This window comes from Euleptes europaea, chromosome 15 (genome assembly GCF_029931775.1).
Source record: "Euleptes europaea isolate rEulEur1 chromosome 15, rEulEur1.hap1, whole genome shotgun sequence".
NCBI lineage: Eukaryota > Metazoa > Chordata > Lepidosauria > Squamata > Sphaerodactylidae > Euleptes > Euleptes europaea.
The window spans coordinates 41,795,349-41,867,437 of record NC_079326.1 but is presented as its reverse complement, the minus strand read 5'-3'; the positions used below and the strand labels follow the sequence as shown (position 1 = coordinate 41,867,437).

The 72,089-nt window shown below is 43.6% G+C and overlaps 1 protein-coding gene across 1 annotated transcript; it reads right to left on the bottom strand.

Annotated features, from left to right (window-relative positions):
• Positions 1-19,070: 19,070 nt before the first annotated feature.
• Positions 19,071-63,513, bottom strand: MTX2 (metaxin 2). The gene is made up of 10 exons (XM_056861297.1): positions 63,460-63,513; positions 41,310-41,357; positions 40,204-40,250; positions 29,144-29,216; positions 27,005-27,081; positions 23,478-23,570; positions 23,017-23,055; positions 22,508-22,633; positions 20,135-20,211; positions 19,071-19,260 (listed from the first exon to the last, which is right to left on the bottom strand). Exons 1-10 carry the CDS (start codon positions 63,497-63,499, stop codon positions 19,071-19,073), a joined length of 810 nt encoding a protein of 269 aa, XP_056717275.1. The 5' UTR covers positions 63,500-63,513.
• Positions 63,514-72,089: the final 8,576 nt, after the last annotated feature.

The following is a 72,089-nucleotide window of genomic DNA, read 5'->3' as shown; positions in this document are numbered from 1 at the left end:
GAACTTTTCGATGGAAAGTATTAACTAAAGATTGGGTAAGAACCTGTCAAAGACCAGCAAATTTTTTTAGTTGTATCTAACTTTCTTGGGGAAAAGGTCTTGTTAAGAAAATGTCTGTATGACCGTGTTCTTACCATTCTGGCCTCCCTCACTGTTCCGCTCACCGCTTATTTCATCTGATCTTCTGATAGGGGACCCTGACTACTTCCCTGGGCTGGCTGCAGCCCTGTGTGCGGGTAAACAAGCACCATTTGACTTTAATTTAGAGATTGTTTGGTTTTTAGCTGGGGATAATGTTTATATATTTTTATTGCGTCTAGTGGTGTTTTTATCTGATGTTAGCTGCCCTGAGCTCAGCTTCAGTTGGGAGAAAGGGTGGGATATAAGTCTATAAATAAAATATATTTATGTATCCTACCATGGGGCTAAAGCTCAGGATTGGTGGCCTGAGATAAGACCCTTACAACACAATCCTAAACAGAGTTACTTCCTTCTACATCGGTTGGAGACAATGAATAAGTATGTTTAGGACTGCACTATTATAATCTCCAAGTTGCTGAAGGTGGTAACCTTTTGGGCTCAACGCCATTAGTAAGAACCTTGGCTGTTCAAGTATGGGATTTGTTGGTAGCCGTCCCATCTGCTCAAGGAAATTAAAGAGGAAAGATGATCCAGCCCAAGCAAAGATATTTTTCAGCATCTAGAGATGAAGCACTGCAGAAAGGACACTAAAGCTGCAGTGAATTACATTTAATAATCATCCAATGTTGTCAGATCAGCGCGTATTCTTTATAAATCACCCAGGAGGGGGGGATTTCCAGCCATGTTTTGGAAAGTTTCAGATAGGGACCTGTATTCTGATGAAGGAAAGAAAACAAAGGATATTTTAGCCAAAAGGTTTATTGATTTTATAACCTGGTTTGCATTGAAAGGTCAAAGCTGTTCACAAACCTCACAGAATTATATAAACATAAAGATATGAAAAAAGTAACCAATGAAACGCAAAACAGGGAAAAGCAAAGTAGCAGGGCCAAGAAACATTGAACCAGAAGACAGATAGCAATGGCCAACATTACCGGAACAAAGAATAGTGTTGCTTATCTGCAGGAAGCCGATATAGATCCAGGCGAATGGTCAAAAGGAAGACATTTAAGAAGCCCTGTGATGGCAAGTGACATTAAGGAATATTAAGAGAGTCAGCGTGGTGTAGTGGTTAAGAGCTGCAGACTCTAATCTGGAGAACCGGGTTTAATTCCCCACTCCTCCACATAAAGCCAGCTGGGTGACCTTGGGCTAGTCACAGTTCTCTGTGAACTCTCTCAGCCGCCCTTCCTCATAAGGTGTCTGTCGTGGGGAGGGGAAAGGAAGGCAATTGTAAGCCAGTTTGATTCTCCTTAAAAGGTAGAGAAAGTTGACATATAAAAACCAACTCTTCTTCTTCTTCTTAAAAGGCAGCCATCATATAATGGGCAGGAGCCAATGGCCATTTTTCACCAGTAACTGAGCATTTCCACCAGCAGAGTGAAGGCAGTTTTACAAGTACCTCATTCCACTGTTTGATGAGCAGTGGCAGGAGAGGGAAAGAGGCAAGATCCATTCTGTGAGTGGAGCTCTGCATGTGGTTTGTTACCCATTATACAATAAAGGATCTTGGGAGTTCACTGGGATTCCTCAGTAAGCCAGTTGCTCACTTCCACAGATGTTCCCCTGAAGTGTTCAGCCAGAGGGGACTGCTGGGTATGTTTGTCAATGCACACTCAGTTCACAGTGCACAAGGCCCAATGTTGCCCTATGTGAATTGTGTGAACCCCAGACATGTCCTAGAACCCTCTGGAAGATACTTCGGTGGTAGATACTGTGAGCCTTTTTGGTAGACGCAGAACATGAAAGTGTTCCCTAAACATAAACATAGTGACACATTAGCTACTGTGCATTTTTTTTACCAGTACTATCAAATACTAAATATCATTGCATACCAGCTATTGCAAAATATTGCCAAAAACCTAAATCAAATGTCATTAGGTGTCAACTGCAGATTTCAAATATCCATAGTTCTCTCTCCATACATACACACAAATCCTGAAGATAAGCCTAAAACAAGAACCAAGTGAAATGGCATAAAACAATTTTCAAATTCTCCAAAACTCTTAATCAGTCGGGTGTTTAAAAAAACCACAAAAACACAAATATGGGGGAGGGAGGTGTTTCATCTGTGACATCCTGAAACATGATCATGATCTGGATCATCCCCCCCTCCATTTTAAAAACATTCAGCATGCTGAAGAACTCTGGATAACTCAAAAGTTTGCATGCTGTTTGGTTCACTTTAGTTGCCCTTAATAAAAAGTATTATGTGTTTTTGTTTGTTTGTTTGTGGGGTTCATGGAGGGATTCTGAAGCCAAGCCTGGGCACAAATGAACACACACATGAAGCTGCCTTATACCGAATCAGACCATTGGTCTATCAAGGTCAGTATTATCTACTCAGATTGGCAGCGGCTCTCCAGGGTTTCAAGTAGACTTTTCTCACATCACCTACTGCCTGGTCCGTATAATTGGAGATGCTGGGGATTGAACCTGGAACTTCCTGCATACAAAGAAGAGGCCCTTTAATAGTTAAATTGTGGAACTCCCTGCCCAAGGTTGTGGGGATGGCTGTTTGGAAGGCTTTAAGAGGGGAGTGGACATGTTCATGGAGGAGAGGGGTATTCATGGCTACTAGTTAAAATGGATGCCAGTCATGATGCATACCTATTCTCTCCAGGATCAGAGGAGCATGCGGAATATATTAGGTGCTGTGGAACTCAGGCTGGATGGTGCTGCTGCAGTCGTCTTGTTTGTGGGCTTCCTCGAGGCACCTGGTTGGCCACTGTGTGAACAGACTGCTGGACTTGATGGGCCTTGGTCTGATCCAGCATGGCTTTTCTTATGTTGTTACTTTTCTTTGGACCAACAGGGCTACTGGCACTTCTGAATCTAAGCCCATTCTACATCACACAACAGTGTAATAATTTGTGATCTGCAGGGAGAAAGCAAAGCAGCTGGTTCTTGGCTAAGAGCTCATTAATTTTTGTGCATGTGTGTTTTTAGAAATGTCCAAGGTGTGAAATAAAATAGCACCACTGGAACACCCCCACCCCCGCTACCTGACCCGATACATCTACTGTATTAGGACGATTATTACCCAAGGATTTCCGATAGTGCGGAAGGCCGAATGGGCTTGCACATTTAATTTGTATGCGAGTCACTTATCTGCTTTAGTACCTGCACTTATCTGAAGGATATAAAATAGCAGTGGCAGTAATGACTATCTAAAACAAAAAAGGATGATCTCTCCAGGTAGTAAACGCTATAAATCCTTTGTGTTTAAGTCTCACCAGAAAAGATGGGATTCTTTCGACTGAAATGAGACTCTAGGTAACGTTCATAAAACGAAAGGGGTTTCCTCCCTTATATCGTCAATCCAGCTTATATCAGCTACTAAATTTCATAGCTATTTTCATCACAATTGAGCCACACTTGCCTTCCAATTTGGTTTGCCAAAACACCTAGCCAAAGAATGACTTGGAAGAATTGCAACATAAAGACCTCTGAATATCAAAACTAATGCTGCAATCCAACATTCTCTTACTTGAAGTACATACCACTGGGTACTCATACCAAAGTGAAAATACTTTCTAGGGAACATGCTTAGGATTACACTGTGTGACATGTTTTGGAACAGTCAAAGTTAGCAAGCATTAGGGATTTAAAAATTTCACTTTTTATGAGCATGATAATAAAGAGGTATAGGAAAGGAATGACATTTGTTAATATTCATATCTCTCCATTATTTTGCCATCTTACTATCTAGCGTAGAGTTGAACACATTAAACTGCCTTATACTGAATCAGACCCTTGGTCCTTCAAATTCAGTATTGTCTACTCAGACCAGCAGCAGCTCTCCAGGGTCTCAGGCAGAGGTCTTTCACATCACCTATTTACCTAGTCCCTTTAACTGGAGATGCTGGGGATTGAACCTGGGACCTTTTGCATGCCAAGCTGATGCTCTACCACTGAGCCGCAGCCCCTCTCAGAAAGGAGGGAGGGAAAAGAGACAGTAATGAAACTGATAGGGAAGCTTTCCAATCTGTATAGTAAAACTTATTGGTTTAGTACACTGTTATCATTCCCTTCCTCTAAGGGGCTCAAAGCAGCATGTGTAGCGTTCCCATCCTCATTTTATGTTCTTACTGGTCTCCCAGTAAAAATGTACATTTTCCTCTCAACCTTCTTCCAAGAAGATCAGTGTAGTGTTGGATCTGCCATACATTGACTATTGCATGGATTGGAGAAAGGGCTTCAGCCTTCCTACCAGTGTCATTTTCCCCAACTGCAAGGGCCCCAATAAGTCACTGTTGGTTCCATTGGAAACCTTGCACGTAAGCTTCCCAGTGGAGCTAACAAAATCTCTCCAGGATCATTTCAGGTTGGGAAAATGGCACAGAGGTTGGAGGGAGGGTCGCTGAAGCCCCTTCTCCACATGTTCCATTGTCCTGATCTAATGTGATTTTCTTAATACTAAGCCTAACAATTGACACTAATAATATCAATTAAAAAAACCTTGTATCTTCCAGTTCTTGAGAAATAAACAAAGTTTATTTAATTGTTTACTTCATTTATACCCTGCCTTTCTGTCCACCTGGGACCCAAAGTAGCTTTTATTATTATGTTGAATAACATAATCACAAGAACGGTACAAACTAAGAACACATATATGCGATAAATATAATCCATTTTTAAACTGATTTCCCTAACATGGTTTTCTGAAGAATGTCGGGAAGAGTGTTGGAGTGTCTGGGGGTGTTGGAATTCTGTGTTAGAGAACCCCAGACCTTTCATGGATTGAACTATATACCCCATTTTTATCCTGCTTTTCCTCTGAAAAGTACGATATTGCGATGGTTCCATATTTTCTAGTTCCCCCCCAGAAGAGATATGTGGCTTTGCCAGTTCCCTACTTATCAAATTTGACAGTTCCCGCATACAGAAGAGCTTTTTCTATGGCCCGATGTGGTTCCTTCCCTTCGGCAGTTCTGGAGGGCGGCTACAAAACGGTACCAATAGCAGAGTGCATCTGTTCATGTCTTACTGGCAAACTGGAAACTATTGAACATATCCTGTTGGGGTGTGGGTTCTATAAAGAAATTCGTGATAAGTATTTACAACCCCTGCTACAGAGACTTTTTGGTCTCCCAGATTGTGAGTTAGGAAACCTGCTTTTAGTGGATCCTAATCCTCAGGTTTCTCTTGCGTGTGTCAGATTTCTGGCTGCAGCTGTTAGGATCCGTAAAGAACGCAAGAAGGAAGAAGACTAATGGGTTCTAGGTTTTCTGGGTCTGTGTTTATGTATTCTGTCTTATAGGGGTATTTTTTAGGTATAAAGTGCAAAGTATAGTTTTGTATTGACGGCTGTGTATTTTGTGTGCAGGGCTATAATGGTCTCACTTGACTTATGCTGGTTACGTATCGCAATGAAGATTGACTGACTGACTGACCTCCGAGAAGTTCAAGGGGAACATACATGGTTCTCCCCACCTTGTTTATTTATTTAGACCAATTCCCACCCTTCCTTTATAAAGAGAAATGAGCATTAAACTGGTTTGAAGCCACTTTAAACTCGTACCACAGACCTAACTTCGACTTCTAGGTTGCCTAGGATACTCGATGGGGGATGTGAGTCCGTAGACACGCTGGGTATCTCTACGTCTCAGCAACACACGCCAAGCATGGTTATGACTAAACATAATGAAATTTGATTGGTGCTCCACTGGCCCTCAAAAGAACAAATCCACCAGCTCACCCCTTGTGAAAGCTTAACCCGGTGATATAAAACGGCAGTGGCACGGTTCATATCTTAAACTGACAGAGTGTTGTTGATGGTGGCAAGGACAACGGCCTGCATATGTCAACCGATTTGCAAATAATTTATGTCACCTTATTCTCCATTATTGTTTTTGCAGAGGACATAAACTGTGTCACCGATATTAAACTGTCTCCCCTCAGAAAGCCGAGCTCAGCTTCGCCGGCCCTTTCCCCCCCCCCTCCCCTTTCCCACTAGGTTGAGGCTGCGGAGCCATCTGCACAGAGAGAAACATGCATATGGCCGTCATTTGTCCAACATTTTACACAATGTGAAGGGTTTCCCCCCCACCCTCGAAACGCCAGCCCATGTGGCAGATGATGTATGTGTTTCTTCAGGCCTGTGATTACCAGCACAGAGATGCCGTGCAATGCTCTTCACCTCATCAGTTCCACAAGCTGCACTCCAAGGTGTGTGAAACATTTGCCGCAAGATGGCTTCTGACACGCAGCCAGGCAGGAGCGTTCTGCTGTGAATATTTGACTCCAGATTTCCTTCCAATCGGGGTCAGATTCTGACCTGCCGAAATTAGTGTTTGTGTGTCGGGGCTGGTGGGGAGATTTGGCGCTACAGAACAGCAATTTGAAACTCTGAATGAACGAGCTTGAGAGGAAGGATAGCAAAGGCCACGAGGGGCCATCTCCTGTGTGATGCCTATTAAAACAGCCTTAACAGTAGAATGGGAGAAGGGAGATTAATCCAGTGACACACTGCCTTTAAAAACTGGACGGACATGTAAAGAATAATCAGTGGGTGATTTGCCTGCTGGGAGGTTTGCAAGTTGGGAGTCTTGCTTTCCAGAAATGATTTTTAAAATGCTCTATGTGGAATGGTATGTTCTCTTAGACAAATATGGGTCACTTTTCATGTCCTTCAACACCCATGTTTGACTAGGGTTGCCAGCCTCCAGGTACTGAGGAAATAAATAGTACTAGGCTCTTGCAATGCAAACAAACATCTATTATACAAAACTGTGCAATAAGTGAAAGTGCCAACTCTTACAAACGGAACAACAAAACATACACATACAGCTCCAAAAGGCTGCTCAATGTTCTACAAAAATTATCACAGAAGTATTGTAATCAGTCAAAGTTGACTTGAACTAATACATAAATTATCTCGAGAGTGAGCGCAAGACGAGACCGGATGACCCTCGCGTTTTCGCTGATGCGATAGCAGCTTCTTCAGTCATTCGTCTTGAATTTCATATGCAGTTGCTTCTGTAAAAAATCAAAACCTTAACATCTACATTCTCCAGTTTGCTAGCCTCCAGGTACTAGCTGGCCATCTCCTGCTATTACAACTGATCTCCAGCTGATAGAGATCAGTTCATCTTCAAAAAATGGCCGCTTTGGCCATTGGAATCTAAGGCATTGAAGTCCCTCCCCAAACCCCACCCTCCACAGGCTCCGCCCCAAAACCTCCCGCTGGCGGCAAAGAGGGACCCAGCAACCCTATGTTTGACCCACGGGTCAGGAACCTCAGGGGGATCATGGAGTTCCTCCTACTGGGCGGTAGAACCTCTACAGAACCACCCATTTTTGCTGCTTCCTGTTGTTGCTACTGCACGTGAGTGCACTGCAAGGATGCCATGCTTCCCGCTTCTCTTTTTATGCAAATTGAGAAGAGCGGAAGATATTGTGACAAGATCACTCAGGAATGGTGAGGATTCCCTTTTTAGCAAGGGCAAGTTCAGAGGCACACATCCCTCCCCCACAAAAGCTCCTCCTTGCCCTCTCTCTCTTCTCTGGGCCTGGCCTCTCCCCCCACCCCACCAATACTCCAATTCTGGATACAAAGATGTAGCAAAGAACCCCCTATCAATAAGATTATAACTATAGCTCCTCCTCTTCCTGTCATGTGACTCTAATGCTAGGTATTAAGGCAGCTCCTGAGGCTGGAAAAGTTAAAGACCACTATTCTATATTGTATCTTGAAGTTTGGCAAAAACGTAGGGTTGCTACATACCCCCTCGGGGCAGGGAAACTCCCACATGCTCCCCAGAGCCCACCCTCACTCCAGCAAGCACTGGGGGGGGGATGCAGGGGCTGGAACGGGGTCCTCCAATATCATGATGTCATTTACAGCCACGTAAACAGAAGTGATGTCATCAAGTTTGGGGGAAATCATAGAGAATCTTATGATGGGTCTGGAGATAACACAGGATACTGTTCTGATGGGTCTCTGCCCCCCACTGGCAACCCTCCAAAAATTTGCTCATAAATAAATACTGAGCTTTTACAGTGGATTTCTAGGAAATTTTCGGACAGAAAAAAAATAGCAGGCAATTAAATCTTTTGTCCTGACATACTGTAAAATTATATACTTTGCTTTTAGCTAGGAGGAAGTTTTGCTCTTGTTCTGTGCAATTAAGTTTAAAGTTTTGTTTTTTTGTTTTGCTACAGGATCTTGTAGCATTGTTTGTGTTCATTTATATGCACGTTCATAACATAACAGCACGTACAAAGAAGAAAGCAGGAATACAGATGCACAGAAAAGTGGGGAACCAGGAAGAACAGGGAGAACGTTTGGGGACTGGTAGGCCTGCACAGCCACAATGTTCAAATGTAAGTAGGGTTACCAACTGCCTGGAGCCAAAAAAAAGGTCCTCTTCCTTCAATAGAGGCTTAAAGGTAAAGGTAAAGGTCCCTTGTGCAAGCACCGGGTCATTCCTGATCCATGGGGTGATGTCACATCCCAACGTTTACTAGGCACTTTGTTTACGGGGTGATTTGCCAGTGCCTTCCCCAGTCATCTTCCCTTTACCCCCAGCAATCTGGGTACTCATTTTACTGACCTCGGAAGGATGGAAGGCTGAGTCAACCTTGAGCCGGCTACCTGAAACCAACTTCCATTGGGATTTAACTCAGGTCGTGAGCAGAGTTTGGACTGCAGTACTGCAGCTTACCACTCTGCACCACGGGGCTCTTCAATAGAGGCTTAATGGGATATTATTTACCAGGTGATATTATTGACCTCCCTGCCATGAAAAGATTCACCTGACCATTTCTCACATTAAGCCTCTATTAAAGGGACAGGGCATTTTTTTTCCAGGCCTGTTGGCAACTCTATTAGTAAGTGGTCTACTGCTTTCATGAAAAATTTCTCATCAGTAGGGCATATCAGGAACCATCAGCTTGGTCCATTCTGCTTTGCACGTGCGCACTGCAAAGATCTGATAAATAATGTAAGGGCAACAGAAAGTGTCTGCTGCTGAGACGGCCAACCACTGGGGTTCTAAGCAGACTTACTTAATGGCAATGCTCTTTATAAAGTTCTTTAGCAACAGTAATGTGCTCGTGCTTAATTATTATTAACATACTTAGAGGCCCATTGGTTGCTTTTAGTCATCATCCATTTATTCAAGACAGTTGCTCAGAGGCACCTTAATTAACTATTAATCATGATGTGATTTGCTACCAAGGGAATTTCTACTCATACAAGAGCGTTCCTTCAGGTGATGTCTCGGGGGCAAGGCAGACATCCTGCAGGGATGTCCTTTGAGCTAGCATGTGAGCAGTTCCAAATGCCCATAAAGTCGGAGAGGGTGGAAAGGAAAGGGATGGAACTCTTCCGCCAACCTGTGCTCCCTGCTTCCAAACCATTCCTCCCCACCTTTTCCTTTCCCTAACAAGGATTACTTCAAGGCTCAGAGTCTCCAATGCAGCTAAGAGAAGATAGTTTGATTGCACAGACAATCTAAAGGTTTAGCATCTTCCACCCACCTGTCCATGCAACACTTTAAGGGTCACCATTGCACCCCAAAGTTATAGGAACTTCGTAGGATCTGCATTCTAACACATGGTTCCGCTGTCATTTCTATGTTTGTTCTAGGATACACCTTCGTTTAAGTTCATGAAGAACCTCGAAACAGAAGGTTAATTGGCCAACAGTATCTGCTTGCTCTATAGACTCCTTGATTTCAGTACAGCACCTTTGGCCACTGTCTTCCTAGTACCTTTTGCAAGAGCAAATTAGTTAGGTATCTTTATAGGAACCAGCTGGCCTAGAGGCACTGGTTGGCCACTGTGTGAACAGACTGCTAAACTTGATGGGCCTTGGTCTGATCCAGAAGGGCTTTTCTTATGTTCTAAGTTGGATGGCTGAAAGGACATTAGAGACTATGGAGCAGGGAAACCATTTGCCAGCAGTTTGCCAAACAAAATGAAGCACTGGGGTTTCAAGACTGACGGGACTTTGCTTGGCCATTAATAGTCATTGTTGTCCAGCATGGTTCTAAGAAAGCTTCATTTGAGAAAAAGCTGGTGTTAACAGTAGTTTGGGTTTGGGGGGAAAGTCTGACATTCCTTTTTACATATAACCGCTTTGTTCCAAACTGGATATGCATCCACTTCCTTTTTTAGAGATTCTGTGACTTATCTGGAATGATAAATGCTGCCTCTTTAATTACTGCAGTGGATCCAACCATCCTCTTATGCCATGTAAGTTGAAGGAAGGCCCCTTGGATTGGAAGACTTCAAACTTGAGCCAAAAGGAAAGGCGAGGTATAAATATTTTAATAATAAATGAATAAACTTTGCTAAAGTGAAGTGGTAGGATAGGGGAAGGATCCACCCACTGTCCTTATAATACTTATTTTTTTCAAGAGAAAATAAACTGGATATCATGTTTTACATGACCCAATTGGCTAATAGGTTTGTTGCATTTTTACTGCAACTTCACGGCATTTTTGTCTTTTTTAGTTCACATTAATTACATGAAATACTGAGATTATCTGAAGGTAATTTCTAGAGTTGTTCCTCAGGTGTCAAGGCAGTTTTCTTAAATGTTCCTGTAATTTATCTTTTGCAGCTTTTATATTGTTCTGTTATATTGTAAAGCACTTCTGCAAATATATACATTTGCGGAAGTACGAACATTTGGGTGTAATACTGGAAGAAATACTCAATGAAAGATGGCTGTACCCTACAACTAGACCAGTGCAGTGTACAGTGGAACTATGACATCTTGCGCCAGGCTCTCCTTCTCCAATCCTGTCGGCCTTCTGACAATGGCTTTTCCTGTTTAGAAGAGGCTCTCTCTTACACACATCTTATACATCTGCCTGCTCTTAACCTATGGGGTACATTGCTAATTTCTTGGGGGACTGAATCTTTTTCCCTGCTGGGGGGAAAAGGCAGCTGGAAAAGACAAATTAATTTGCATTTACAATCCCCATACCGTTTCTGCCTCTCTCCGCTTTGCTAACTGGTGGAGTAAAGGGGAGGGGCTGTGGCTCAGTGGTAGAGCATCTGCTTGGCATGCAGAAGGTCCCAGGTTCAATCCCCAGCATCTCCAGATAAAGGGACTAGGCAAGTAGGTGATGTGAAAGACCTCTGCCTGAGACCCTGGAGAGCCGCTGCTGGTCTGAGTAGACAATACTGACTTTGATGGACCTTGATAGTCTGATTCAGTATAAGGTAGCTTCATGTGTTCGTGTGTTTCAAGGCTTCCAGTAAGCAGCCTATGCCCAGACCTAGGGTTAGCCTTCCCCAGTGACCTGACACCATTTCTAAAGCAACACCTCCCTTGCATTAGAATTCAGTCCTCTTGCAAGCTGTTGCCCTTTCCTCACTGCCTGGAACTGAAGCAACTGAGGTGGCCAGGAACACTAGAGACGGGCGCTAGAAGAAGACATTTGCCACCCAAATTAATTTTTCAAGATCATGCCAGCCCACTGGGGAAAGGATGTGAAGTGCTGACCCATGACCACACATGAAGCTGCAGGTGTAGTGGTTAAGAGTGGCGGACTCTAATTTGGAGAACTGGGTTTGATTCCCCGCTCCTCCACATGAGCAGCGGACTCTAACCTGGTGAACCGGGTTTGATTCCCCAATCCTACACATGAAGTCTGCTGGGTAATAGTTCTCTCCAAACTCTCTCTGCCTCACCTACCTCACAAGGTGCCTTTTGTGGGTGGAAAGGCGATTGTAAGCCACTTTGAGACTCCTTATGGTAGAGAAAAGCGTGGTATAAAAACCAATTTCTCTTCTTCTAGCTGCCACTGATCTATCAAGGTCAATACTGTCTATGCTGACTAGGCGAGGGACTCTGGTAGAGGACTTTTCACATTACTGATTACTTTTTAACTGGAGTGGCTGAGGATTGAACCTGGAACCTTCTGCATGCATAGCAGATGCTCTACCCCTGAGCCACGACCTCTCTCCTGTCACTGAAGTCCTCTTCTGCATTGTTCTTCAGCACAAGAAAAAGCAAGGGTAGATGCAGGAGTAGGTGGGGAAGAGGGTATTCAACACTGCATGGGAACAGCCCAGAAAGAACCTCCGTGCACAAATGAAAGTCAGCACTTTCTAAAATGCAGCTTTAGACATTTAATCAATCAGTTATATGGACTAAAAGGTTACAACCCTAGTTATCGGTGGCATGTCATTTCTACATTTGATAGCCCAATTTAGAGCTTATACTGTAGTTGACTCACAGCGGATTCCTGACTTCTAAGGACAAAAGTCCTCAGGAGGCCAGGAAGGGGCTGCGTCGGCGTTGGGGCCCTCCACGCTGGCATCCAGGCTACTTAAATCACCGTAAGTGGCCTCAAAGCCGGCGGGGAGGGTGGGACGCTGACAGGGCCTTCCTGTAAATGCCCGCGCCAGCATTCTGGGGAGCATTCCAGCGTCCCCAGGGGCATTCCAGGGGCAGGGCTGCCTATAGGAAGCCTCTTGTCCCCTTTCACCCCATAACGCTGGCACCGAGAAAGGCGTTGCTGTGCCTGCTTTTCAGCAGGTGCAGCCTCGCTGTTCTCTATGGAGCAAAAAGCCCCATTTAAACTTTAAAAAGCCTGCAAAAGGCTTTTTTGAGGTTTTTGGTGGCCGGGAAACTGGTTTGGAGGTGGCATGGTGGCGCCTCCTCCACGCCATCCCCGACTGCCAGAGGCTCAGGAATGCACTGTCAGTCTTCACAATTAATTTTCGAGTCACAGAAGCCTGGCACCTTTTAAACAAAGCACACACCCAAGTCCTTCTAAAGCAATAAAGGTAAAGGTAGTCCCCTGTGCAAGCACTGGGTCATTACTGACCCATAGGGTGACGTCACATCCTGACATTTACTAGGCAGACTATGTGTACAGGGTGGTTTGATATTGCCTTCCCTGGTTGTCATCCCTTTTCTTATTTTACCAACCTCGGAAGGATGGAAGGCTGAGACAACCTTGAGCCGGCTACCTGAACCCGACTGTCGGGACTGAATTCAGGTCGTGAGCAGAGCTTTTGGCTGCAGTACTGCAGCTTACCACTCTGTGCCATGGGGCTCCTTCTGAAGTAATACTCAGCCTTCAAATGCCACTACCTCTCCAATTAACTCTTGACACAGGGAAATAAGCACTTCATCCTACCATTCGAATCCGCGATTCTTAACCTAATTTAAACAGTGTTCTGATAACCCAATTACAGCAATGGAGAGCAGGTGAAGGCGTCGGGAAAGAAAAAGGGTTACGTTTACAGAAATTATTTCTCTACAAAGTCCTGCAGCTCATCTTACTTTATTTATTGAGCTTGCAACATAATCCCCTCTATTCCATCCCCTTAAGTGCAGTCTGAGTGGCTCAGATAGATTTGTGCATTCTTTATCTGCTTAAAATAGATCAGTAATTCTTGCTAAATCACGTCTAGATAACTGGGATTTATAATCTGAAAGATGCACTCCAACCGAATTAATGCATAGCGTCCAATTTGACGAAGAAGTTAAACGGGTGACTGGACGTCGCTGAACAAACTGTGCCGTTGTTTTCTGCTGCAAATTGGAATCCAGGAAGCCACCGATGATTCCACCAGATTTGACAACAGCTACTATAAAACTAATGTCACCAACAGACCACACTAAAATGACCTGGTAAAGAAACCTCCAAGCAGCACACGCACAGTGACCCCCACCTTTCCCCTGAAAATTCTTGGTGTAGTGGTTAAGAGCAGTGGTTTGGAGAGGTGGAGTCTGATCTAGAGAACCGGGTTTGATTCCCCGCTCCTCCACATGAGTGGCCGACGCTAATCTGGTGAACTAGATTTGTTTCCCCCCTCACATGAAGCCAGCTGAGTGAACTTGGGCTAGTCGCAGCTCTCTTAGAGCTCTCTCAGCCTCACCTCCCTCACAGGGTTTCTGTTTTGGGGAGGGGAAGGGGAAGTGAATGTAAGCCGGTTTGATTCTTCCTTAAGTGGTAGAGAAAGTCAGCGTATAAAAACCAACTCTTCTTCTTCTTTTCCCACGGAGCCCCAGACTGAGAATCTTCCAGAAAAAAACACCCAAAATTAATTTATTGCCTTCATTTATACCCTACCCTTCTCCCCAGTGGGGACCCTAAGCAGTTCACATCATTCTCTTCTCTTCTCCTCTCTTCTCACAACAACCCTGTGAAGTGGGTTAGGCGGTGTCATGGCCCTAGGTCACTCAGCAAGCCCTCATGATAAAGTGGGGATTTGAACTTGGCTCTCCCAGATCTTAAACCTACAGCCACAACATCAGACTGATTATATGGCCTATGTTTTCGGTTCATAGAGCTGAAAGTATCACCAATCCCTCTGGACTGGGTTAAACCCCGTTTTGTTCCAGAAGGCCTACAATCTGTTGTCTGTCTGTGCTTGAATGCCTTTACGGTCTCTACTGGATTTTGAGTTGCTGCCTTTGATTCTGGATTTATGGACAGTAGTTTTACAAATTTTATATGTCATGTGATTACAAGGGGAAGGTATTACTGCCTCGGTGGGAAATCAGTTAACAAAATAAATACAAGCAAGGAAGATGGGTTTATCAAACTGAGATGGGCAAAGCATGGGGGTGAGGAAAGAGAAATAAAGTGCTAAATAACGTATTCTGAATATGGATTTTTTGGTTCAGCTTTTAGTTTACTTTCTTAAATCTAGCCATTATCAGGCAGGACAGGCATCAACTAAAACCAGCATGTAATAAATATTATTTACAGGGATACTTTGCAAGGTGTTCTTTTAGCAAAGCTCTCATTTTTTCCATACATAAGATATAGACGGTTATCACATGTAAAGGAATAGTTCACATCTTTATGTGTCTCACATCAGTACTCTAAGCCAAACGTTACGGAAGAAAGAAATGCCAGGTATTCTAGTCAACTTGACATATAGGAAAATTCCTTCCTGATCTTTTATAAGGATTGGTTGGCTAGCAAAATGTGAACGCCCAACCAACCTCTGGTCTCTAATGGTTGCAATCACAGACCCTTGATATAAAGGGGGGGCCTCAAATTTTGTGCTCTGGGGGATGGAGAGAGAAACCTTCCTAACCTCACTGATTGGCTGCCACAATTGCTCTATGGAGATATTAGAAAATTTCACACCTATACTCATTAGAAAAATCTAATTTGCAATCTAAATCTTGTTAACAACCTAGCTATTAAATGTATAGGATTATTAGCTCCTAAACCTAGTGCTCTTTAATCTACCAATAACTCTTTCAGCCTCTATTGTGTGTTTTTCTCAGCTATAGTTGCAGAATACAATCATATTCCATTGCAGCTGCTTCCTTTCGAGGTGAACTTGGCTCCATTTGCTCCAATTTTAATTTCCTTCGTTCACCGAAAGCACGGAGTATTACACTGCAGAGAATCAAAGTGAATAGAGGGTGTGGGAGTTAACCCAGATGCTCTCACCGGGAATTTTTATTTGCAGGATACAGGAGCAGCTGCTGTAAATCCAAGAATCTTGCACTACATTGTTTACCGCACGTTCCTCTAACGATGCATGGAAAGGTACTGCAGACCCTTCTGTGGTAGCTAAACCGGATGGTTTTTAAGAAGAGGTTAGATGGCCATCTGTCAGCAATGCTGATTCTGTGACCTTAGGCAGATGATGAGAGGGAGGGCATCTTGGCCATCTTCTGGTCACTGGGGGTGTGGTGTGGGGAGGTAGTTGTGAATTTCCTGCATTGTGCAGGGGGTTGGACCAGATGACCCTGGTGGTCCCTTCCAACTTTATGATTCTAATGCCAAACTATCTCCGAGTCCTAGAGCTTTCCAGTGGCTTTATTTGTAAATTGACAGTGAGATGATAGTGTCTGAGAAACAAGGGTTCGCTAACTTAATTAATCTTCTTTTAAAACTGACGATATTGAACCTAACTTTGGTTTCTGCTTTCCCTCCCCTTCTTCTCCGCTCCTTGCTGTTGGCTACTCCCTTCACTGCATTTATTTAGTTCTTTACTGGATTTTCGAGTATACAGATTTACGATGCTTTAAATTTTATAGTATATTTTTATGTTGATTATTTATCCTTGTCGGTAGCTGCCCTGAGCCTGAGGGTAGTCAGGAAAGGACGGGATACAAATCTAATAAAATAAAATAAAAAATAATTGAAACAGTACAGCCAAGGAAGGGAGGTATTTTCCCTCCCACTGCTGTATCGGTGGGTGGGGCAATTGAGGTTGGGTAATGTGTGCATCATGAATCCCCCAAATTTATCACTAAATTCTTTGGCATGTTCGATGTCAATTTTTCCTCCCCCCTCCCCCAAATTATTTCTTTAAAGTATTCTTAATATTCCATGGTCTTGGAGGGCTCATCAAGCCGGTGGGGGGAGGGGGTTGCTTAATTTTTCAAAAAATAATGTACATACCTTTCAATTAGAAGTCTCCAAGGTGGTTTAAGATCAAAGTAAGATACAATAAAAAATTAAAAAGGCAGTTTTATACAACAGAAATGCAGTTACACACAGTAAAATAATTGCAACATAAATAATACACTTTAACATCAGTCAAATACAATACATTCCAATGGCGTCACTCTCCCCCAGAAAAGGCAGGTCTTCAAACTTCAGACCTTGGAGGAAGAAGCCATTCTCCACTCCTGCAAGAAGTTCCCAGTGAGGGGGGGGGGGGCAACAGTCAAGAAAGCCCTCCCATGAGTTTCCACCAGCCAAATCCCTGTTACGCTTGTTCCCAGAGAAAGGTTCCCTGGATTGATCTCAAGTCTGGGACTGATTGATACGTGTAGAGGTGGTCCTGCTGGTATTCTGGTCCTTAGCCATTTTAGGGCTTTAAAGATCAAGCCCAGCACCTTGAACTGAATGTGGAAACGGGCTGCAAGCCAGTGTAGACTATATGTGTGCGTGTGTAAAGTGCCTTCAAGTCGCAGCCGACTTATGCCGACCCCTTTGGGGGTTTTCATGGCAAGAGACTAACAGAGGTGGTTTGCCAGTGCCTTCCTCTGCATAGCAACCCTGGTATTCCTTGGTGGTCTCCCATTCAAATACTAAGCAGGGCTGGCCCTGCTTAGCTTCCGAGATCTGGCTATACCATGCTGCCTTCCCTCCCGTAGATTAAATAACACTGGTTTAATATGATCACTCCAGTGGGAACCTATAAAGGATAATAGCTGCCACATTTTGGACCACCTGAAATTTCCTGTCTTTGAGGCCAATCCCACATACAGCATACTACAGTAGTCAAGCCTGGATGTTACCGAGGCATGTGTGACTGTGGCCAGGTCAGGTTTCTCCAACTTTTATTTATAAAGTAATATTTTACTCTATAATTGGGAAAATTCCATGAGTATGCCAACCCTTTATCTCCTCTGTGTGGTCAACAGGCATTAATCCATTAACTTCAAAATTGGATGATCACAAGGGGAGCAAAGAATTTGGAAATCCTCCCCTTCGGTGTCCAAATCTTCCCCTCCGGACTCTCAGAAGCTTGAGCAGGCCAGTTTCCCTATATCCCCCTATTTTTAGCTTAACTTATTCTCAACGACTCACAACATTTCCTGGAATATGCTAATTTCTCATCATTTTTCTGCACACCTGGAGAGTCTCCCATGAAGGGAGAGGACCATACCTTGCGTGTAAGTGGACCAATATTGCTGCTGTAATAATTGGCACAAGAGCCCATCCTTTTACTATTAAATAATGATCATTCATTTTGCTGCCATGCTGTCTTGAATCACTCAATTGGAACTGACTGTAGTTGTTTTAATTTTGGGGGCTACCCCTACAGCAGGGGTGGGGAACGTCAGGCCCGGGGGTCATTTAAGGCCCGCGAAATCATCTGGTCTGGCCCTTTGTGAGTCCTGGCAGATCTCTAGCTCAGAAGGATCTAAGACTGGCGATCTTCCCCCTCCCGTGGACAGGAATAGTCTCTATTCAAGGCGGATGTGAGTTTGTTTTGCTGAGAAAAGGAAACTTCGTTCCCCCTTGCAGAAGAGTCGTTACCTATGGAGCTGCTAGGACCGCCCATGAAATTGTATTAACCCTTTCCCACCTGGGCCGTGGAGAAACGTATTCCCTCTGTACTACAAGAGGGTTGGGGGCGGAAGTGGAGACAATGGAGGGGTTAAAGGGGGCAGGGTCAGAATGCGCAGGGGGGGTGGTTCTTAGCCAGTGTGTCCTCATTTCATCCCTGCAAGCAGAGGTAGCAGGAGCTGGCTGTAGAATCCGGCCCCGACCATGTGGAGCAGGAGCAACTCCGGTGTGTGGCTGGACAGCTACGCCTGGCTGGTGCAACAGACCATCCTGTGCCACCAGGTGGGCGAGTGCACCACCGGTTGGATGCCTGCCTGCTTGCCCGTGCCAGGGGGTCATCTGGGGCAGCTACCTGCTTGGGGCCTGGTTGGCTAATTTTTAAGTTGATAATTTTGTATGGCCCGCAAATGATGTTATAAATATCCAAATGGCCCTTGGCGGAAAAAAGGTTCCCCACCCCTGCCCTACAAGAATGCAAACTACTCCTACTGCAAGATAAACAGAGTTAACTTCTAAAATGAAAGAATCTAAATAGTTGTGTTGGGTTTTTTGGCAGGATTAGTTTGATCATGTAGCCAACTTACAAACTCTACGAAAGGCAATAACTCTGAAGACACTATAGAATAACCAGCAAGAGTTGCTCAGGACGATAAAAGATGACAATATTAACACAGTCCTTGTACATTTTATTGTTGTTAAATCTTGATACAGTGTTGTTTCAAGGGCACTTTAGAGTGATCATATAGCATGCAGGCTATTATAATGAAAAACTCCAGTAAATTTTGTCTTAAATATCAATGTGTTCGCTGAATTCAACACAGGCAGATACTTTTTAGGGGTTTGGCAGTTTCAAACAAAAGTAGTGCAACAAAGCCCAGCTTTCAAACTCATGGCTAGTCTTCATTAAACAATACAGAAATCAAAGCTCCCATTTCAAAACTTCCACTGTCGTATGACCATTCAGCTCATGAACGACGGCATGAAAATTGCGTCTTTGGCGCGACCCTCGAAGTAGTGCTGCTCTATTCTTCTGCAAAATGATACGAGGTTACTGTAGCTCTTCACTTTTTCAGATAGCTCATCGCTAATCAGCTGGGTGGTCAGGATAGTGAACAGATGTCCAAACACCAAAGCGTCTAACTCGGTTGGCCTAGAAAGGGGGACAAAATACCCTGAAACACACAAACCAACCACCTCATCTGTGGTGGCTTCTTATATTGGCTGTGATCCACTGGGAAAATTTCTACTGTTGGTTTCTGCAACAGGATCCCAACTTCCTTCACCCCCCGCCCTGCTGCCGCAGCCCAAAATGCCATACTAAATGCTGCACCTGGGGAAGATAGAGAACTCCAAAGAACGACATGGAGGAATGGTTGAAGGTCGGGCACAAGAGAAGGGAACTAGGGGGAAGTGCATGCATGGAACTGAATGCACGCACGGAAAATCCTCTACAGAAAAAACTGATTCACACAAATCAATACCTAAACCTGGCTACCACTGAATCCTAGGCACAGCTACCTCCTTCTAAATCAATGGGATTAAGATTGCACTGTCAATTATCCTTAGCTGCCCTGAGCCCTGGAGTAGGCAGGAATATAATTCAAATAAACTAATAAAAATCCAGAAGTTAGAAACTTTTTGGAAACTGATGTAGTGGCAACTCTTCATATCACATGTTTAAAGGTCGCTTTGGTACTTTGTCTTTTGGTCACAGTGGACTTTCCGCATCCACCCCAGCAGATCTACCCTTTCAAGGCTTCCTAGGGCTGCCAGAAGTCCCTGCTGCCACTTTTCAGTCAAAGAGTTAAGGGTCAGGGAAGCACCGAGCCATAAGCTCTGCGATGCGAAGAAAGGATAAGGCCCAGCTCACCCATGAGAGTGGCTCAAAGCAATGGGGCTGAAGTAGGGAGTTGTAGAAGAGGCTCTCCCCATATGTTAGGAAAGGAGTCGAGGGTTCCCCCCTTCCTCTTGATGCACATCAAGGACTGGCCAGTCTCCAATGTAAAATATATAAACAAACTTACTTTTTATTGAAGAAATATAGCTGAGTTCCAAGCCTTTGAGAAAGGGCTTGACAACACTGATCAACATCCTCTAGCACCTAAGGAGCAAGCATACAGAGGGAACAGAACATAGCTTTCACCGGATGGGACTTCAAGGACAAGCTGTCAGACTCAAAATCACATGTGCACTGGAAAGCATGGGAAGGCTGTTGTGTGACTAGTGATCAGCCTTTTTTGCATAGCCATTCACTGATTCAGAAACCCATGAGAAATGCATTCAGAACTGTCTATTTTTCACATGTGCATGTCCACTGCTGGAGAAGGGTTGCAAAGAAGGAGGAGTAGGAGTTGGTTTTTATATGCCGACTTTCTCTACCACTTAAGGAAGAATCAAACCGGCTTACAATCACCTTCCCTTCCTCTCCCCACAACAGACACCCTGTGAGGTAGGTGGGGCCAAGAGAACTGTGACTAGCCCCAGGTCACCCAAGTGGCTTCACATGTAGGAGTGGGAAAACAAATGCAGTTCACCAGATTAGCCTCCGCCGCTCATGTGGAGGAGTGGGGAATCAAACCTGGTTCTCCAGATCAGAGTCCACTGCTCCAAACCACCGCTCTTAACCATTACACCATGCCTCAGTTTAACTTTCTTTGTTCATTTTCTGTAAGATCGCATCACAAACACCATTCCTCATTTAGCTTTCCCTCCTCAAATGCCCCGCCAGCTCCACTTGACTATTTTTTTTGTGCTTGCATGTGCGAAGTTAGCGATAGCGCAAAAAAATAGTCCATTAGTACAAATGACCCAGCAAGCATTCTGTTCCCCAGCGTTGAGATAGCAAGAAGTCTGAACTCGAAAGATGCATTTGTGTACTTTTCTCATTTGGACATTTGGGGTGGAGTCTTGTTAAAGATGACATGTGGAATAGGTACCTTTTAAAAAATTTATTTAATCACGCCTCCATCGCACCAGTGGATGGACATTGGCCGATCTGACCAATCACAGCTTGGCGAGTATTTTTTTAATCTGGTGGCACTTCGCCGACAACTGTGATTCTCCGCTTTGGTTGTAAAATGGCTAACTTGGTTCATTTCACATTAACGAATCCCGCAGAGGAGATGGTGGGGGCTGGTGACGTATTTTTTAAAAAAATACACTACAGTCAATTACAGCGCGACATTTGCCGGGGGAAGGGGGAAGTCATGCATGCGCCAATATGGGTGCCTTTTTCCACTTACAATCTTGCGCTCTATCGCTAATGCACATGCATAAACAAAAACAAAACCAAACAGGGGAGTGGCAAGCCGCATAAACAACAACGACATCTGTAACTACTCTTCCATTTGTTCAGAAACTTTGCATTTTCACTGCTGGAGCATAATCACACTCCAATTACCCCGGGAATTTTTTGAGGAAAAAAGCCCCAGTGCATATAGTTTTGAGAATTCGAATGGAAATACTAAGCATCTAGAGAGCAGCACATCCGATGGAAACAACCCATCCATAAAAGGCTCTTGAAGTTTCACAAGCTAAAGCTTATTTGCTGTAAGTCAATTAGTTCCATTAATTAGGCACCAGGTTTTGTTTTTAAAAAACTAATATAAGATACAAAAACTGTGGATGAACAGCACCTTCTTAGACAAGGTATTCCACACATTCTCTCATAGAGTGGTGAATGCCAACTTCTAAGGTGACATCTGATGTGAAACCTGTGTGCATCAGTAAAACACAAAGGATCTACATCTCTTCTATTGAATCACTGGGATGGATCCAAACTCCCATGAATTGATCAAGTTCATGGAAGTGGATCTTTCCTTAATTCCCCTTCCTCAGCCAGCCAGCCCCCCCTACACACAACAAAGGACTTTTAACAATATGCCCTACTCATTGGGGGCTGCAGCAAGAATGCGCCACTGGCCAAAATCCCCCCTCCCTTACACTCACACAAGCAGAACCAACTCGGTGAATGGGGCAAAAACCCATATGATTGAGAGTGGGGGCAGAAGGTTTGAATGATTATTTCCTTATTGCTTGTGCAGCATGGCATATGGTTCAGGGGGATCCTTTAACTCTTTTTTGGAGGGGTCACAGGGGGCTGTGACAGACACCCACTTCTGTAATTGTGCTCCATTCACACGAGCTTGGATCCAATCCAGTGTTTTGATGCACAAGACTACATCTGAACACACAGGCAAACTAATAACCACATGATTGACAGACACAAGATTTTAATCATGAGCCAATGCTGTTCTCCAGATAACTATCTAAGACCGAATTTAAACAATAAATATATCCTATGGAAAAAGAAAGAAGGACTTACATGAAACCTGTGTATCTATATATATATTTCATTATTATGTGAAATGTTCTGGATTGAGGCATCAATTACCAACCTGATCAAATGACTTGCTACCCCAGCCAATAGCTTTCATCTTCCGTCGGACCTCCCATTGTTTCTGATAAGCCAAAATATGATTCAGAGGCCAAGGATAAGGAGATCCATATCTTGGATGAGTAATCTTTATTTAAGCAAAAGAAAAATGGCTCGTGTTATTTTATGCTTGGGAATAGAGCGGTGTTTTACAAAACGACTAGGGTTGCTATAGCTTTTACGGTCGTGGCAATGTTTTGTAAGCTATTCTGGGCAATTATTCATAACTTTCAGCTTTTTATAAAAAGCATTTAAAATTACATTAAATACATATCCACAGTGAAACCAGTACATCCAGTAATGACAGTGAGCTCCCCCAAAATGTATATGCAAGCAAAATTAAAGCACAAAAAAAAGTATCATTAGTGGTATAAACCTCTATGTTTCATTTATGAGCAGGGACTTGCAATTGTGAGCAAAAGTGTTTTCTCATTAAAATTTAATTAAGATAAATGCTGCAGAATCACTCACCTCCTGGACTGTAGCATCATCACACCACTGAAGATACAGCTAGGAGAAAAAAAAAACAACCCCCACATACTAAAACTTCATATCGTACAAGGTTTACACAGACAGTTCATTCCTTGCAGCTGTGCCTAACAGTAGAACATCTTTTCCCCCCTATCAAACAAGCCATTATTAACAATAATATCTAAAACACAGAAAGGGGCGGGCTTGCTAGTTGTCTGGTGGAACAGGCACCAGATCTCGGTCGACAAAAAACCAAAACTGAGGTTGCAATATGCAAACGAGGAAGCATATTTCTTTCTGAGTCTCATTGTTAATCACAAACTCCCTCCCCTCGTGTTTTATAAGAAAAAAAGCGTATCGGCTTGCGATATTACAAAGAAAATAGCATTCCACTCTCCTGCCCCCATCCCCCCATATCATTTATTTCTCAAGACTGACAAAGTACTAGTGTTTTGCCATACCTCTGCTGTCAACAGCATATTATTGACTAATTCCATGTAGGCTTTCATCTCAGCTTTTTGGACTTCATCCAACCCGTCACTAAGCGAATGGCCCTAAGGCAGAGAAGGGGGGGTTCGGGGTTAAGAAAGGATAGCAAAAACGATCAGTTTGGGCCCCTTTCAACCCCCACCAAAGTCTAGGGCTTTGGATCACCCGGGGAGCTCACTACATCGTAACACAGTAGACGTTATACACAGTTTTGCAGCCCATGAAGGCAATTAAGTTTCACAGAGGAAACAAAATACTGAAATGTAATGTTTCGGCAGCAAAGCAAAAAACGAGGCACCGGCAAGCAGAATTTCCAACGACAGATCTGTTGGCGTTCTTCCTTTTCGGCTGAATAGCCTTTGCAAATAACCAGGACGTCTTTGTAAACAAACAACAGTGAATTGTGATGATGCAAACGTCTTATAAAAATATGCTATTTAATGCACCCGCATCGATTTGAAAGGCTAAATAAAGCAGGAAGAGTCAGCGTGAATGTTGACAACGTGGAATTTTAAGATTTAAACCAAGGGAACCTTTGGGGGAAGCCAAGCAGCGAGCACAGCTCCTGGGTTTGCCAAAACAGCAGGAATCCACAACCAGACATCTTTTAGACAGATGTAGCAGTCAAAGGGATCCTATGAGGGAATTACCCCAAATACCGGGAGTTTGGCTGCCTCACCTTCTCACTGAAGCCCCCTGAGCTGCCCAAGGAGTTTCTTGTGAAAGGGGGGTACAGAGTGGCATCCATTACAATATGAGCAAAAGTGGGGGTCAATAGGGATGGCCAGGTGGGGTAAGGGCATTTGCATATGCAAGATTCTTTTGATCTAAGTCATCACTTATTCCCAATATTTGGACAAAAGATTGATAGACTGACATTATTTATTAGTAGTACATACTTCCTTATTCAGCAAACAATTCCATAATTTGCTAAAAGCTACTGTTTTTGAGCCACTTTAGAATTCTCTACCACTAGTATCGCGACTAAAAAAGAAAGACAAGCAACTGTTGAAGCAAATAAGGAGATAAAAAATCCTCTGAAAGAGGGGCCATATGATAAAATTAGCCAGAAGGTCCCAGAAAAAGAGATAACTGTCTGTCAGCCCATTCCTGACTTCTGAGGACTAGTCCTCAGGAGGCCAGGAAGGGGCTGTGCCAGTGTTCGGGCCCCCTGTGTCGGCCCAGATGCCAGGATGGGCCCAACGCCGGCAGGGCGGTCTGGACGCCGGCAGCGCCACCCCAGGACACTGGCAGGGTCTTCCGCCAGCATCCCACTGGCGTAGAGGCCTGCGCCAGCATTCCAGGGGGGTGTTCCAGGGGGCATCCCAGCATCCCGGGGAGCGTTCACAGGGCGTGCCGGGGGCGGAGCTGCCTGTAGGCAGCCTCCTGTCTCCTTTCGCCCCGGGTACGCCAGTGCGGAGAACAGCAAGGCTGCGCCAGCTTTTTGCTGGTGCAGCCTCACTATTCTCAATGGGGCAAAAAGCTCTATTTTAAAAGAAAAAAGCCTTTTGCAGGCTTTTTTCAAGCTGGCAGTGGCTGTGGAACAGCTTAGGAGGCGCCATGGCGGTTCCTCATCCACGCCGTCTCCGGACGCTGACAGCTCAGGAATGGGCTGTTAGTGTTTGTGTGTGTGTGTGTATAAAGTGCCATCAAGTCGCTGCCAACTTATGGCAACCCAGTAGGGTTTTCAAGGCAAGAGATTAACAGAGGTGGTTTGCCATTGCCTTCCTCTGCATAGCAACCCTGGTGTTCCTTGGTGGTCTCCTATCCAACTACTAGCCAGGACCAACCCTGCTTAGCTTCTAAGCTCTGACGAGATCAGGCTAGCCTGGGCCATCCAGGTTAGGGCAGATAACTGTCTACCAACTGTAAAATAACCCACTGATAACTTTAATTAAGCACTTATCTTCAACCACAGCAAACTGTACAGACATATTTAATGTCATCTGAAAAATATACTCGCAAGCAGCTGAAAGAAGAGTTACTATACTAACAATGCAATTGTAAGCTGGTCTAGTTAGAATCTTGCTGGTCTACTCAGTGGGGCTTACTCTCAGGACAGTGTTTTTAGGATTGTGCTGTAAATCACAGGTACATGTTCCATATGTTTGGGAAGTTCAAATTACAAGAAGTTATGTATCTAAAGAAATATCCTAAAAGGAGGGAACGAACAAAGTCAGAGAGCGCAATCTTCAGAGCATAAGGTCACCTGATTTTTCCAAATGTTTTCCTCTTAGAAGGAGCCCTCACAGAACCCCCAAAATGCCTTCTGAATTTCAGTGAGTTTCAAAGACTCCTGGAAGGGTTCTGCAGGGACTCCTGAAATAGAAACCTTCAGAATAATACAAGTGCATCTTGTGGATGATATATTTATGTCCCTCCAGACTGCAGAGAGAATAAAATGAGAACATTTTAGGTCACTGTTTTAACAGAATAGAATCACACCATGGACCAGGTTATCGCAAGAGATCCTATCCAGAAGGTTAAGGACATGAGACTTATGTCCCTCACAGGTAAGTTAAAAAAAAGAGTTAGGGGCATGAAAAGACGCTGAACTCTTGTGGGCAAAACTTGACATAAAAACTATAGGGATGTGTCTCTCTAAAAACCTATCAGAGGGGCTGGAAGCCTCTTTCTCTTTATTGGTGTGTACTAAATTCCTAAGGGTTCTTAAGTACATTTTCTTTACAAGATAAACTTTTTGAGCCTGTGGAAATCTTTGGAACTGTAATACAGCACGGTGGGCACAGCCACAAAGCGGCTGGCACAAAATGGCTGCCACATGAGGTGGAGCCAGCCACAAAAATGACTGCCGCAGCTCACCTTCAGCCACAGAGGGAAGATCCTTGTGCTGTGGTGGCAGCTGCTGTCCCAGCAATGTTTTTAAAAATCTGCCCAGCTAATTAAATCTCCGGCGGCCAGTCAGAAGCTTTACTGGGCAAAAGCCCCACCTGGCCCCACCCACTTCTAAAACCACTTGGTGGGTGCCAGGAAAGGTGTCAGGGGGTGCCATGGCTCTCACAGGCACCACATCAAAGACTCCTGTTGAAGAAGAAGAGTAGTAAGAAGAAGAGGAGGAGGAGTTGATTTTTATATGCCGACTTTCTCTACCACCTAAGGGAGAATCAAACTGGCTCACAATCACCTTCCCCTACCCACAACAGACACCCTGTGAGGTAGGTGTAGCTGAGAGAACTGTGACTAGCCCAAGGGCCCCCAGCTAGCCTTATGTGTAGGAGTGGGTAAACTAATCCTGTTCACCAGATTAGTGTCCACCGCACATGTGGAGGAGTGGGGAATCAACCCAGTTCTCCAGATTAGAGTCCACCACTCCACCACGCTGGCTGTTATCATGCAAACTAAAGGACGCTATCCCATCTCCCACAGCTCCGACTCTACTTCATTAAGCCACCAAAACAATTCCATAAATACAACTTAAATCAGTGCAGCTGCTAAATATTTACTGAACTTACTAACCAATATAGTATGGGCTCCTTACCTTTGCTTTTACAAACTGGACAATGGGACCAAGTTCAGAAACTACTTGACTTCCTACATGAATAAAGGGCACTTTCCCTGCAAAAGAGGGGTGGGGGGAGAAAGAGAGAATTTTTTTTAAGACTTCTTACCTAATCAGAGCACCATTTCAACTCGCTGAGTTAATTGTCAATGGGATGTTAGCCATTATTCCACTGAAATCACTGGGAGTGCAAGAGTAGCAACCGCAAACGTTTGCACCAGCACATCTGCCTTCAGCACTGGTAGGGAAAAAATGGTTTGCAGCTTTTGCTCCAGGTGACTGCGGTGGATCCATCCCAAGCACTAAGCCCATGATGTTTTTTTAAAAAAACATACACAAAACCCTACCCTTGCTTACCTTTTAATTGTACATGTTCATTACCCTAGTAACCTGCCTTGAGTCTGGTTTTGGAGAAAGGTGGGCTTTAAAAATACACTAAAATACATATCTTCATGGTCCAGAGCTCCACTCTGAGTCACTGCATAGGTTCACAAAGTCACAGTAAACCAAGGAATGGCACGTCTTCACAATAATGTGAACTACAAAAGGGATAATAATGTGAACTGCAATAGACTAGGGCCTTTTGAGGTCCAGACATTAAAAAAGGTATAGGTCCCCTGTGCAAGCACCAGGTCATTCCTGACCCATGGGGTGATGTCACATCCCGACGTTTACTAGGCAGACTTTGTTTTACGGGGTGGTTTGCCAGTGCCTTCCCCAGTCATCTTCCCTTTACCCCCAGCAAGCTGGGTACTCATTTTACCAACCTCAGAATGATGGGAGGCTGAGTCAACCTTGAGCCGGCTACCTGAAACCGACTCCAGTTGGGATCAAACTCAGGTCGTGAGCAGAGCTTGGACTGCAGTACTGCAGCTTACCACTCTGCGCCACGGAGCTCCAGACCTTACAATGGTTTTAATCGATCAAGACTACATAGTGTCTATACAGAAGTTAGGAATGATCTTTTGGTTTTTCTGAGAGAGGAGTCAACATTTCAGTGCTCCCCAAATTGCTATTAATTGGCCAACATATAGTTTATGAAAAGCAAGAGTCCTACATCAAGGCATGCCATCAAAACCCCAAAATCATGGAACATCTATTTAAGGTTACGCTGTTTCAGTGAGTCAAGTCCCTCCATAATAGACAGTACATTTTAGCCTTCGTGGTTCTTCTGCTATTCAACACCACCTAGAAAGGACCAATTTAGACTGTGTAAGTAGCCGTTAGTATCCTGCAATGAGACAGGATTTACATACTGTGAGAGGGAAGGGGAGATCACTTCCTCTTCTTAGGGCATTTTGTGCTCCTGGCTGCATAAAACAGCTTCAACGCTGCCCTCTGGACATGCCCCTTAGGAAGGCCAGAAGCAATGCCCAGGCAATGAGCACATCCAGGCAATGGGCAGCAATCAACTTTAATCCACAATGGGGGCCAAACTAAACACGACAGAAGCAGCACTTCTGTCTGAGTGAACACCAAACTGACCCAGTCAGACTTGGGGCCAATTTGCATGAGACTTTTTAAACATCAGGTCCAGGTGCCCGGGACCAGACTTGCTTTCCCTCACAGTCACACAGCAACTCTAGGGAATGTTAATTTAAAACTCAGTGGGGGCCTGATCTGTCTTTGGACCATGGTACGAGGGGGAGGAAGGTTCCTGCCTGCCCCTGGTAACTTTTTCTGAGCCGAAACTGCCCCAGAGGGGAGTTAATTTTGCCTCTTTGGAGTTGCATGCAGTATTTCAAGCGAGCGCAGCTGCAAAAAGGTGGAATTAGCTCTCTTCATGGCCGTATCAGTTCGGGGAAATTACTTGGGGGGGGGGAGAAGGCAGCAGCTCCTTCTCCCCCCCCCCACGCCACAATTCTAAGCTGAATCGGACCCCTGCAGAGTTTCAAATGGACCTTCCCCACAGCTGTTCCCCACAGTGTGTTGGGTTCAGAGAATCCAGACCTGACTCATTAAAAAATGTCTTGTGTAGTTTGGCCCTCAAATATAAAAACAGCACTCCTTCCTCTGCCCAAGAATCAAGACTTCCTCTCCTCCTGCCTTCTGTGCAATTGGCGCGGTTCTGCACAATAACGCTGCATTTAACACAATATCAATAAGTGTGGCTCTTACCAGACGGAGACATGTACTCAGCGTTTGCCCTGTAAACTACCTCGACTGGCAGACTGCACATTTGCAAAAAAGCCTGAAAATAAAGAAGAGCAGATAAAAAGTTACAATTACTATCTGAAGGCACAAAATAAATATTACGAAAAGGGGAAAAACTGTGCAGATTTTTAAGCCTCAGGCCAAATTACAATAGGGTTGTTTAAAAAAAAAACTATTTGTCAGAACTAAACAGCACCAAGGTGTTCGGAGATATATAGTTCCTACATTGTGCTTATTAAGAACTCCATTTTCACCATCTTAGACGCTGCAGCAGCATATAATTAGCTATCAAAATGGAATTATGTCAGCCCAAATGTATATATTGGTCTATAACTTTTATTTGCTTACTTTTGCCTAAGCAAGATTACTCCCCCCTCCCTCTCTCTCTCTTTCTCTCTCTCTCTCAACTACTGAAAAAAGATGATCTCATACCACATTTACTCCTGCATGCTGGATTTCATCTTAGTTGAACATTTCTCAGCTTTCTGGTTTTGGACAGAGCAATGATTGCCTTACAGTTTTCAAACCAAATGAATGAGAATACAATCAATTCACACATCTCTTAGCTATAGTAAAGAGTTGAAAGCCATTTGCACACGAGTCTCACTTATTTGCCAATCTCCATGCACACAAACCAATTGCAACCCAGGTTATACCTGAAGCCTTACCAAGTATTGTGGAATATGTTCTCTTTGCTGTTCTGGTGCACTTTCCATAACTCTGAGTGTTACAAATGAGTGGTATACCTACAGCATAGGAAGCTGCTATGTTCATGTACCCCTCTCATTCAGCTGACCTGACTCCGAAGGCTAAATCTAAACTCTCTTACGAACACAAGAACCCTGCTGAATCAGATCAGAAGTCCATCTATTCCAGCATCCTGTTTCACCCAGTGAGCAAACAGTTGCCCTGGGGGGGCCAACGAACAGGACATAGAGGCCAAGTCCTCCTTCAGATGTTGCCTCCCAGCACTGGTATTGAGAGGTTTACCTACCTCTTTAGTAACCATGTAAAGGGGTAGTTTAGTAACCACCCCTATAGTCACCATGTTCGTTAGGCACTGATGGACCTATCCCTCCATTAATCTGTTTATTTCCCTCTTAATGGACTTGAACCCTAGATTCTTAGACTGTGGACTGGGATCCCCAAAATGCAAGACATGTGCAAGAGGAGTAGACAGTCCTGGAATCCAGAACCAATCGGCTACTGTTGTTACTGGGGGGATCCTCTCTCTAAGCCCCTGAATGCTTTGTAAGTAGCATCAGGAGAAAGAAGAAAAGTTAAATTGTGGAACTCCCTGCCCCAGGATGCAGTGATGGCTGCCAACATGGAAGGCTTTAAGAGGGTAGTGGACATGTTCATGGAGGAGAGGGCTATTCATGGCTACTAGTCAAAATGGATACTAGTTATGATGCATACCTATTCTCTCCAGGATCAGAGGAGCGTGTCTATTATATTAGGTGCTGTGGAACACAGGCAGGATAATGCTGCTGCAGTCGTCATGTTTGTGGGCTTCCTAAAGGCCCCTGGTTGGCCACTGTGTGAACAGACTGCTGGACTTGATGGACCTTGGTCTAATACAACATGGTCTTTCTTATGTTATAAGTGTCTCAGATCCTGTCCTTTGGTAAAGGCCTAGGGAAGTTAAGGAGGGCTCTGTTGCCATGACAGTGGAGGGGACCAATGAGAATGCTAGGAGCACTCCTCATAAAATATTCCATTGCCATAGTCTACAGGTTGTCCAACACAATCATAATGCACACTATCCTCTGCAAGAATCCCCCCAAATACTCGCATTAAGCACATGATTGGGAAGTGTTGGGAGCAGAGGAGTTCCTGAAAGGGCAGTAAGGGTAGAAACTGAAGACACAATAGAAAATATGTTGAGAAAGAGACACCGATTTAAACAGAGCTTCTTAGGTAGCCACACATATTCATCTTTCAAGTAAATCCAAATGGTTTCATGCAACGAATAATATTTTAAACACAGCTTTAAACATACCATTGTAAAAACACATGGAATAAAAAGGGGGTGTTGTGGGATTTTTATCCTTGATAAAAACAAAGGGCAACCGATAATGACAACTGAAGAATTATTCTCTAACTGCCGAAAAAGCACGTTTGAAAATTATGAAGTATAAACAAGCATACGAAATATTTGTGTTTTTTCGTATCAAGCAGAGGCAGACCCAGTAAATTGAAAAAGTCTGTCTGAAATTACAAATGAAAACTGTTCAGCATCATTCCTAGAGTGACAGATTATATTCCTAATTCAGTTATGGTAATACCCACATTTGTAGTTTAACATAAATTAACAGTTTAATTGTATTTGTGACTACTTTAAACAAAGTAACAAATTCCTTTGTACCTGCAAATGTAATTTATAGCAAAGCCAGGTTCATTTTCAAAAACAATCTGTTTCCACTGCTCCGGAATGCTGCTGTAATGGTATAATGTAATTCCTGCTACAGAATGTGGGAAGGAGTAGAGTCAGTGGTAGCATGGAGGAGGTTTTGAAGATAAATGAAGATGCTATTCATTCAGGGGTAATTTCATCTTAGAACCATATGAAAGATGTTTCACTCAGACACAGTAGAGGCCCGGCTTGGGATTTCAGTCTATTTTCAGCTACCATGTAATGTTGTTAAATCGATTATGTTGATACTGTATTTCTAATCATGAAGAATTCCAGCCATTATTCTGCTTAAAGAATGAATTGTCAGACTTTCATTATAGCGTTCAGTCGCTCTCCACTTTAGAGCAATAAGCACAGTATCCTCCGTTCAAAAAAAAAATTATAAATTCGCATTATAAGAGCCACAAATCAGTAACATCTGGATAGTCGACAGCGAATCTTCTTTTTTTTAAGTGGTTCTATTAAAACTGCTAACGAAAAGCAAACTGGTGACCTTACAATGCATCATGAGAATTCCTCATACACAGCATTATCTTCCCAGCAGCATTGCTCTTTCTGAGAAAAAGTTAATTTTTCCTTCTTTACTGGGTAAGGTGAGTTTATTTTGGAGAAATGTGTGGAATATTTTACAGAGGAAAAGTTTATCAATATGCTATAGGATATACATAGGCACAGACACTATGTTTTTGCAAAAAAATATTTCCCAAATTCTTTCCCAAATTTTCCCAAAATTGTGACACATCATATCCTTTCTTTAAATTTGTCAGTTTAATTAGGAGAAAGATTTCCCTCGATTTCAGAATCCACTCGTCAACTGTAGGATTTAGGTCTCATTTCCAACGTCTTGCAAATACTAGTCTAGCGGCTGTCCACAGATGTGCAATTAAATTCCATTTGTCTTTTAGAAAAACAGCTGTGTAGCTTAGTAGCATGACCTCGGCTGAAAAGGAGAAATCCATGTAACTATCCAGGGATAGTTACATAGGGATTATATTTGCGATTATATTTGGGATGCATAGTGAACTCCTATGAAATTAACCTTTGATACCTTGTGAAAGGATTTTTTCTTCCACCTTTCAGAGTTATGACTAAAAACAGTCAATGATTAACACCTCCTTTTCTGAACTATGTACCAGTATGAGCAGCCATTGTGTTTCCACCATGCTGGGGGTCATTTAAACCCTAATGCTTCGGATACTGAAGATTTTCTACTTAATGGGAAATAGGCAAACACCCCAAAATAAAGTGAACCAGGGGCAGGAGCATTCAAAATTTAACACACACATATACAGGAAGTAGGAATCAAACACCATATAACAAATCAATCTTCTTGTTGCAGCACAGGGGTCTCCATCCTTTTCAAGCTTGTGAGCGCCTTTGGAATTCTGACACAGTGTGGTGGGCTCAGCCACAAAGTGGCTGTTGCAAAATGACTGCCCCAGGAGGTGGAGCCAGTCACACAATGGCTTGTGCAGCTTATCTTCAGTCACGCAGTGAAGATCTTCATGCTATGATAGCAACCCTTGCTGAAGCAACGTCTTTTTTTTTAAATCTGAACAGCCAATCAAACCTTCAGTGGCCAATTAGAAGCCTTCCTGGACAAAGGCCCACCCAGCCCTGCCCACTTTCTAAAAAAACTTGACAGGCCCCAGGAAAGGTGTTGGAGAGCACCATGAACCTCCATTGTAGCAGAGTTCATGGAGCAAGAAGTGACATGGGTTAAGGGGGGGAGGGCGTTACGTATTTTTAAAGTCCCTTCGGGATCATAACTTATTCCAAACGTGCAGAAGGGTTAAGAAGAATGCCATTAATATGTTTTGGTCTTATTGTCTTCACTATGTTGGGTGATACAGAGGTCTACAGAGAGCTACAGATGAACACATCTTCTATATTCCTATATTTCTATATTAGTGACAGCAAAAGTCAAGTCATGAGCAATTCTGGCTTTTTACAAAATAGAGAATAAGACATGTACTTTTGGCAATAAGGAACGAATGAATTCAATGAACATTATAACTGTACAACAGTGGTTCCCAAAGTGGGCAGAACTACCCCCTGGTGGCCGGTGGGATTACCTAGGGGGGCACTAAGAGAAAAAGGAGCAGTAGGGGGTGCTAGAGATGGGCCTCTTTAAAAGTGTTGTTGGATAGGGTAGGGGGCGCTGGGGTTGAGTCTGTGGAACCAAGGTGGCCCGAAAGGTTTGGGAACCACACCTGTACAATATTTTAATTGAAAACTGTACGCCTCATGGAAAGCACAGTAATTTCAATTGACATATTTCTAAAATAGTATATTCATTGTTGAACTACCATTTTACTTGAATCTATTCTTCTTGAAAGAATAAAGTTTTTGTTTGTGTCAAGAATTCACATTACAAAAATCAAATGTTCGCTGATTCCAACAGCATCATGTAGCATGGCAGGTACTGAATGAACAAATAATTGTCACAGTAATTGAGGCTGCAATCCTAAAGGTTGAGGAATAAGCACCACAGAATAACATGGAACTTGCTTCTGAGAAAAACTGCTCAAAAATGCTCCCTTCATTACTCATTAGGGAAAAACTGTAGTCAGCTGGCATTATTGTCATATGTCCACATGTTGCAAATATAGTACAGAAGAACAGGAAACTTTACAATTCAGGGCAAAGGATCTCACACACTTTCAAGATCGTGCCAAGAACTTGAGGAACTAGCTCTTTGATGACTATTTTTTTAAAACAATTTTAAGAGGCAGTAATGGCCTGCATGCTGAACTATATGATTTTCTAAATTTGCTTGCTACGTGGCGGTATGTTTGGAAGAGCATTTTAATAGGTTTAATTGCATGGGCCAAAGAAAAGCCCATCAGCTCCAATCATCAATATTAATGGATATCGAACAGCTCCTCTTCATGCTGAAGCTTTAGTGGCTCAGGTTTAGACTTGCTATGATTATTATTTTTTTAAATTACATTTAATATTCACACATACAAAAACCAAACACAGAGGCCCGGTAGAGGTAGCACTTGAAAAGCACTGGCTTTCTGCTGGTCTACTGGGGATATCGTCAGAGGAAGAAGAAATACTCAGCAGAGAAGGAGGACCTTAAGCACTTACGGCTCTCGACCCAAGCACAGGAAAACAGGGAGCAGCTCAGAGAGAGTCTCTCCAAGCCCTGCTCTCTCAAGGGGCCTCGGAACATTATAAGAGCATAGCCCACCTATATGCACAATCACATGGGTGTATCTCAAGCACCTATCTAGGACTCTTCCACCACATGCAGGAGGTGATGATTGGCTGCATTTCATGCACAATAGTTTACAGATGTACACAGCCATTTCATGGCCTTCAGTCCTAATCTATTCGGGAATATACTATTAAAAAGGCACAATTTCCCCACTTTTCTCCTTTCCTGCAACTCTTTTCAACTCCCAGAATTATCACTCCTGTAATTGCCAGGTCCATGCAAAGCAGAAGTTACTATCCTTTCCCGGGTCACAGATTTCTCTGAGAATCTGATGATTTCCCTCCCCAGAAAAATGAACATAAACACAAAAATTTTGTATAGAATATATTTTAATTAATGGCCATGGCCTACAAAAAAATTTGAACTAAATCCAAATAAAAATAAAATGCAAACTTTAAATCTGCTCAAAAGTAAATTTCAATGAGGGTCAGTGGGTTGAAATAAGGAGGCGCAAGGGGATCAAAGTGGCCCCTTTTCAGCCAAGAACAAGATCAGCCAACCACAACCTTCGGAGAAGAGTGGAAAGAGAAGAGTTGGTTTTGTACTCAATTTTCTTCTACCTTAAGGGGTCTCAAAGTGGCTTACAATCAGAACCCCACAACAGGCGCCTTGTGAAGTAGGTGCAGCTGAGAGCGTTCTGAGAGAACCGTGACTGGCCCAAGGTCACCCAGCAAGCTTCATTTGGAGGAGTGGGGAATCAAACCCGGTTCTCCAGATCAGACTCCACTGCTCTTAACCACTACACCATGCTGGCACTGCCTTGTGCTTTTAATTTATGCCTCTGTTGCATGTATGTATTATTATGTGTTTTTATAGAGATTTGTTTTTGGTTGTTAGCCACCCTGGGGACTCTGATAGGGCTGAAAAATGGGATATAAATCTTTTAAATAAAAACTGGTCAGGAACCCACAAGGGGGAAGAACCCACACACAAGCTACCCATACAAATGTGGCACAAAGCATTAATGGCCTGGACTACATGTTCAAAGGACCACGAAATTCCAGAACTGTAACAAAGGGTATCAATATTATTTTGACAGCACAATTCTTGCATTTGCTTGCTTTGCCAAGCTAAGCAAGATCACTGTCCCAAACAACTAACAACTTAACATTTGACTGTGAAGAGCAAACAGTAAGAGGAGAGTGATGGGTGACATAATTAAACCTTGTTTTATTTGAGGATGAAGACTGGCAGGGTGAAGCGACAAAGCTTACGAGACCTTTACAACTTTTCAGAATGAGAATACTATGGTTCAATTATTTACATATGTACGACTACTATATTAGAATCATAGAATAATAGAGTTGGAAAGGACCACCAAGGTCATCTACTCCAACTCCGAGCAATGCAGGAAATTCACAACTATTTGCCCCACCACACCCCCTGCTCCATGCCCAGAAGATGGCAAAAACACCTCCAGGATCCTTGGCGAATCTGGCCTGGAGGAAAATTGCTTCCTGACCCCAAAGTGGCAATCAGCATTTCCCTGAGCATGTAAGAAAAGACCATAAGAGCCCAGACTGAAACCATGGTTTAATTCAACTAAGTATGGTTAGTGTGGTGGGATCCAGGCCGCTCCACTAACTATGGTTAGTTATGGACCACCATACCAGGATCTAAAGCTGATTTCTTAATTACAGTCTTAACTATGGTTTCATGTGACTCATGAACAAAGAGTGAAAGAGCAGGACTACTCAGAAGCCTACTGAAATCTACTCAGTGATGTTTCTGGAAAGGTAGCACAGTGGGCCATATTGAGATGATCATAGTTTTACATTGTGTCTGCACCAACCCAATGGGATGTGTACACGGTTTCAAGAAATAATCACATCGCAGCCTTTAACAAAGAGAGTACAAGAGAACCCTGTTATGAAAAATACACTGAGGAATTAAAGTTCTGTATATTCTAGGCATCTTTATACTATCCAACCACTACTATAATAAAGAAACAGACAACAATTAGAGCAACACTATGGAGCAGAGAAGTATCTTCATCAGAAGGCTGATAGAACTGCTGTTTTATTAGGTAATGGATAAAAAGAACTAGTAAAGTAACTTTACACACTGGAGCAATGTACTGTTTACAGAATAATCACAAATCTTTAAAGAAAATACATATATTCCTTATTACAGATTCCTATAAACTGATACCATTCCCTTACATCAAAGAAAATTGTTCCATAAAGTTTAAAATCAGATATCTGTTGAAGTCATTTTTATAGTCATGGCTACTATCAGCTGTCAGACCAAAGAATATTGAAGAAAAAGAAGATTTTTAATACACGAGGGTTAATTTATCATCAAAGTGACACGAGTGGAACAACAGAACTAAAACAATAAAGCAAAATATTGCTTTGAAATAAACTTCCCTACAAATTGTTACTATTATGAATATTATTAAAGACTTCTGTAATCACAGCAGATATTAATATTATAAAATGTAAGAGATAAAGATTTTAAAAGTGTAATAATGTTTACTACCTCATACCTATCAATGGATTACTTAAACTCTATTTTACCATAAAATACACAGGAAGAGCATTCACCTATCAAAACTGTATAGTGTTATCCTCTTACACAGCATCAAGGTTATTAATTACAAGTAGAATCCTATGAAAATGTTATGGATAAATATTATCAACATAGCTATGAGTAAGGATATGTATGTGGGAAAGCCCGTGTCCGCGTGGGGGGGGGCGTTCCCAGGGGTGGAGTTGCCTATAGGCAACTTCCACAGCCCTTTCACCCCGGGAACACCCCCTTGAGTGGTGACTGGGTGGTGCCACATTTTTCCATAGTACAGCCCTGTTGTAGACAATGGGGGATTTCCCCCTTTCAGTTTTTTTTTTATTTTTGAATGTCTCTTTTTGCCTCCACGGTGCCCGGGAAGCCTCTGAGGCGGAGGCGCGGCTGTGCCACTCCTGGCTACCACGGATCTCCCCCCACCTTCACAATTGGGCTGCCCGTGTCCTCTACATTGGCTCTCACTGTTAAAGACTTGCTTGTTTATACAGTTTCTGGAGTTGGTGGAGTAGAAAGCTCACTTTGTTTGCTATTAATCATACCTGCAGCAGCATCTTACTACTCAGACTCCCCCGTACCCCCCATTTGATGCATTTCCTCTCCTTGTGCCTATACGCTGATTTCTACAGTTGTTTCTACGTACATGAACAGCCCTAAGAATCTCTTGGGTTTCAGAGAATTGTGAATTTTTGTGCTATAAAACCAAGATTTTTCCTAATCCCTTGTGAGCCTGCCCCGCAAATATCTGAAGATCTACTCCTGTTGTTGTTTTTGCTGTTTTGCCACTCAGCCTATCAATGTTTGACACACACCCTTAACATACTAAAAAGATCGGTGAGAGAATCCACATTCGGAACACTGGTGTGTATGTTTAGCTTGTACCCTGGATAGCGTCAGTGACCTACAAACACGATCAAGGGATCTCAGAAACTTGATTGTCACTTCCACGCCACATCTTTTAGGTGAGAATGGGTAAATACAAGACATATTCTGACCAAAAGAAATCTCTCCTAACAACCACCACACGGCAGTGAGGAAAACCTATACGACAATTAAACAAATCAAAACGTCTCAGAAAACTGCCCAAAGGGCCTAGACCACACAAAAACCACCACAAAACTATTTTCCATATGGATTAAACATTAAGCATACCAACTGTCTAGCATGTGTGCCCTTCACAGCTTTCACATGGTGGAACAAGAAGTGGTGTGGTAAACAGATTGTTTTTGCAGCCATTAAGTTGTCACATACTGAAAGTAGTCTAACACCCTGACCTGATTAAACAGGGTGGGAAACAGTCAACCAAGATAAGAAGAAGAAGAGTTGGTTTTTATATGCCGACTCTCTCTGCCACTTAAGGCAGAATCAAACCGGCTTACAATCACCTTCCCTTCTCCCCCCCCCCCCACAACAGACACCCTGTGAGGTAGGTGGGGCTGAGAGTGTGTGACTAGCCCAAGGTCACCCAGATGGCTTCATGTGTAGGAATGGAGAAACAAATCCAGCTCACCAGATTAGCCTCCGCCGCTCATGTGGAGGAGTTGGGAATCAAACAATGTCTAGCTGCATCCACATGGCAGGGTTCCTCCATTTCCCTTTCATTGCTGCTGTGAATGAACAGGCGCTCCCACTGGCAATAGAGCATCCATGTGGGGGCTATGTGTACATTTTCATCCATCACCCACCATTTCCCTTTCATTCTCCCCCCCCCCCCATCACACTACACAAGGGCTTTATTTTTAATCAGTAACTGCTATTTTGCTATAACATAATAAGGGTGTAATGATCTTCTGCCATGATCTACTAGTTCCTCTGTAATCTCAACAATTATTAAACAAAAGTAAGTCTCTAGAACATTTCACTGTGGAGATATGAAGGGAAAGGTGGCTTACAGAACACACACCTTCCTGACCAGATGGCTTGGTAGCAGGCTAGGACTACATTCTTTCCAGAAAGTCATACCAAACCAGGCTTGAGGAAAAACATACTGAGAATGTGGAAGCCTGAAAAGTGGCAACTGGACGATGCTATTGTGAGCATACTCAAAAAAAAAAAAGCTGCAGTATGGAAAACCAAGTTGGCAAAAACTTCCGTAAGGACATAGCTGGTATATCAGATTTCACATGCACAAAGGAGTCCAATGGATGGAAGGACTACTCCATTTACCTGCCTACGCAGGGCAGGTCCACATACAGGACCATTCACACAGGTGAAGTTTACCTTCCCTGCCAGTCATTAAAATGAATGAGGAACTGTCCACACATGGGAATCATATATGTGTGCTCTACTGTGCTTATAGAGTTCTGATTTAAAGACAGAACTTGTACTGCTCAGACACAAGAATGCCACTCATCCTTTTCTGGTCCTCTTTAAATAGGTTTATTGCAGGTAACTAGCCCTATGTAGTCGAAGGTAAAGCCTAAGCTGAAAACCAGTTCGAAGACACATTTTGTTTATTTTATTAAACCGCTGGAGACTCAATTCAACAGGAGCACTGCCAGTATAACACCACATGAACACATGAAGCTGCCTTATACTGAATCAGACCCTTGGTCCATCAAAGTCAGTATTGTCTACTCAGCCCGGCAGCGGCTCTCCAGGGTCTCAGGCAGAGGTCTTTCACACCACCTCCTTGCCTAGTCCCTTTAACTGGAGATGCCTGGGATTGAACCTGGGACCTTCTGCATGCCGAGCAGATGCTCTACCACTGAGCCACACCCCCAGTTGAGACTCCAGGAGGAACATAAGGAACAAAACTCTATTTATTTCAAGTGGGGGTATGCATAAGTGGATGGGGCCTCGAATCTTCTGGGGCATAAAAGTCAACATCTGCCAAGGACAAATTGTATAAAGTATTACCTGAACGGCAAGACAGGCTGCATTATCAGAAAGTAAAATTTGTTCCTCTGTAAAAAAAAAAAGGAAAAAGAAAAAAAGTTTCAGGACACAATTACAAGAAGCAGCAGCTATTTTCTGGGATAATTGCTGTTCAAGCGGGGCACAAAAATAAATGGTGTACAAACATAAGGAGAAAAACTACTCTTAACACAAATCACACGCCTCATTACATTAATGCGGCGTTTAAAAGCCTGTGGTCTGCCTGCAACCAAGTCCCAGAAATATTTTTTTTCCGAGATTGGTCCTACTGTTTATTGTACCAGACTAACAATTAAAAAATTCCTTCTCAACGTTAAAAACAACAACAACACCTCAGCCCTTTTAAGGGGAAAAAAGGGTTATTATTCATTTCCTAATAGAAATAAAACCAGCAACTTCATAATTCCTCTTGCTAAAAAGTAAAAGCATTCTGAAACCTATAAAAAAAATCCCAGCTTGCAGTTAATATTGCACACTCTGTCTAGGTCTGCCACACAAAAGAAAGATGACAAGAACACAGCAATAAAAATTCCATGCTTAGAAGACTAGGGCTGCTACCTATTAGTCTTCATTACTTTGCAGTCCTCTGACAACTGTAGCAGGCTGCTGAGCCCCAAATGGGGGCCATAATGTGATCTGATGATATATGAAGAGTTGCTAAAGGGAGCCTGAACCATCCTAGCCTATACATTTTAACAGTTCCTTTTTTTACCGAGAGCCCACTTTACCACAAGGCTTCAAAAATCTGCTGCCTCAGCTATTGGCGCAGTAAATCTGCCAACTGGCCCTGCAAACCACATCATTTTACACTGCCTACAGCAGCCAATATAATGAGTCAATAATAAACCAAGGACCTTATAGGCCATGAATAGCTGGTTTATATTGGCAGATACAAGTTTGGTTAAAAAAAAAAAGAATGGGGGGGACTGGAGAGAGGGAGAGACCTCTGACCAAGCAAACACCACAAAGGATTATCTTTTTAACAAGATTTCCCCCAACCCACCCTCCACACCCACCGATCTCCAGTTAATTATGGTGCTGCATGTTTACTAAAGCCACTGTTAACTGCAGAAAATTAAAGTCCTCACCTTTCAGCGGCTGATACAATGCAGCATTTCCAGGCCAGGGTTCTGCAGCTGTAGAAGGGAAAAACAAAACCAGCAACATTGATTAATTCAGAATTTCAAGAAGCAGCCAAAATGTGCATTAGTCATTGTTTCACACCAGAATTCTAGCTGCTGGGATCTATAAAGTTCTCCCCCCGCCCCTCCACTGGACTCTATAAACTCTCTCACAAATCACCCGTTCCTCTCCTCGTGCCAGAAAACACGCAGACAGATGAGGAAACAAGACGCAGCCCCTTCCTCACCCCGACCAAGATTATTACCACCATGCAGCTCTGATATAAACACACATCAAATCTCGCACCTATCAAATGGTTATCAGCCTGTTATCCATTATTGCAGATTTCTTCATTCTGCTTCATATACACATACAACAATGTATTGCTCTCTAGCCTATCTGCTTTATTTATTAATTTAAAATGTTCATAGATCACTGCTCACCGTATTTCTCCAAGGCAGCCTACAACAGAAAATACCGGGGAAGCATACATTTAAACATAAAATCCAGAGTTATTTTTAAACCACTGTAATAGCCTGAAGCGACCACTAAAATCACCAAAGGATTCCCACCCCCCAGCAAAAAATGCACCTAAATAAAGGCCTAGAGAAAGGAAATGGCAAACCCCCTCTGCTCATATCTTGTCTTGAAAACCCCATGATGGGTTGCCATAAATCAGATTAGGGTTGCCAGGTCCCCCCTGGCCACCGGTGGTGGGTGGTGGGTAGGGGTGCCAGAAACTCTTGAAGATTTGGGGAAGGAGCCTGGGAAGGACAGGGACCTCAGTGGGGTACAATGCCACAGAGTCCACCCTCCAAAGCATCCATTTTTTCCAGGAGAACTGATCTCTCTAGTCTGGAGATGAGCTGTCATTCCAGGGGATCCCCAGGTCCCACCTGGAGGCTGGCATCCCTAAGTCAGTTGCTACTTGACAGCACTTTATTATAAATAAAGGCCTGGTAAACAAAATATGTCTTCATCTGACACCAAAAGTTGAACAACCTCACCCAAGAATTCCTCTCCCAAGGCATCAATACTGAGAAGGCCCTGTATTTTCGGCCATCTACTCGCCTCTCTGACGGCGGCAACATGTGAAGCAGGGCCTTTCCTCCAGATCTCAGTTAACAGGCAAACCTAAAGCACCACCAGATAAGAGAGATCCTGCTAAGAAGAGTATTTTTGGACCAGGTAGGAGACAGCATAACTGGCAAAAAATATCCCCAACCCTTTTTGTGAAATAGCTTGAAATGCTTTTTCTAAAAAAGAAACTGAGTAAGATTTCCATATCCAAATTGTCAATTTTGTCATCTACCAAACCACAGAGAACACCATATACTGGTCACCAACTTCCTTCCTTAGAGGACTGCACTCTCAGGAATAGTAGCCTTGTATGTTACAGAGGATTTGCTAAAAATGTTCAAAGATATGACCATTTGAAACTGGACTACTAGGCAATTTGCCTCCATCTTCATACTTGCCTGAATTTGCACACAGCAGAAGATGGGTGGTGTTGAGCAAGCTGTCTGTCAAAGGAAGGCTACCGAAACCTCTAGGAAACCCAAGATCCTTCACAACGCAGTCTGAGAACTCCTACAACTTTGCAGATCCGCACTGAATTGATCAAACTGCTAACTGGCTTCCAAATACAAACACTGACCGCATTCAGATTCCACAATAAACCAAGGTTTGTGCATCGAAAGCGTCAACACAGTTTGTTAATGCGCTCCTCTGTGGGTTAACCTCATTCCTGCTCTCTCCTTTCACACCATGGAGTACAAGTGAAGGCTTCCAGGTTTGAGATGCCTTGAATCGTTTTATTTCACAATGATGTTTGAAGGCAGATGCCAAGGCAAACAGGATTCTGTCTTTCCCCTTCACAAACTGATAATTTAAACCTCAGTTTGACTCCAGTCTGGAACCCGGGTGTGTTTAAACTAGTTTGCTCAGGTGCCTGTGTTCCAATATCATGGCAAATGTATGCATGGTAACCATGGCCTGGTTGCTACAATATCAACTGAACAAAGCTAGAGGCGTCTTTATATCTCCCCTCATGTTCAGCATAATTTATTATGGCTGCTGTTAATAAACACAGAATAAACTCATACAATACTTCAAATACCTGAGTTGCAAGATCTTGGAACCTGATAAGAGTATTTCTTTAATAGGGTTACAAAGCCGCCAGACAGGTGAAAAATCTGCTTTATCAGGTATTAATGCTTCTAAAGTCAGCTTGGCTGAATGCCTAACAAAAATTGTCAAGCTAAAGTCTTGGAATTTGGAAAGCGTTTCGCCTTCTGATGTAACCAGTAGCGGAGAGCTGCCCCTCTGTCAAAATAACATTAAAAGCTCCAAGATTTCAGGACAAAGCGTGGAGGGGTGTACAAATCTGTACTAGCCTTAAGAACGACAAACCTGCTTCCTCAGCTCTGCAACAACCCAGGTGACATATACCGTGTCCAACTGGGGGGAAGGGGCAGATGAGTGCCAGTGCCTCAGTGCCAGGATTTTTCTATCCATACGCAGAAGCACATGTGGCAGGTGAGGCCTTTGGCTCACCTTTGCTCCAATAACATTTACCCATACATGGGGGAAAGAAACGCAGCAAGGCCGATGAGAACATATCTGCACATTTGTGCTGAGGCTGTTTTGTTCTGTAAATAACACAAGCAGGAACGTCTTAATTCCAGTTAATATTATTTTGTGCCATGGTTTTAGGAGACCACTTAGGTGCTGTGGAACACAGGCAGGATGCTGCTGTGGTTGTGTTGTTTGTGGGCTTCCTAGAGGCACCTGGTGGGCCACTATGTGAACAGACTGCTGGACTTGATGGGCCTTGGTCTGATCCAGCAGGGCTTTTATGTTCTTATGAGCATGCCTATTATATTAGGTGCTGTGGAACACAGGCAGGATGGTGCTGCTGCAGTAGTCTTGTTTGTGGCTTCCTAGAGGCACCTGGTTGGCCGCTGTATGAACAGACTGTTGGACTAGATGGGCCTTGGTCTGATCCAGCATGGCTTTTCTTATGTTCTCGCTGATGTTTCTCACCGTCACTTTGGTGAGTAGCAGAGCCAAAGACCTCTTCAGAAGTGACAGGCCTACTTCTCCAGTATTAATGTTGAAACTGAGAAAATGCAGTTTTGTTACAACAGAACACTGGGATGTTGTCCAAGGGAGCAGAAAGCTAGTCGCTACTGCTCTGCTTTGGGGGAGAAAAAGCGACTGCGGCTTCTGTCTGCCTAGGAAGTGATCTGGTTGGAAAACAAAGACTGCTGAAAGAGCTGAAGACCACTTAGCCAACCAGGGCAAACCAGTCTAGAAGGAACTGGAGTCTAGTGGCTGGAGGCCTCCTGAGTCAGCCCTGAGACAGAAAGCACAGTTTGCATTTCCTTGGAGCAGCCGACATCCTGATGGTGTTTTCTGTAACTGACTAAATATGACACCTGAGAGACTCTGCCAAGTTATTCAGGTGGTTGGGCTTCTGCCAAGGACTCTTCGTAGCGGCCCCTAGTAGGAATCTTAACTTAAGACACCATTACATTGCAAAAAAAGCTAGCGACTTACTTTTAAATATAATAATAAAAGGTGGGAATTTAGGCCAACTAGTAAAGCACAGCAACAGACTATTATTATTGCACTATAGCCCTGACCTGGATGACCTGGATGGCCCAGGCTAGCCTGATCTCGTCAGATCTCAGAAGCTAAGCAGGGTCAGCCCCTGTTAGTATTTGGATGGGAGACCACCAAGGAATACCAGGGTTGCTGTGCAGAGGAAGGCACCGGCAAACCACCTCTGTTAGTCTCTTGCCATGAAAACCCCAAAAAAGGGGTCGCCATAAGTCGGCTGCGACTTGACGGCACTTTACACCCACATAGCACAATAGCAATTACTTTTTTTTTTATAAAAGCTCTCCAGTGGTACAATGGGGGGGTTGCAGGGGAAATAGCACCTGACAGAGGAAAGTAAGTGTGTGGATGCCCCTTGGACAATGCAAATAGTTCGGTATTTGTAGTGGTAATGAAAGGGAAATGGAGAATCTTCACACTTTGGTCGTACTTTGGTCACATCATGAGAAGCTAAGCGTCACTGGAAAAGACGATCATGCTAGGAAAAAGTTGAAGGCAGCAGGAAAAGAGGAAGACCCAACAAGAGATGGATTGACTCTATAAAGGAAGCCATGGCCCTCAACTTGCAAGATCTGAGCAAGGCTGTTAAAGATAGGACTTTTTGGAGGACACTGGTTCATAGGGTCGCCATGAGTCGGAAGCGACTTGACGACACTTAACACACACATTCATCCAACAGATTGTGGATTGCTTATTCGTTTTTGGCAATCCAATCATATATTTTCTCTGGGTGCTTTTCTTGTTTTGTTTTTACTGGGTTACTAGTGCTACCTTAACTTTAAGGGATGTTGCTTTGACGGTATACTTCATACCAGAGGATACCAGGGGAACACTTTTTTTTCTACATTATATGCACAGACTTATTAAGAGATGAATCAAAGGTAAAAAGGACCTTCATTATGGGAATTTGTATCTCACCGATTCATCACTCACTGCATAAAGATATAGCACTGAATAAGTGATTAGCAATACTGACATCCCAATAGCCTAATGCAGCCTCCCACAGTATATTTGCAATTTTGCAGTTAAAAGGCACAGCGATCTTAACGCTGAGATTGCAAAATGTACACAAATTAGTTCGCTATCAGTAAAATTAAGATGCTGCTCAATGTGAAATGATTTACTCAATGCAATGACCACAGCTAATGTTTTCACCGCAGCTGCCCAGTTACCCCTGACGAGATTAAGAAACGCTGTTCTCTGCATGGTCTTGGAACCAGAACTGCAATAAAAAGACTTCACAACTCTGTAATTCTGCCTTCCACTGAATGAAAAAACTAACTTGTCCTTTTAAAAAAAAGAAGTTGAATGGATCAGTAAAGCTTGTATACAATTAAAATATATACACACACATCTACACCTCATGGAAAAAAACTAATCATATCCAACTGTCATAACAAAACCTTTTTTCCCCTCCATTACAATGCTTATTACTTTAAAATGAAAGCTTGCGCCCTGGAGTCATACATTCTAGACATATTCTTAATTCTTTAAGGTGGAAGAAAGGCAACATTAATATAGCTAATGTCACAAACAGAACTGTATAAGACTTTACATTAGCATAGATAAGATAATGGAGTAGAAAAAAATTGGTTAAAGTTTATTAAGAATTTCTGGAAATATGAAAACTATGAATCTTTCCAATCACTTTACTATGAAATAAACGTGTAGTAGTTTACTTGGTCAGCATAGGTGATCAAGGTGGGGAGGGGGGCTGTGGCTCAGTGATAGAGCATCTGCTTGGCATGCAGAAGGTACCAGGTTCAATCCCCAGCATCTCCACTTAAAGGGACTAACCAAGTAGGTGATGTGAAAGACCTCAGCATGAGACCCTGGAGAGCCGCTGCCGGTCTGAGTAGACAATACTGACTTTGATGGACCAAGGGTCTGATTCAGTATAAGGCAGCTTCATGTGTTCATGGTTTCATCTAAATCCCTTGTTACATATCTGTTGTAGGGGACTTGCAGTTTCTTAACCTTCAAATGGCTGTATTTTGTTTCTAGAAAATGAATTCTGCAGTTCACCCATGCAGATACCTACAGCAATAAAAAGGATTGTGTAGAAAGTTGCACAAGTATCTAAGGAGGAGGAGGAGAAGGAGGAGGGGGAAGAGAAGGAGAAGAGTTGGTTTTTATAAGCTTGCATTCATACTTGATGAGTATCCAAAATGAGTTTTAACCACCATTGTCCATGCAAGAATGGAGAAGAAGAGTGGCAAAGCTGGTAACAAGCCAGTTTGAGAACATGTGCACTTAACCATGTGTAAGTAAGAGGTCTGAATACAGCCTCCATTTTTTAAGGTGTCAAAGCCTCAGGGATGAATTTACATACCCTTGAGTTGCACATGTGAAAAGGCTGTTATGGGTTAAACTCTACAGAGATTTGATATCATCTAACTAACAATGCTTTTCAATGGAACCTGTTCATAGATATTTAGAAGAAGAAGAGTTGGTTTTATATGCCGACTTTCTCTACCACTTAAGGAAGAATCAAACCAGCTTATAATCACCTTCCTTTTATGCCAATAAAGGTGATGATTGATTGATTGATAATCACCTTTCCCTCCCCACAACAGACACCCTGTGAGGTAGGTGAGGCTGAGAGAGCTCTACGAGAGCTGTGACTAGCCCAAGGTCTCCCAGCTGGCTTCATGTGTAGGAGTGGGGAAACCAACCTGGCTCACCAGATTAGAGTCTGCCGCTCATGTGGAGGAGTGGGGAATCAAACCCGGTTCTCCAGATTAGAGTCCACCGCTCCAAACCACTACACCACACTGGCTCTCAGTAATTGTAAGCCACTTGGAGACTCCTTAAAGGTAGGGAAAAGCGGGGTATAAAAACCACCACCACCACTTCCTCCTCATCCCCTTCTTCTAGTAAAGACTGTACCAAAATCAGGTTGGGGAAACTGCGGAGGTCAAACTGGGAAAAACATGGAAGGTAGGCAACTGCATGATGTTGTACAGAAGCCCAAAAGGAAACAGCTGCAGTTGTGGGGAGGCCGAGCAAAAGGCATGTGCAGAAGCAACCCCTGTTGTTAAATGTATTGTTTATCATCCATGTTAAGACAAAGAAAAGAATATATGCCTTGTTATAAAAAACAATACTGTTTGTTACCATAAACAGAAAAAAATGGAAATAACCTATGCTTTCAGAAGAATTTGAAGACCATCTGTTTGGACTGGCCTTTAAGGGTCAGGGTTAAGTTGAGAAAGGGTGGGGAAATTTCAGATAATTTAATAAAACCTTATTGTGTTCTGCCAGGAAGGGGTTGCTTTTATTACCGGACTTGAATTTTGGGATATAAAATCTAAACAAGTGAAAAACCTAATTCCCAATGACACACATTAGTATTATTCATGTCTTTCTGAACTTTGGTTTGAGAGCAGTACCAAGAATTAATAAGGATCATAAGGTGGAAATCTATAAAGTGATGTGTCTTTAACAAGGGAAGGGGAAAGAGCGAACAACATTTTTTAATGTATAGCATGATTCTACCCTTGTGAACAATAGGTGAAGGCATAATTTGTAGAATAATAGGCACTAATATTACATGCTGCTTCAGTTCTGTCATATTTCCAATCCATCAAGTTGATTAATGCTATAATAACTCCTCACAAACTTATCATTTGTCTAATAATGAAGATAAACCAAGTTTATACTTCGGCAACTGGATTCTTTAGGTCTTTAGACATTATTTCTCCATCTCACCTCAGCCATGCTCAGACCAAAAGGAAGAAATTGGGGGGAATAAGAAGGCTGAGGCTGATGTATTGGAAATTAAGTCATACTGTTCTTAGTATGAAGAGGCAAGCATTGCTGTCCTCTGGAAAAGGCTATGTTTTCCTGATCTAGGATTAGATGTCAGTCTTACATTTGGCTCTAACTAGAGTTTTTAGAATAAAATGTACAGTATTTACCGATACTATGGGATGCATAGTAAGTAGTGCCCACTTGAAGTCTCACAAACAGCTTAGAAAACCAGGAGACAACAAGAGGAGAATCTTAAGCATCAACTGCCTTAAATTACTCAGCACTGTTAAGAAGTTCACCCATATTTGTTTCCACAATTCTCTTCTTCCAGGACTATACTATCATACTAGCATCTAAAAATGAGCTCTTCTTTTCTGCATTTTCTCATCTACTGAGGTTGTTCTGGGTAGTGAATGGCGAAATGAACTCAAAAACAAAGAACAATATGCATAATACCTATTAATAGGACCAACCAAAATAATACAAGACCATGTACAAGCTTTGTATCACTTTGGTTGGTCCCAATAAAAGATATTATATGGATTGTGCTTTGTTTTTCGATTTCGATTTTGGAAAATCACCGTTCAAAACAACTTCTGTCTACCAGTGAACTCAAGACTTTTATGCAGGGACATTTCCCCCGTGGTCACCTCTACGTTTTGCCCCCCTTTTCCAGATTCTGGCTAAAACAGCGCCTGCAAAACAAGGGCAAAATATGCGGGGAGAGCGAGGTGACCTCGGACGGGCGGAAATCACCTTCCCTTCCCCTCCACATAACAGACATCCTGTGAGGTAGGTGGGGCTAAGAGAGCTCGGAGAGAACTATGACTAGCCCAAGCTGGCTTCATGTGTAGGAGTAGGGAAACCAACCCGGTTCACCAGATTAGCCTCCTCCACTCATGTGGAGGAGTGTGGAATCACACCTGGTTCTCCAGATCAGAGTCCACTGCTCTTAACCACTATACCGCGCTGGCTCTCAGCTGAGCTTAGGGGCACTGAGCGTAAGTGGTCAAGTTATGCACATTCAATGCGTCTATTGGCCCTTAATCTTCTCTTTGTTATTGGATTAGTTTCACAGAATCATACATATGGAAGGGACACACATGAACACACATGAAGCTGCCTTACACTGAATCAGACCCTGAGTCCATCCAAGTCAGTATTGTCTACTCTGACCGGCAGCGGCTCTCCAGTGTCTCAGGCAGGGGTCTTTCACATCACCTGCTTGCCTATTCCCTTTAACTGGAGATGCCAGGGATTGAACCTGGGACCTTCTGCATGCCAAGAAGATGCTCTGCCACTGAGCCACGGCCCTTCCCCAGTCATCTAGTCCAAACTCCTGCATAACGCAGGAAATTCACAACTACCTCCCCTCCTTAAACTCCCAGTGACCCCTGCTCCATTTCTACCTTCTGCCAATACAGGAAAGAAAGTGGAAAGAAAGCGACCACCTTGGTGGAAAGAAAGTGACCACCTGCTAGCTGGACCAATGATCATCCCTGGTCTGGTAAAATGCTAGTTGGAATTATTACTGTCTCATTATGAGTAGGTATGAGTGTTGGACATCCTGAAAGTCAACTCTTGGGCACTGCCTCAAAAATTTATATTTCCACATTAACTCTAACCTATCTCAAATCTCCCCTTGGCTGGGAAACACGTGCTCTAGCAGTAGTCATACTGAAGCTCCAGAGGGGTCTACTTTCCTAGACCCTTGCTCCCATAATTTATGACCCTGGTATAGGAATGAACTTCATTTGTATCCTTGGAAGATATCACTCCTTAGAGATGGATTGGGGAAATTACACTCTATTAACTCAGCTGGACATTCCTACTGCTTTAAACTGCAGTCCTATTTGAAAGAAGGAATTTCCACTGAACTCAGTGGTATTTATTTCTGAGTAAATATCATTCAGCTCCTGCTGTTAGATATCACGTACCATGAAGAGTTTATTGTGCAGCTGAGAAACTTGGAGAGCATTTAGGGAATTTCTATAGTCGTTCCACTCATTCTGGGCACAGAGGTCTCGGAGAATAGTGATGTCTGATGACTAACTGCTCATTCTCATCTCTCCTTAAAACATTTATATACCCTCCTTTCTCCCAAGCATCTCTGGACCCAAGGTGGATAACAACCATAAAAACAGAATTAAAAACAATAAATATTAAACAAACAGATGTAAAATACATTAAAACCAATCTAAACACACAACTAACAGCATGAGCCAACAGGCTCAAGATTTCCACATGTTTAAATAAAGATGAGGAAAACATATTCAGGTCTTTAAATCCAACCAACCAACATCTGCATAATCTAGATGGACAGTGCACTAGTCTGTAGCAGCAGAACAAAACAGTAGTCTAATCACCTTAAAGACAGATTAATTCCAGTGTAAAATTTTGCAAGTCAGAGCTCACTTCATCAGATGCATGAAGTGTATATCTGTTAGGCAGACGCATTTATACTAAAGGTTGCGAACAACCGAAAGGGAGGGAGGCAACGTTACAACCAAAGGTCAGCTTTTAAACAAATCTGCATAATCCAGTAGTTTCAAACACACACACAGGAAACAGGGACCAAGTAATGTTTCTGCATGCTAGACTACGGCAGATGAAACTTTTCAAGGCGAAATCCTTGTCAATGCAGTTAAGATAGGAAAACTCACTAAAATTCAAGCCTTCTTCACCAGCTTAAAGCTTTTCCTAAAGATTTCAGCAAGATAAACAAAAAAGCAGCCCAGTTTTATAAACAAGACATACCAGGCAAGCCTACCACTAGTTTGCTGACCTTAAAACAGGAATGTTTATACCATATTTCTAGTCAAAAATATAAAATGCTAATATTTTAAAACTTTGAACTGGACAAAAACTAACTATACACAATCCTTTATTACTTCAATGAACCTGCAGTGTTAGGAACTTTAGTTAAAAGATCTCTCTTCCATTAGTAGTGATCAATAAAGACTGAATAAATGAATTAGCTGCCTCATCATCGTCATCCAACGTAAATACCTCTATGAAGGCACGATCGATTTCAAAATGTACTCAGACCTCTCTTGTAAAATGGACCTTGTATACTGTACAACAGAAAGGGTCAAGAAAACAAGTTCATTAAGGTGGAGATTCCATGGCTTTTTAAAAGAGCATGTGTGTGTGTGTTAGTGCCATCCTAAACAGAGTTACATCCTTCTAGGCCCATTGAAGTTGATGGGCTTAGAAGGGTGTAACTCTGTAAAGGATTGCACTGCTACTTTTTAAAAAGAAAACATATTTCGTTCCAGGGTTCAGAACAATATGAATACATCCATAATTATTATTATTCTTTAACAAAAAAAAACTTTTATTTTTTGTTTAAATACAGGGTCTTCACAAGTTACATTTAACAGAAGTCCCTAAATGTTACGAAGAGTAGGAGCCAAACAAATCTGCCCACTTTACAGAAGTCGGAGAGAAGCAAGAAAAGAAAGCAACTACAGCAGCTGTCACTAAATAATAATCATAAAAGGTTGATTTTAACCAATAAATTGTATTCAGAAAATGTGTAGCCTCAATTAGCAGATAGACTGAGCTGAATTTAGTGCGGTTTAGTTGGGGGGATGTTATATATTGGGGGGGGGAGTCAGTATACAAAAGGAGTCCTGACCTGGATAGTCCGAGGCTAGTCTGATCTCATCAGATCCCAAGCTAAGCAGAGTCGGTCCTGGTTAGTATTTGGATGGGAGACCATCAAGGAACACCAGGGTTGTGACGCAGAGGCAGGCAATAGCAAACCACCTCCAAACGCCTAAGGAGCCTACTCTTCCATTGGACAATATGACTTTGAAACATATTTAAACCATTCTTAGGTTATCTTCACAGGCTCCTAATAGTTCTTCTCCTGACCAGTATACTGGCTTGCTAACGTCTCTTTTATAACATAGTGCTAAATATCAGAGCACTTACCCATTTATTGATCATTAGACCTGCTTAATATTATGGCCTGATTCAGTTTTAGTACCACATTACCAATGGCTGCAAATCAGCTGTGCATTCCCACCCACTTTAGCTGTACCTTTCAAGTTCAATGGGGATATCTATCTATGCAACCTATGTGGATGGAATATACGCAGCTAGATTCAGTATCTTTCAGCAAATCATTTACAGCTGATTTGTTTATATTCACATAGGTATGAATACACTTGTATGGGTTCCATGTTCTACATATTAACATAGTAGGAAGGGGGAGATTTCAGAAGAAAAATGCTGGGAAAGGAACAGGGAAAAGACCGACTACAGATGCTCTGGTTTATTTGACAACCTGCAGGAGGAATAGCCAGGACAGGTGGATGGCAGCCAATACCCACACAAAGTTAGCCTTTCACTTACTCTTGAACAAGCTTTTTCTATACCAAAGAACATCTCACAGGCTCAACAAGTGTAAGCTAAAATTGTTCATACTCCAGATCACTGAGCTTTTTGGCAAGTAGAACTGTTGTTGTTTTAACAGAATGTGTTCAAAGAATGCCAAAACTCTTAACAGATCCAGAAGCTGCTCAGAAAATACAAGAAAATCCCAGACTGTTTCTATGAAATTAGGCACCTGTTTCCAATAGTGGCTATCCAGTTGCTTCAAGGGAACCCATAAGCCAGGAATGAAGCCAGCCCTTCTCCTCTGTTCTTCAGCATGTGAAATTCAGATGCACAAACTTCTGAATATGGGCTTTCCATTTAGCCACTGATAGATCCATGTTCCATGGACTTCTTTAGTCAGCTTGTACAGCTCTCTAAGCTAAGAACTGTTACATTTTATGGCAAATGAATTCTATATTATTAGTTTAAGTCCTTTTCCCCGCCCAAGTCACTTTTGTTATGAGACAGAAAAATATTCTCTCTGCCCACTTCCTCCGTTTACAATTTCTCCATCTGGACCTTCCTTATCCTTGGTATGAGAGTATGTCATCACTTGAGAAATGGGACCCTTCTAGCACAGTCTCCCTATTCCTCACTATGAAGACTTTCTGCACTGAGACCTTCATAACAGAATTGCATGGGAGGAAAACCTGACCTATTACACTGCTTGATGTATACACATCCTTAAGAGCCCGACATGCAACAGAAGGTGAGACATGGAAGCCACGTTCTAGTACATAAGAAATAAATAAACATACAGGGAGCTTCACTATACTAGAAGGGCTTTTATACATTTTTTACTGTTCTTTATGATATAATTATATTATCAGGATGTGTGCTAAACTATAACTATATTACTGACCACTGAGGAAGGCCTTCTTAGACCGAAATGCGTCTGGTCCTTTTTTGGATCCTACTTTGGTCAATATAAGATTGTACATCGCAGGTGTTCATGTTTGTATACATTGAATGTGAAAGTTTTGCCTATGCTAGAGGCCTATGTTTTTAACTTGGATGCACACTTTATTAAAATTTATATATTTGTAATTTTAGCATTTTTCAGCTCAACCTCTTTGGTCTAGAAGGAAAACTTCTCCACCATGTCCCTGAGGGTCTCATCTATATACCTTTCTGCTTCTTTCTGATTCTCCAGATGAGGCACATTAGTTGCATGTTTTAAGAACCAGAAGCTCATTTTACTGAGCGCAGTCCATAACTTCTGACACTCAAACATGTCACGATGTGCAAAACAATGGATAGCCTACACATCCTGGTTGACTTTCTAAGTTCCAAATTGTTTTAAACTTAGACCTATGCTATAAGACAGCCACGTGGGGCGCAGAGTGGTAAGCTGCAGTACTGCAGTCAAAGCTCTGTTCACGACCTGAGTTCGATCCTGACGGAAGTCGGCTCCTAGGTATACTCAGCCTTCCATCCTTCCAAGGTCGCTAAAATAAGTACCCAGCTTGCTGGGGGTAAAGTGTAGATGATGCCTAGTAAACGTTGTGATGTGATGTCACTCCCTGGGTCAGTAATGACCCATTGTTTACACGGGGGTCTACCTTTACCTTTATGCTATAAAGCAAGATGCGGTTTGTTTTTAAGACATCTCTTTTGCCTTCTGGCAGCTTTTACTTTCATGATTCCCCACTGTTGGCAAAGCTGCAAACTACATCTGACTTTTTTCTCTACTTTGGGGTTCTGACAAGCTCACAAACCCGTGGTTCCTTTATAAACTACCGCTACCTGGTTAACTAAGCACCCCTAAACAGCTGTGGCTAGTGCTTTCACATCCTATTGTTGCCAAGTGTGGCTAGCTTGCATTTCCAAGGCTATTCAACCTATGCAAATGATTCAGTTACAATGGAACATGTACTTCAGAAGGCATGAACAAGACTATAACTAGAGACAAACCACAGGGTGATCCTGTGTAGCATTACTCCAGGCTCAGCATACTGAAATCAATGGGATTAGACTGCAATAATTTTGCATAGGATTGCACTGCCAGTCTCTTCTGGAAGCACAGAAGACCCACTTTAAGCTTTGCTAAGTCTAGAATTTAACAATCAGCCTTTTCTATCCTTTGGTTTCTATCCTTTGGCGCAGAGTGGTAAGCTGCAGTACTGCAGTCCAAGCTCTGCTCACGACCTGAGTTTGATCCCAACGGAAGTGGGTTTCAGGTAGCCGGCTCAAGGTTGACTCAGCCTTCCATCCTTCCGAGGTCGGTAAAATGACTACCCAGCTTGCTGGGGGTAAAGGGAAGATGACTGGGGGAAGGCACTGGCAAACCACCCCGTAAACAAAGTCTGCCTAGTAAACGTTGGGATGTGACATCACCCCATGGGTCAGGAATGACCCGGTGCTTGCATAGAGGACCTTTACAATCTATTCTGCTGCTTGCCATCTTGCATTTGGGAGTCAGAATTCAACCGCTTCTTTCGAATGCAACTAGAGACCATTTTTTTTCTTTCTAAGCAACACTGCTAATAATGAAAACGTTAATTGTATTGACTGGAATAAAGAATGCTAAAGATCATGACCAGTCTGTAGACAGATGCCACAAGCAGCATACGCAGCAAGAGCCTCTGGCACATCTGGATGTGCACAGGAGACTCATCAGCTCTATGGCACAGAATCAGGATTGTACTTCTGCCTGCTTCTTTAACGATGGGCTTCCCATTGTCCAACTCAGCAGACCAGAGATAAAACACCAATGGCTGCATATGTTTTGCAACATGAACCAGAGATTTACTCTTTCATGCTTCAGACCTGACTTGTGGCACAGACCTGACGAAAAGACTAGCAGCCAACTTAACATTTTAACTGTTCATGTATGTTTGTTACTCAGTCTGCCTTGTTAGTTGATGAAATGTTGGACCGATCGTCTTCAGAAGCAGCTTCTGTGCCACTTTGCATATTTATTATTAATATAATCATACCCTTGGATCAAAGTGCGAGAGATTTATGTTTGCTTACCTCTGCAGTGGTCTGATCTCTGGCAAAGGTGAGAGAGGCCAGAAATGCTGATTCTATAACCTTAGGCAGATCCTGAGAGGGAGGGCATCTTGATCATCTTCTGGGCTGGGCATGAAGTATGGGTCACTGGGGGTGTGGGGGGGAGGTAGTTCAGAATTTCCTGCATTGTACAGGAGATTGGACTAGATGCCCGTGGTGGTCCCTTCCAACTCTATGATTCTATGAGGCCAGCCACCGGATGGAAAATGTCTAGTTTTCAAAACTATAGTTATTTCTCCCATACCAAAATACCAAATCGGACAGGGTAAACACAATCTCATCTTCGGAAAACAAGACTCCTTTTCTTTTTCACGTAAGGACAGCAAATGGATGTGTTGAAAAAACTCCCTGCTCTAACATTATCAGGTAACACTTAAGAAGACTTGTTACTGTAAGAAAGATTAAAGCCTTATACCATTTGAAAAAAAAGATGCTGACTTTCAAGTGGAATAGGAAATTCATTTTCTTACCCTGATGGTTCATTTGTGATACATACAGAATTAATCTCCATAAATCCTCAAGCAGGCCTATGGGAGAACAGGGTGTTTTCCTCAAAGAGATCTTGGCATCGCCTTGTGTAACAATGAGTTTGAAATAAGGGCATAGGATTATCATCCATAAAGTTGCAGGGGAAGGGATAAACATTGTTCCCTTGGTGTGAGAAGCAGTACCATACATATCCAGAACAAGATCAGTAAGGTTTGCGTAGAGAGAAATGCAAGCGAATGATTTCTTCATCATCCAGTCAACTTTATTGCGGAAAAACCCCTCTTAATGCTTCATAAATGATTTGGTCATCGTTTTCTATTTAATCACCAGTGCATTAGAGCATCAGACTACTCTCAGCACGCTCAAACAAATGCAGCTTACCAAGTGGAGGGGGGCACGCTTTAGAAGATTAACATTCACCATTCTGCTAAAGTACTAGAGATGAACAAGCAGAGGAAAGAGGGCACTTATGTCTGGCAGAGACTGTACACATTCTCCAGAGAGGAAGGGGAGACCATTTTTTTTTCTCAAGTCAACATCCACCCAGGAGTCATGACCTACTCTTTGGCCAAGAAAAAAATCTCCTAAAACCAGGTCTGAAAAATAAAATAGAGTATAATCATCCTAGGGCGGTGTAGGTGTCCATGTAGCCAAGATAGATGTTTTATAGCCGCTATACTGCCAGTGCAGTTACAGTTAATTGGAACTGCATGACAAAGTGATTGTTTTCGCGAACAGGACCTTCTATTACTAGCCAATCAAATTTCATTTTTATTACCAAGATAAAAAGTTTCTCAATTATGACTGTACTGCCACACATACATAATGAAGAATCTGGTATTAAAGAAAATAGAGGAATAGGAAATAAATCCATCATTGTTTTTAAGAGGCACTTATTCAGACGCTCATTTATTTCCACAAATGATGTTTGTATGAATAACAATAATGCCCTATTGGGTGACAATAATGAAGGAATGGATTCTCTCTCTTCTGTGGTGTTCAGTGTAGTAATTGTGGTGTGCATACATTAGGAATGTGTATTGACAATCCATTTTTAATCTAGCACCTGCGTGTACTTTCTTCAAGGACCGCAGGGCAATATACATGGGCATTTCCACAGTAAACCTGGGAGGTAAGGTTGGCTAAGAGAAAGTGAGACTCCTGGCTGAGTAAGGATTTCAACCCAAGTCTTACTAGAGTATAAGTCCAACATTGCTAGAACTACACCAAATCAGCTCTTTCTGTTCTTTAAGAATATGCATTTGTATGGCATTCAATCATGTTGAAGTATCTGAAACATCTTCAGATACTTCAATCATGTTGAAGTATCTGAAATGTAGACACCCTGGAAACACTAGAATACATGTGTACATCTGTTTGTAGGAAAGATAAAACTTGTGTTCACTTTACGAATGAAACCAAGGACCAGCACCTGGATAAATCTGGGGTTTGTATCACATGTTCAGCTGTACATGCATTGACAGTAACATAAGGATTACTCAACCCATATACAAAGAGCAATCAAGTGTACACTGTACACAGTTGGTATATGCATTCACTGTAACTTGTGAGCAGAGCTATTGTAGATTTGAGTAGAGAGGCAAGATATGCCTCGCAGGTCTGGATGGATGACAAATTTTCAGTGAGGGCATTTCACATTTTTCTGCAAACCCTAGGCCTAGGCCCTTTTCAGACTTGCAGAAAGATCTGTCTTGTCTGTTCATGGCTCCCATCTCCGGATTTAAGTATCCACAGATGGTCATGTTGATAATTAAATATATTAAAAGGTACTCAACCCACATGGATATATGCAGCTCTTTTTAAACACTCTTCAGAGTTGCACATGTAAAAGAGACCCAAATAACGCAAGGGGAAACAATAAAAGTGCTCCATTGGCATTATAATAAACAGTATGAAAAATTACAGGCCATGCCATCCTAAACAACACTACACTGTTTGAATTCAATGGACTAAAAGGGTATAACTCTGCTTAGGAATGCACTGTAAGTAAACTGAAATGTTAGAATTGCTACACATAGGGAAATACGTCAAATATGTTATTAATCAGCATAATTATTAAATGATTGTATGTGTATTCTTCATGTTCATCACTTGTAGACTGTAGCATGCGTGAATGCACTATCTTGGGTTAATCAGAACAAAAACTCTTATTTCCTGATGTCAACTCAAACATTGTCATTGGAAACAGATCATACACCAGTGCAGACATCTCACCATGTGCATCCTGGCCCAACCCCCGCCCCAGCTTCCATGTGTCTGCCTAGTCATCTGCAGAGTGTGACTGCACACGGGAAGTCATCACATACCCACACCCTCCCTGTTATCAACAATGTTCTGCAACATTCTGAAAACAGCGTTGCTGATCTCAGGCAGGGGTGTGTGCGCATGGCCACTCCTTCCACATGGTTGACTGGGCCAGCACGCTTATGGCCTGCTGTCCCTCCCCATGAGGTGGTCAACTCATGGGGGAGAGGGTCTCTACCAGGCTAGTAAGTTGAGTGGTAATGCAATGAAGGATCATGTGACATATAGACATGATCACACAAGCACAAATAAAGTGGATCATTTATACTTCTGGTGGGATCTTAATTTCATCAGTGCTCTGCCACATAAGGTAGCACACCTTTGTCCTGAGAAACAGGGCTTTCTGGACACCTCTTGTAATTATCGCTCTGCTGATCGTACCTTTGCATATAAACCTGCCAACTGAAATAATAAGAACATAGGAAAGGCCACGCTGAATCAGACCAAGGCCCATCAAGACCAGCAGACTGTTTACACAGTGGCCAACCAGGTGCCTCTAGGAAGCCCCCAACCAAGACGGCTGCAGCAGCATTATCCTGCCTGTGTTCCACAGCACCTAAGACAATAGGCATGCTCCTCTGATCCTGGAGAGAATAGGTATGCATCATGACTAGTATCCATTTTTACTAGTAGCCATGAATACCCCTCTCCTCCATGGACATGTCCACTCCCCTCTTCAAGCCTTCCAAGTTGGCAGCCAATATTCCAATATTGTGCAGCCGATATTCTAATATTGTGCATCTGACGAAGAGATCTGGGTCATAAAGTTTATGTCAAAACAAATGTTTGTATTTTTAAAAGAAAGAAATATCTCCCCAGACCCATCAAAGTGCACAGTACCAGCCTTCTTCTCTACCACGGTTTATCAGCTCCCGGGACTATTTCTTTCCAGGAAAGTCAGCAGGAAGAGCAGGAGTGGTGGCCGAGGTGGTGGAGCACGTCTTGGCCTTCCTGCCCACTAAGGCGCTCCTGCAGGCGGCCTGGTGAGGGCCGGGGGACGCAGCTCTAGCGGGTGGATGGGGGGCTCTAGGCGCGGCCCGCGCAGGGCTCTAAGCCCACCCACCCCGCTCCAAGCCAGGAGGGTGGGGTTGCCAGCCTCCAGGTGGGGGCTGGAGTCCGTCCCCCTCCCCCCAGAATTGCAGCTGACCTCCAGACTAAGATCGGTTCCCCCTGGAGAACATGGCGCAGACCGCAGAGACTTGAGGGAGCTTTGACGTGTTCCTAATGATGCACTTTTAATCCACTTCCAATGCACTTTGCATTGGCTGGGTTTCACTGCGTGAAAAAAGGGCAGAATCCACTTGCATGATTCAATGGTGGGACTCCCTGCCCCAGGATGTGGCCATGGCTGCCAGCTTTGAAGGCTTGAAGAGGGGAGTGGACATGTTCATGGAGGAGAGGGCTATCCATGGCTCCTACTCAAAATGGATTCTAGAGTCATGATGCATCCCTATTCTCTCCAGGATCAGAGGAGCATGCCTGTTATATTAGGTGCTGTGGATCACAGGCAGGATGGTGCTGCTGCAGTCGTCTTGTTTGTGGGCTTCTTGGAGGCACCTGTTTGGCCACTGTGGGAACAGACTGCTGGACTTCATGGGCCTCGGTCTAATCCAGCATGGCTTTCCTTATGTTCTTATGGAGGATGGGGCTACCCATGGCTACCAGTCCAAAATTTATACTAGTCATGATGCATACCTATTCTCTCCAGGATCAGAGGAGCATGCCTAATATATTAGGTGCTGTGGAACACAGGCAGGATGGTGCTGCTGCAGTCGCCTTGTTTGTGGGCTTCCTAGAGGCACCTGGTTGGCCACTGTGTGAACAGACCGCTGGACTTGATGGACCTTGGTCTGATCCAGCAGGGCCTTATTTTCTTATGAGTATCGAGGGGAAGGACTTGGGGGACAAAACTGCAGAGGCCCCAGAAACTGAGGACCAATGGGGCTGGAAAAGTCATGTGTGATAAGAATGTACTAAATAAATACAATAAACTATTTTAAAAAACAGTCCAACTGCATTTTGGTAGGAAGCAGTTAAACAATAAGTGCTAGATTTGATCTAACATAGGATTACAAAGAGAAAAATTATATTTATCTATGCGTTTGGTAATTGTCTGAGCAGCCTCATAGCCCAACCTAGCCCAATCTTTTCAGCACTTGTAACCTAAGTAGGGCTGGCTCTGGTTAGTACTTGGATGGGAAACCACCAAGGAAAACTGAAGTTGCTAAGCAGAGGAAGACAATGGCAAACCACATCTCCTCATCTCTTGCATTGAATGCCCCAAGGCCCTGGGGTCCTCATGAGTAGGGTTGCTACGTCCCTCTTCGCTACTGGCAGGAAGTTTTTGAGGCGGAGCCTGAGAAAGGCAGGGTTAGGGGAAGGGAGGGACTTCAATGCCATAGAGTCCAATTGCCAGAGCGGCCATTTTCTCCAGGTGAACTGATCTCTACCGGCTGGAGGTCAGCTGTTATAGCAGGAGATCTCCAGATAGTACCTGGAGGTTGGCAACCCTACTAGTGAGTGGTTGCACCTTGACAATTGTTGATTATACGTCTCTGAACTTTTTTTGTATTCTATATTATATTTTTTAATGTTTCTACCCCCCCCCCCCAACTGACTGTGAGACACTCGAGGTGAAGCTGCTTTTCCTGAGTCATAACAGCATTGTCTCACAATTATTCCAGGCCCCAACAGGCAGGCAGCATGGTTAACACCCATTCATACATGGGATCACTTTTTAAAAAAGCATTACGCACTGACTTTCTGTAAGGCTGAAGCCTCTTGCACGGACACTTATTACAAACACCGTTCTGGACAAATGTGTACACAACACAGCCAACAATGCAATCCTGTGCAGAGTTACCCCCAATTTCAGGCCTCTGATATCACAGGGCTGCTTAACTGTTTTAGCATTACACTGTTGGTAGTACTGCGTGCTGGGTTTTTTCCGTGGGTTTGGATTTGATTTCTATGGGAGTTAGGGTTGCCAGGTCCCTCTTCGCCACCGGCGGGAGGTTTTTGGGGTGGAGCCTGAGGAGGGCGGGACTTGGGGGAGGGGAGGGGCTTCAATGCCACAGAGTCCAATTGACGAAGTGGCCATTTTCTCCAGGTGAACTGATCTCTAGTGTCTGGAGATCAGTTGTAAGAGCGGGAGATCTCCAGCTAGTACCTGGAGGTTGGCAACCCTAATGGGAGTAGTTGCGCATGCTAGAAAAAGTTGAAGGCAGTAGGAAAAGAGGACGACTCAACAAGAGATGGACCGGCTCTATAAAGGAAGGCACAGCCCTCAATTTGCAAGACCTGAGCCAGACTGTTAAGGATAGCATGTTTTGGAGGACACTGAGTCATATGGGGATTTATGCACGGAAGGTTTTGCCTTGGATTTGCTGCTCTCTAGATGCACATGAGGAGCCCTGTGGCGCAGAGTGGTAAGCTGCAGTACTGCAGTCCAAGCTCTGCTTACGACCTGAGTTCGATCCCGACAGAAGTTGGTTTCAGGTAGCCAGCTCAAGGTTGACTCAGCCTTCCATCCTTCCGAGGTCGGTAAAATGAGTACCCAGCTTGCTGGGGGTAAAGGGAAGGCACTGGCAAACCACCCCGTAAACAAAGTCTGCCTAGGAAACGTCGGGATGTGACATCACCCCATGGGTCAGGAATGACACGGTGCTTGCACAGGGGACCTTTACCTTTTTTTTTAGATGCACATTTCCCCCATCCAGATTCTCAAAACTGAACAATAAACCCCCATGCAGAGTTTCGAGAATTCAGATGGGGAAATTGTGCATCTAGACTGAACAATAAACCCCCATGCAGTTTTGAGAATTCAGATGGGGAAATTGTGCATCTAGAGAGCGGCAAATCCTCCCAGGCATAAATGGCCACAGGGTCGCCCGAGTCGGAAGCGACTTGAGGGCGCTTAACACACACGTGGCCATTTACAGAAAAGAGCAAGAGTCCAGTAGCCCCTTAAAGACTAACAAAAATATTTTCTGGCACACAAAAAAAAATATTTTTGTTAGTCTTTAAGGGGCTACTGGACTCTTGCTCTTTTCTACTACTGCAGACAGACTAACACAGACAGACTACCCATTGTGGCCATTTATGCACGGGAGTTTTTGCCTTGGAGTTATCCCTCTCCAGGTGCACGTTTCCCCCAGCCAAATTCTCAAAACTCAAAAAAAATGAGCCCCCAAGCAGAGTTTTGAAAAATTGGAGGGGGGAAATGGTGCCCCTGGAGAGCTGCACACCCAAGGCCAAACCTCCCATGCAGTTGTGCACACGACAGCACAACAGTCCAGCCTGCTTGGGTACTCAGCTGGGGGAAGAGGAGGAGGAGGAGGAAGAGGAGGGGGGTTTGCCTCCACACGCTCCCGCTCTCCGCCCCTCCCTCCGCTTCCCCGCCCCCCAGCGGGGTTTCTGCCCCAAGGCACGCTTCCCCCCCCTTGCAAACACGCGTGACGTTTGCACCCCTTTATTGCAAAGGCCGTTTTCTCTTCCACCCCGCCTTCGTCCCCTTCGGCCCACCTGCGATCTGTGTCACGAAGGCTTCGGCCGCCAGCGACATGCTTGCGCGCGGGAGGCCGCCCTCCTCCTCCTCCTCCACGGCTCGCGCAAGGGGAAGGAGGCCGGGCCGGCGCTCGGCGGCTGCGCCGGCAGGCCTGCGGGGGAAGTGCATCCGGGGCCTGCTCCGCCCCTCGGCCTGGCTTGCCCGGGCCGGCTTGCACGCGCCGAGCCCGCCAGTGCCTCGGCTGCAATGCGGAGCCCGGGCTGCGCGTCTAAGGGGGGGGGGGGTGTTGAGTGCCGCCAAGTCGCTCCCGACTCAGGGCGACCCTATGAACCAAAGTCCTCCAAAACGCCCTGCCTTTGACAGCCGTGCTCAGACCTTGCAAACATGTCCTCTCTTACCCCTGGGCTGAATAAAGACCTTGCATTCCTGGCCCATGACCGATGCTGGTTTCTCCACACCCATCTCTCCCCTGGACTCTTCTGCATATCGCACCTAATCCCATCAAGCCTGCGATTCACATTTACATACTGTTCCTCTACTTAAAGACCGATGGATCCACCTTCTAGCTGTATCTGAAGAAGTGAGCTGTGGCTCACGAAAGCCCACACACCCTGCCAGAAAATATTTTTGTTAGTCTTTAAGGTGCTACTGGACTCTGGCCCTTTATGTCCTATCTTTGACAGCCTTGCTCAGGTCTTGCAAATTGAAGGCTGTGGCTTCCTTTATTGAGTCAATCCATCTCTTGTTGGGTCTTCCTCTGTTCCTGCTGCCCTCAGCTTTTCCTAGCATGGCTGTCTTTTCCAGTGACTCTTTTAAAAATACATATTATTCATTTTTAACATAAAATAACATAGTCAAAAAAGGCAAGAGTCCAGTAGCACCTTAAAGACTAACAAAAATATTTTCTGGTAGGGTATGAGCTTTCGTTATAAAATAACATGTCACGCACACATACACTCCATTCACACACAGGTTGGGCTTCTTCCGGGGTTATTGTTTAACAACTCTTGGTAGTCCCAAAGCATGGTCCTCTTAATAGTTATATAGTTCCTCTATTCTGTGCGCACTATGATATGATATAATATTCCTTAATTATATATTTAAAGTTATCTATCTGAGGTTTCTGCTATATTTATTTATATTGACTTGACACAATTTCCCTCAGCTTTTACTATTTCTTTTCCGAGAATCATTTACTCTGCTGTGTGTGTGTGTGTTAAGTGCCGGCAAATCGCTTCTGACTCATGGCGACCCTATGAATCAAAGTCCTCCATAAATGTCCTATCTTTGACAGCCTTGCTCAGATCTTGCAAACTGAGGGCCGTGGCTTCCTTTATAAACCCATCTCTTGTTGGGTCTTCCTCTTTTCCTACTGCCCTCAGCTTTTCCTAGCATGACTGTCTTTTCCAGTGACTCTTTTAAAAATATATAAATGTGGTGGACTCTATGACATCACATCCCCGCTGAGCTCCCTCCCCCAAACCCTGACTAGTACAGGCTCTACCACCACCCCCAAATCTCCAGGTATTTCCCAACCTGGAATTTACAATGTAAACAGCTGTAATGTACTACAGGTTTGTTGCAGCAAAAATAATGAGTCTTGTGGCACCTTAAACAGTTTCATGGTAACAGAGAAGTTTTTGAAGTTAATGCAAACACTGTCCTGGACTGGATTTTCCTACTTGTATATGACTAAGGTAGCTTTGACTCTTGAAAGCTCATGCTCCAAAAGTCTTTTTAGTTTGTAAGGTGCTTCTGGACTCTAATCTAGCTGTCCCAGACAAATGTGCATAAAATACAGCCCGTACAAAGGATTCTTGAGAAGCTATGAGTGGATCTTCATGACATAAAACAATTGCCTAGTGAGGGTCCACTCATGTCATCTAAAAAAGTGGGCCCTAGTCCATGAAAACTTCAGCTGGCATAAATGTTTTCTCTAAAGTGCCACAAGATTCCTCATTTAAAAACCAATCATCCAGGCTTGTTAGTGTTCCAGGTAGAGCTCCCATAAATCCACCGTTTTCCAGGCTCCTATAAGGTAAAGGCGCATTGGTGTCCAGCATGAACGGGCAGCCCATTTCTGAGGGGGGGGGGTGGATCTGCAGCGGTCAGGAATGGTGCAGCTACGCCACCTCATAAGAGGCTTCCTAGCCAGTGCGGAGTATTAAAAAAGCAGTGAATGGCATTCCCAGGCTGGAAGGAGTTAGGAAACTGATGAAAGTTAGTTCCACCCCTGGGAACGCCCCGGGATGCCCCCCCCCACGCCGGCGCCACCGTTCTTCCATGATTTTGTTCCCAGAGAGGCTGTGCCAGTGGGGGAGGCCTGTGCAGCTCCACAGCACCCAGATGCTGACAGGAATGACCCCCATGCCAGCGTAAATTCCCCTTATTCCATGATAAGTGGGCACTTAAGCTGGCACGGGGTCACACTGCCTCCAAACCACTTTCACCCCTCCTCAGGAATGCGCTCTTAGCTAAGTAAATAAAAATAAGTAAATATAATTAATGTTTGATTAAGGAGGAAGAAAGACATCGCTTCAACCAGTGTGATATAGTGGTTATGAGTGGTGGTTTGGCGCGGTGGACTCTAATCTGGAGAACCGGGTTTGATTCCCCACTCCTCCACATTAGCGGCAGACTCTAATCTGGTGAACTGGGTTGGTTTCCCCACTCCTACACATGAAGCCAGCTGGGTGACCTTGGGCTAGTCACAGCTCTCTTAGAGCTCTCTCAGCCTCACCTACCTCACAGGGTGTTTGTTGTGGGGAGGGGAAGGTGATTATCAATCAATCAATCATCACCTTTATTGGCATAAAAGGAAGGTGATTATAAGCTGGTTTGATTCTTCCTTAAGTGGTAGAGAAAGTCGGCATATAAAAACCAACTCCTCCTCCTCCTCCTTCTGTAAGGCTCAGAGCATTGGAGCAGGATCTGGGAGACCCAGGTTCAAATCCCTACTCTCCCCTGAAAGCTTGCTGGGTGATCTTGGGCCAGTCGCATACTTTCAACTCACTTACTTCAAAGGGTTGTTTTGAGGATCAAATGGAGACCAAATGGTGGAAGCCGCTCTAAATCCCCAATCAGCCCGAAGGCACCCCCCCCTTTCAACCACTTCAATATCCCACTCTCTCAGCCTGTCTGTATATCTTTGGGAAAAGCGTTGGCCTTGAAGCGGGTTGTGCTGTTCAGATGACAGGCTCTTAGAATGTATCACTTACTGAGAAGTGAAGTTACCTTATTCAGCCAGTCATCGAGTAAGCAAGAAGCTTACTGCACTTATAGCCTTGAGGTCTTTGAGTAGACCTTCTCAAGGATAGCAGGACTTTTCTGCGCTTGAGATATGAGCAGCTGGCAGCTGGCAGCTGAATCAGGAAGGGTAATTTCAGATACACCTTTCTGGCAGATAGTGAAGAATGACTCTGTTCTTCTCCCTTCAAGGACAAGACCAGGGTAAGTTAGTTAGCTCTTGAAAGAATTCAGACCTTGAGAGAATTCAGTCAGCCTGTTCTAAGGACATTTGCATTTTGCAAGCTGTTGCCAGGCTTTTCATTACACAAACCTCTGCAGTTTGTGGTTCAGTTTGTATGTTGTGTTCAAGCTCTACATGGAATTAATTCCGCACATGTACACAAAATACCATAATTATGTCAGAGACAGTGACAGCCTGAGTATATTTGTGAGGAGATTATTGTCCTCCTCCAGTCCCACACCAGTATTTACACTGGTATGACACAAGAGGCTTTTTAACTTAAACAGACAAAACAGGGAAGTTTATTGAGCAGAACTCACAGAGATTGGTTTTCAAGGAAAAGGCAGAAATTGGAGGGAAAACTCAAAGTCAGGTTTATCTACATAAGATTACTTCAGAGAGATATCTTAGATGTTTTCTTCACTCAAGTTCCTTCAGTTCTTAGTTTCACGCTTACTCAGATTCAGACTCTCAGTTCAATTATTCACTCAAAAAAATGCTGCTCTCTTGAGGCGGAGCAAAAAAACAAACAAACCCCGAACTTAAAAGGTTATTCATGGAATCGAATCTAATTCATAAAGCCCGATGTAGCTTGGATTACTCATGAGAAAAAGGCCACAGCATTTGACAGCGGTTGTGTCTGCCCCTGACTGTTCAGCCCTCCTCCTGCCGACAAGCTCACTGTTGCTCCCCCCACCTCCGTCACAACTACGCCCATCGCAGCTCCGTAGAGGGGAGGCATTCGAAAGAGAGGGGGAAGGAGAAGTCCTATCGGGCTCCAAACCACTCGACTCCACTTTCATGCAACCGAATGCATGTGGAGTGCTGCCTTGGATTTGCCGTGCTCTGGATGCACATTTTCCCCATCCGAATTCTCAAAACTCAACAATAAGCCCCCAATGCAGAGTTTTGAGAATTTGGATGGGGAAAATGTGCATCTAGAGAGCGCGGCAAATCCAAGAAAAAACCTCCCCTGCGTAAACGGCCCTTGTCTCCCTTTCTGCTTTGACTCGGCACGGTTCCCCCCCTCCCTTTCAGCTTTGGATTCGTTTTCCCGTTGACTTCTATTTTCTGCTCTGTCCACTTTCCTTGTTTCTCTTTTAGTTCCCCCCCTTTTTGATGGTGTGTCCTGACTTGTTGCTTCATCCCCCTTTGGAATAGTTCTTTTCACTTCTCCACTCGTGATTTACGCTCACGCACCTTTTTTTTCTTCACTCCCCCTCTTTGTTTCCCCCTTATTTTTTCTTTCTTCAGTAGTGCAGCATCCAAAGCGCCCAGGGCCATTTATGCATGGGAGGCCACGCATCTCTTATAATCTTGCCGTAGAGATTTGGATTTGGTACGGCACTCAAGTGCAAATCTAGTGGCCGCGCAAAGCGCACAAAAAAGGGCGGGCTTCTGGTCGGAACAAAAAAAGAACCCTTGGCCAATAGCTGCCCCTGTGGGTGGGAAGACGTAGGAGAGGGAGGAGACATTTGCCGGGATGGGTGGGGAGAAGAAATCCTACTCCAGGGAGTTTTTCATGGGACCCTCCGGCAGAAAGGGCGGGGCAAAGGGAAAGAACGTAGCAACACAGGTTTGAGTTGCTGCTGGGATGCTGCGAATTTTATGGGCCAATTCGGGGCAGCTGTGAAAAATCAAAAATAAGGTCCGGAGCAATAAAGCATGGAAACTGCAGCAAACAGCCATGAATAAATGACCTCAGACTCTGGCCCCAGCCTAGCTCACAGGAGCGAAGGAAGTCTGAGTTCCTTTCCCTCCTCAGAGAACTCACAGACGTTTGGGAAAATATCCAAAATCCCTCTTTCCAGTTCTCCCTGATTACCCCACACCAGTGGCTGTAATCCTCCACACCTCCCTGCTACTGGAATAGCTCTGCCTCAGAGACTAATTCTCCTTTGTGACTTGAGAATGGGCCCTCTCTAACCCAGTTCTCACTCCTGTCACTCCCACAGGTTGTGTGTGTCAATAGCTTTGGCTTTAACAGAACCCCTCTGGTTCACAGAGTACAGTCTGGCTTCCGCTCAGTCTCGCTACCAAGCTTCCAATCTATCACAGCCTTCTCTGGCTGGTCCCAACTCTTCGATTACTTTCACAGCCTTCTATCCAGGCTGGGTCCCAAGCTTCGGATGCTTTTCTGTCTCTCAGAGCTCAGAGTGTCAGCTCTCTGGCTTTGCCCACTCTTGGTCTGTCAGCTCTTGCTGCAGATTAACCCCTTATCCGTCACACAGGGTATCAATGAAATAAATAAATAAGGGCTAGTAGCTGTTTGTACCTCCTGCCAGATCTACATCTCCTACTCCTTGGGTTTTTTACAATGAAAAAAAGGAATGCACATGCCTTCATGGCTGAAGTCGGTGGCTTTGGATGCTAGAGATCATAATGCCCATAGGTTTCTCGCACTTGGTTGGGAGTGGCCAGGGCTCTGGTAGAGCAGCTGCTTTGCATGCAGAAGGTCCTGGGTTGAATCCCTGACATCTTCAGTGACCACGTAGCAGGTGATATGAAAGAGCTCGCCCACCTGAGACATTAGACAGCTGCTGCTAGTCAGAGTGCATGGTACTGACCTTGGTAGACACATGGTCTGACTCAGTTTAAGGCCATTGCATTGCTGAATCAGGAACTTACTCGTCAAACAACATTTGACATCGCATGGGGGGGAGTGTAAATGCATCTTCCTTTCAGACATTACAAAGAGGAGCTCCATTTGCACTTTCTTACCCCAACCCCACTCTTCATAATGCTAAAAAATGTAATAAAAATCTGCAAAACCTTTTTTCAGAAATCACAGAGGGATGAGTGTACACACTATGAGCAATAATGCTGTTTCATACCAGTACAACTCTCTCCAAGCTTATATTTAGAACTACATCTTTAGCAGCTCCAAAATACATGGAGATGCACTATTCTTGTGCTTTCCTAATCAATGAAGAAATCTTCACTCGTTCAGGAAAGTGCAAGAACAGTGCAGCCCTAGAAGCTGCTAAGGCTGCAGATATTTATCTATTAAGAAGAAGAAGAGTTGGTTTTTATATGCCGACTTTCTCTGCCACTTAAGGAAGAATCAAACCAGCTTTTTACTTAAGTCACACCCTGCCTTTCTTCCCAAGGGGAACACAAAGTAGCTAACATCATTAGCTCCATTCTATCCTCACAACATCCCTGTGAGGGAGGTTAGGCTGAGAGTGTGTGACTGGCCGAAGATCACCCAGCAAGATTCCATGGCAGAGCGGGGATTTGAACTGGGGTCTCCCAAATCCTAGTCTGACATTCTGACCTCTACACCACACTGGCTCCTAAATAGGAGCCATGTAATGAACACAATGTAGAATCATAGAGTTGGAAGGGGCCATACAGGCTCCTCTGAGCCTGCATATAAAATGGGGCCAAGAGGTGCTATGCACCTTCCTCTTCCCACAATGTACCCCTTCCAGCAACTAAGGGCACAGCTGATGCTACTCAAGGACGTCCCAAACTCATCCAAAATCTTATGTCCGTGATGGGCTGCTTTATGGACAGGAACAAAATCCATGTAATACCTTTTATTACAACAAACCAATTGACACAAAATGTTGAGCAAGCTTCCAAGCTCACCAGAACTCTTCATCAGGCTGGATGTTACAAAGTGGAAGAAGACAGAGAGGTGGGTAGCAAATTTTTCATGATGACCTGATCTTACAAGCCCTTCATCTTTAGATGCCTCAAGGTACCCTACCTACACTTCAGAATTAAACTCACAAAACTGCCAACTCACACTGAACCTGCCATGTCAGGACCTTACCTGTCTCTCCTCACCAACTCTATATAAATAACCTTCAGCTCCCTCATACAGTATGAAGCAGGTGAAAAAAGGACAAATATATATCCCAGAAATTGCCACTAGATCCCAAATGGACCAGGTAATCCTATACTATCAACAAACTAATACACACATGCTAACATGAAAACAAATCCACAAATTTAGATCAAGCCTAAGGAGCTGGGTATGTTTAGTCTGAAGAGGAGAAGACTAAAAGGGGACCTGGTAACCATTTTCAAGTACTTGAAGGGCTGTCATATAGAGGATGGTGCCGAGTTGTTTTCTGTTGCCCCAGAAGGTCGGACCAGAACCAACGGGTTGAAATTAAAAGAGTTCCCGTCTAGACATTAGGAAGAATTTTCTAACAGTTAGAGCGGTTCCTCAGTGGAACAGGCTTCCTCGGGAGGTGGTAAGTGCTCCTTCCCTGGAGGTTTTTAAGCAGAGACTAGATGGCCATCTGTCAGCAATGCTGATTCTATTACCTTAGGAAGTTCATGAGAGGGAGGGCATCTTGGCCATCTTCTGAGCATGGAGTAGGGGTCACTGGATGTGTGTGTGGGAGGTAGTTGTGAAATTCCTGCATTGTGCAGGGGGTTGGACTAGATGACCCTGGTGGTACCTTCCAACTCTATGATTCTATGATTCTAAGCCCCTTGTTTAAAATTATATGAATATTGTATGGCTAAATTTTAAGAATTAAATTGTATTGTTTTTTATCTGTACGAAACATGTGCTTATTCATATGTGTTCCCTTCCAGTACTGGAGCCTTGCATTTCCAGATGGCCTGGGTACATAGTCACCTTGATTTCTGAGACCCTGTCATACGTCTGACTTTGACCAGCATTGACTAACTGCACGGCCAACACTGTATACCCCAATAATTCCACGTCTGCAGGCTTTCTGTCCCTCGTACTTCATATTTCATTTTAATAGCAGAAGCAGAATTAAACTGTCAGCAATATTTGAGAAGCCAACACTATTTATGTTACTAACGGGTTTTACATCCGTCATGACTTATGTAGTAAATGTCATCACCTTCAAACATATGCTTTGCTTCCATTTGCTGGATAGTTATGTGGCTAATACTCAAACCAACAATCCATCATAATGAACAGAATTATGATAAATATCCCCCATCCGTTACAATATTGGCCGGTGCTTTTCATTACTGCATTGTCTAGATCTAATTTCAACGTGCCCCTTCTCACTATATTTTCACAGTGCGCTAGTCATTATCTCTGGCCTAATCTTACCGCTCTCAGTGAAAAATAAGGCAATTTAATGAGAGATTTTATGGGAATTTCACCTCCGGTTCTATCTAGTACCATAAAGAGTGGCCTGTGACCTTATAGATGGTACCTATTTACGTATTAAAGAA

Coding starts and splice junctions, on each gene's coding strand:
- MTX2 (XM_056861297.1), bottom strand. CDS start 63,499: ATGTCGCTGGCGGCCGAAGCCTTCGTGACACAGATCGCAG. Junction 40,251..41,309: donor ATTGTATCAGCCGCTGAAAG/GTGAGGACTTTA, acceptor TTTTTTTTACAG/AGGAACAAATTTTACTTTCT. Junction 29,217..40,203: donor CAGCCTGTCTTGCCGTTCAG/GTAATACTTTAT, acceptor CTTTATTTTCAG/GCTTTTTTGCAAATGTGCAG.